At 40.8% G+C, this 63,860-nt stretch overlaps 1 protein-coding gene across 1 annotated transcript; it reads right to left on the bottom strand.

Moving 5' to 3' along the window:
- Positions 1-13,345: 13,345 nt before the first annotated feature.
- LOC139925091 (cationic amino acid transporter 2-like) lies at positions 13,346-59,051 on the bottom strand. Its single transcript, XM_078288907.1, has 13 exons — positions 59,038-59,051; positions 56,203-56,791; positions 22,693-23,083; positions 21,281-21,436; positions 20,833-20,998; positions 18,482-18,618; positions 17,384-17,606; positions 15,622-15,758; positions 15,129-15,231; positions 14,690-14,814; positions 14,212-14,378; positions 13,579-13,687; positions 13,346-13,467 (listed from the first exon to the last, which is right to left on the bottom strand). The coding sequence occupies exons 1-13, from the start codon at positions 59,049-59,051 to the stop codon at positions 13,346-13,348; spliced, it is 2,439 nt and encodes an 812-aa protein (XP_078145033.1).
- Between the last annotated feature and the right edge of the window lie 4,809 nt (positions 59,052-63,860).

The raw sequence follows: 63,860 nt of genomic DNA on the forward strand, positions 1-63,860 counted from the left end.
TGCTTTTGAGAACAATGGAAACCAATGTTGCAGTGAGAGCGAGAGGAAGAGGAGTGACAGTAAGAGGAGGAAGAGGAGGAAGAGGAAAAAGAAGAGCAAGGAGAACAGTTATCTCAGATGAGATCCGGGTCACTTTGGTTCACCATGTGGTCCACATGGGTTGAGCATGAGGGAGGCTGGGCAGAGAGTCCAGTCCAACCTGAGCTTCACTGCTGCTTCCATCATCCAGACATTCAGAAAGGACTACAGTATACTATAAAGAACAGTAGCATGGTGTAGAGAGTAGGCTGCATGCCTGTTATGCCTCTCTACACCATGCTACTGTTCTTTATAGTATACTATAGTCCTACACATCACTAGGCCTGTGCTACTCAGTGATGGTTGGCCTATGTTACAGTAATGTTTCATTTCATGTTGAAAAATAGAAATATTCTTGTACCATAACCAATCACATCATGTTTTTAGATCTTCTGCAGAACTGAGAGACGACCAGTCTGTGTGAACATGGCTTGTGATGTAGATGAGGTGCTGTCCGACCCAAATAGGAGGCAGGATGCAGCCTCTTTTTAAAAAATTTTTTTACTGTTTTTCGCCGACTGCATTGTGTTTTGTATGTAGAACACTTCACACATCCAACACATATTCAAGTGTTGAAATAGATTATTTGTGATTGAAATAAAGTATTTTAGGCGTAACAGTATTTGTGTATATATACATTACTGTAACAGCCTTTTACAACAGGCTGCTGTGCATAAGTCTAACTCTGAAAATGCAAAAGGCATAAGCCCAATGATGAGATATTCATAATAATGTTTTCTGTTGAGCACATCAGTGTGTAGTCGGTTGTTAGAAAGATGTATTCATTTGATGGTTGTGTGTGTCATTTTGTTGCAAAATACCATTTTGAAAAGAGATAAAATGGTTTTGAATGCAGTGTTTCATTTTGCCAGTGATTTGTGGAGTTTTTCATTTTGTGTTAGTGGTTTTGTGTTTTGTGTTTAGAGTTTTGAGAAAATGAGCCCTAGTTTCAGAAAATGTGTGTTAGCAATTGTGAAAAACTGTATCTGAATGAACATGAACAGATATGAATTGCTGTTGTACAGAAACCGATTTTAATGTTTCTATGCTTGATTGTTGTTTGTTTATTGTTGTTGGTTATATTCTTGCAAATGCTTTGGCAACACAGTGTGTCTTGCCCTGCCAATAAAGCTTATTTGAATTTGAATTTGAATGAGGGAGAGAGAGAGAGAGAGAGAGAGAGAGAGAGAGAGAGAGAAGATGGGGAAGAAAAATAAATGTACAGTTTTTTACGATTGCTAGCAACCTTTTATCAGTTCTGTAGTCACATTTTCATAACTCTTAACACAGTTAGCACAACATCGGTCTGTTGCGGGCCATACCGTTAACACATTTCTTGTTCCTTTGACACAAAATGCATTCAGTGAACACATTTTAAAAACTCTTGAATTTCTTTTACACACAAGCTCAACCAAGACCAAAACTATGGATTTTTACTGCCAAATTTACAAATGCTTGCACACTGTATGTCAGAACAGATAACCTCATGTTCTAAACCTAACTTATAGGCTAAAGTTGAAGTGAACAGCAGTTCACATTGTATATATATATATTGTATATTATATATTGAAACACAAATATATGTCCTATATTTTTTTATTGCTAGTGAGAAACAGCTGATTGAAGTTATGCAAATAGACCCATCACAGCTGAACACTGCCAGGGGTGGATAAGGCACGCCAAAAGATACTTCCCAAGGTGCATAGCCAGAGAAAATATAAGGAGTGATGTGGACGAGAACATGTGGCCAAATGCAGAAGACCGGGTAGATTAGAAAAGGACTGTGTATTTTTCTTTTTTTTTCTTCTGTGCCTTTTTCTGTTTGTATATTTTATTTTTACACAACTGTAACCAGCAGCTATATTACAGATTTTTGTTGATCTCTTGCAGTAATTTCCTATTGCAAATACTGTAAAGCCTTTACTACAGCAATTCTGTCACTTATTCCTTTTTCATATACTGTACATTCTATAAAGTAAAGATGAGTCATTCACTTTTGATATAGAATGTTTGCAAAAAAGAAGGAAAAAAATGCATACATTCACTACACTCAACAAAAGAAAAATGTAGAGTGACTTCAAAAGTAACTGCAGTGCGAAAAACAATTGACTATCAATATACTGTCTATTGTATAAGGGTAGAACTGACACATGTAAAGTAATGTATTTTCTGTAATATCATCTGCTGTTAGTATTTTGTATGTCATTGTGCTGTGATTGACTAAATGTTCCTGTTGGAAGAAAACATGTGCTAGTGTTTTGAAAGAATTATTTGATTTTGAGACATGTTTGCAGTGTTTTGGTAGAGTTAGTGTATTTTGACAAAGTATTCATGCATTTTGAAAATTAGTGTTGGTGTTTAGTTTACAATATGTGATTTTGAGCATAAAATTAACTGTTTTGCCAACTGTGTGTTGTAGGTGAGTTGGTGTGTGAAGAGTTTAGAAAAGGTATTATAAGTATTGAAAAATGCTTGCTAGCGATCGTAAAAAACTGTAAGTGGGGAGAGGGAGAAGAGAGGAAGAAGTAAGGGAAGGGAGGGAGAGGAAGACAGAAATAAGAAGAAATTGAGAGAGAGGGAGAGAGGAAGGGTGGAAGAGAGAGATAAGGGAGAGGGAGAGGGACAGGAACAAGGACCAAGGTAAGGTAAAGAAAGGGAGAAAGAGGGAGAAAAAGAGAAAGCGAGGGAAAGAGAGAGAGGGAAGGCCAGACAGAAAGAAGGGTGGAGGGAGAGAGAGAGGAGAGAGGATGGAGAAGATAAAAGATGGAGAAGAGAATGGAAGCAGGAGAGAGAAGGGAAATTAAAAAGGAAGGAGAGAGGGAAGGATGTGGGGAAGAGGATGGAACATGTGGAGGAGAGAGAAAGAGAGAAAGGAGAGAGGGATGAGGGAGGGGAAGAGAGTGAATTTGCGGGTCACTGGACATCCCACACAGCAAGGCTTCATTGATTCAATGTTAGATCAACCAAAAATTAATTAAACTTTGTTGATTTTGTGTGTTTTAGCCCTTTTTCACTGTTCTATCAATGTTGGATCAATTATCAAAAAAGGCACTGAATCAATGTCAGGTTTCAGTGTTTGGTCAACTTTAAAAAATGATTGAAAAGTAATTGAAAGTATGTTGATTTTTGTGTCTGTTTTCAGTCCATTCTCAATGTTGTATCATTGTCAGATTTTAACATTGATTTTAAGTTGTTTCAATGTTAGTTTGCTGGATGATGTATCACATTTACTTTCTTTTCTCTACTCTTACTCTTACTATTCTCCACTATTGTGAAAAAGTCTCTGTCTGATTTAATTCATATCAGTTGATTTTGATTGATTTTAGTTAAAAGATTGATTTTGGTGATTTTTGCCTGTCTGACATCATTTAAATGACTATATTAAACAACTTTATTGGCATGACTGTTCATCAGAACCAATATTGCCAAATCAGTTTGCAAAATGTAAGTTTATACATTCAAACCATATGAAGATCGATGATGAATTATTTGGTTTGAAAACATTTAATATACAGTATAATAGTACATTATCATCATATCTATAAGAATATAACAATGTTACTATCTTTGCGCAGTAACAGTAATACAGTTCAAATTCTAAACTTATGTGGTTTGTAGCAATACAATGTGTGTGTGTGTGTGTGTGTGTGTGTGTGTGTGTGGCTTCCTGACATTTTTATCAGGTGTCAGTATGGATATTAATCTGCCCTTTCTGCAGTCCTGGAGGCCATGGCGGCTGCCCAATATCTCCTACTGTATCTCCTATCTATATATATATATATGTGTGTGTGCATTGTTTGTGTGTGTGTGTGTGTGTGTGTGTCAGCGGGCTGTCTGGTGGCTGATACTGGATGAAGGCTGTATACTCCCATGACAGGACTCTCGCATGTAATGGATTACCTGGCCGGGATCTTCATCCAACCAACCTGGCCCTGCTTGGACTGGGGTTATGCACACACACACACACACACACACACACACACACCATTGGATGTCCAGCAAAGGGTTTTTCATTATATAAACTCAACTGACCTCTGCATCGATGTTGTCTTCATTCATTTCCTCTTTATCGGTCTATTGTATATCTCCCCTCTCTCTCTCTCTCTCTCTCTCTCTCTCTCTCTCTCTCTCTCTTTCTCTCTGTCATCATCTTTCCTTTCCTCCAAACCTAACAAACACTCCCTTCTCCCCTCTTCTCCTCTCCACTCCATACTTTTTTGTTGTTGCATGATTTTATTGTGTGTTTTATATCGGTTTGTATTGTCACACCGGTAAAGGTGTCCTGTCCCAGTAGAGCTGGCTGGACTGGTTTCCAGAAGAGCACAGATGGGCTGAGAGAGACTTCCTCATCCCGACCCAAATCTAACACCCTCCACAAGGTCACTGGGACCGCTGGTGTGTGTATGTGTGTGTGTGTGTGTGTCTAGATCAACACAGATGTCTGGAAGAACTACACTTTACACACAACCTTAACCAACAGACACACACACACAATCAGTTCCCTCTGTTTCCTTAGTCCAATCCACATCCCATGTGTCCCCTCGGGGTTCAGAGGTCGCGCCCCCCCGCTGACAGGACAGCGACGGTGACCTTTAGTGGCGACGGACGCCGACGTCCCTCGGAAATGTCAAACTGAATGTCGGGGCGGGACCCGGGGCCGGGGGGTCAGCGCTGCAGCCTCGCGCCGCTGTTAACGCAGGGAGACGGTTGTGTTTTTTTCAGTGATAAAGTATTCTAACAGACTTGATTGCGGAGGGTTATAGGCGGAAGAGGCTCCGTTCTCGTGCGTCGTCACTGCTTACATCAGCAAAGTGGAGAATAGCTTATTTTCATGATAATTCACTAGAAATTATCCCAATTAGAGAATGTCATTCGGCCAGTAGATTCAGACTAGAAAGGCCAGTGGATGAGTTCTAAGAAAAGACCAAAAAGCCAACAATCAAAGGGAATAAATATAACAATTTTTTCCTTGTTGAATAACACTGGTTTGTGCATAAAGTGTGTGAAGGAAAGGTCATGGGTATGTCAACTTTAAAATTCAAAACAGCCAATTTATCTTTCAATTGGTCAATTGGTCTTTCCAGCTGTAAGCACAGGTTTTACTCTCACCTAAATAAAATGCAGTAAAATGCAGACAGTACTACAATTCAATACAACAATAAAAATCTTCCCATATTACGTCCCTGGGACAAAATCTTATAAAATAGGGGTCCGTCGCTTAATGTGTGTCTGTTTGGGGGTCTGAGACATGAAAAGGTTTAAAGGTTTAAAGTTCACAAAAAAAACATTTCAGCAGTCCTGGATCCAGATTTTCTCATTTGTGGAACAATTTGTGTCCCGTAGTGTCAGTATGAAGTTTCCAGATGTTAAAGAGTTCTGAAACTAATGATGTTAGTCGGTGTCATACTGTATGAAGCATTGACTCCAGCGTGACTTCTAGGGTTGATGTGTTTATTGAAGCCTTCTGGGCAATCATGAGTCATTTATCTGACTCACTATTTGCCTAGATAAGCCTTTATAGGCCCACATTCCTGCTCCATGTGTGTTGGCTTACATGTATGAAGCTTGTGAAACTGTGACATAGTTGCTCTTCTTTATCCCAAAGAAATACTTTCACTTTTTACTTCTTAAGAAAGCATGACACCCATAGTGCAACCTGGCTGTACTCTTTCTTTCAAAGGGTTAAGATGATCTGACCACCCTCATGAAAAACACCTATAGTAATTCTATAATACATACCCCTATAGGAATATTATAGGAATATTAGAGTGATGCCATAGGAGATTAAAAAAAATACCACAAAATGTGATAAACTCACTAAGTACCACAGACACACTATAAGTTCCTATAGGAAAGCCTATTATAGGAATATTACAGTGATACTATAGAATATAAAACACACCATAAAGTATGATAAGGTCACTATAAACTAGCTAGTGCATACCACACACACTATAAGTCACTATAGGAATATTATAGGAATATTATAGTGATACCATAGGAGATTAAGTATGATATTATAATGATTTTTTGGGGGGGTGTAACCAGATCCAGGAGTCGTCTTGGTTATCATGTTTATCCAAATTCAATCCATCGGTTATGAAAACACCAAACAACAGAAATAGAAAAAACCCACTATAAAACATCCTTGTATTTTTCCTTATTCTCTAACCCATCCTCCTTCCCTCTGTTTTCTTCTCTTCCAAGAATTGAGAGAGAACAGCTGCTGAAGGTCATCTCCAAGGTCTCCTCCCTTCACTCCTCTTTTTTTTTTCTTTGTTAAATTCCCTTTCTCTCCCCCGGTAAAACTTTCCTCCTGAATGAAGGGGAAAGAAAGAGAGAAGGAAAGAGAGAGAAAGGCAGCGAAAGTCCTGAGTAAGCGTCGCCTGCTGAGGGAAGTTTTCCCCCGCCATCAATCCTCCGTCGGTGTCTGGCTCCCTCGCCTCGTTAGCTAATTGAATAAATGAAAGATTGCTCTCTGCTCCTTGGGCATTGTGCGTCCCCTCGGCTTTTAGTTTTTTCTCAAGCTCGTGCTTCTTGCGTTTTTTTCCTCTCCTCCCCTGCCTGTTTTCATGTCGAATTCACATAAAAATAACATTATAGTAATGACACTAGAGGTAATGTGTGTCCAAGCTGATGTATGTGTGTGTGTGTGTGTGTGTGAGAGAGAGAGAGAGAGAGAGAGAGAGAGAGTCAGGTCCTGAAGAGATGGGGCGTTCAAATGACACCTCCAGATGTGCTGATGAAGAGGAGAGGAGAGTAAAGGAGAGGAAAGGAAACTAGAGAAGAAAGGGTAGGAAAGAAAAGAGGAGAGAAGTGAGGAGAAAAGAGGGGAGAAGAAGAGAAAAACAAAAGAGAAAGGAAGAGAGAAAAAATGAGAGGAGAAAGAGGAGAGGAAAGGAGAAGAGAGGAGAAGAATGGGCGGGAGAGGAGAGAAAATGGAGGAGAAAAGAATAGGGGAAAAAGAGCAGGAAAGAAGAGACGAGGGGAGAAAATAGTGAAGAAAAGAGGACAAGTGGGGAGAAAAGAGGAGAAGGGGGGGTGAGAGGAGAAGGAAGGAAAGGAGAGAAAATGAAAGGAGAGGAGGAGAGAGGGAAAAAGAAAAACATCAGTTAATTCAAGCCCTGAGGGATCATTATTGAAAGAATCATGATGGCTTCACTAAATGTTGCTGAGAATCTATGTTGTTTTTAAGTGCGTGTGTGTGTGTGTGTGTGTTTGCGTGTGTGTGTGTGTGTCGCTTTAATAATGGAGAGAAGGGCTGCTGTCACCCTGGCTCGTGTTGCTGTCGTTAAACGTTGACACGCAGATGGTGGGAGCCTGTTAAAAGCGCTCTCACCTCGGCCCTCGGCTCCATACTGTTTATGACGGGCCGCCATAATGCACCATAATGCACTGCGGGCTATTAATTATGATCAACAGCCTCCCCTATGGCAGCCCGGCTCTCCGATGGCTCCTGTCACTCTCTCACCATACTGCATCTGAGGCCTTCGGATGAAGAAGCGTTCAAGGTTTCCGTGTTTCTCAAAATGAAAGGTAATGTATGAACTTTATTGACCTCTCTAGGGATTGCAGCAACATCGGCAGTTGTCTCTTCCTACGCAAGTCTCTGGCACAGCCTTATGGTAATTGACATATACAACAATGTCAAAAATTCACAATATATAGAGGAGTAAGCTAGCTAATCAGAGCAGAGATCCAACAGAAACGTCTAGTGAAGAGCTAATATATCGCCATGCTAAATACTGGAATGATAATACTGCTTTGTCATGTCAAATGCTTTTTTGACTTGAGAACGAGGCTTTTTAGCCTCATAGCACCGTATAACATCACTGTGTTATGGTCATTTTGGGCTATGGGGGGTACTTATTGCCCCTTTAAGACCACATTTCCCATAAACCCTGTTGCTGAGCAGAGCAAGAAGAAGAAAAAGACAGCCCTTGATAAGCTCATGTCATGTTGAATCTTTGCCGTTAGAACAGTGGAACTGGTCTGGAATTAAGTTGTGTGGTACTTAAAAATAAAACGGATCCTGTTTTGTACTGTAAAGCAATATCCCTTCGTGCCGTAAAGCAATCCAGCATTTCCCATAAAATCCAACCCCACACACTATGTAAAATGCAGTGTCGATCATCTTGGTGATGGTCTCATTGTTTTACAGTAATTATACTAATGTCTCAAAATGAATGTGGTAATGATTTATTGATGTTTAAATGCTACACATAGGACATTGAAGTCCTTTATGAAATGGCGTCTAGCAGACGATGCACTTTCAGCCGTAGAGTCAATCCATACTGCAGAGGGAACAGCATGTGCCGCCCTGAAGTAGTTCTACATGATGTCATTCCATTTCATTTCCTTGCACTTCACTCTTACATGACTGTTGTATAACAATATTCACAGGAATATGTTGAAGCCACTAAGACTCTGACATTTGCACTCCCTATTTTTGGTTGCTTGTAATTTTCGGTGATCTAGGAAATGACGCTTAATCTACTTTTTGCTGATGTTACAGAATTTCTGGGTAATGAAGTCCTTCAAACTTTCAGTTATCTCTCACTGCCACTTGGAGGCCGACAAAGTGCAAAATTGCCTTGTGGATTTTTAATACAGAATAAAAAGAAACAGTATAAACCATTACTGTGAGATATGTAAAATTGTTTTAATTTCGCAGCAGAAATGATTTTTCTCTGTCTGAGAAATCCAAGTAATCACCGATTTTTAATGTAGCTGATTATCTGATTATGCTGTTATCTGCTGTGTATGTTACTGTATGTCAATTATAATGGATTACTGTAATCCCATTACTCCCCAGCCATGTATGAAGTAAGGATGGAAGGTGAAAGCCAATGGAGAGGAGGGTGGTGATAGATTAGCGAGGGGAGGATACAATGTACCGGCGAATAAGAGCCCTGTCTTCTTTTGAAAAGTTGTAGATTAGGAGGGTTTGGGGCAGAGAAGGCTGTCGGCAATTTTCTCCAGTGATGAAATTCCGTATTTCATTTTCTTACCTACCCATCTCTTTCTTCCTCTCCTCTCTCCTCTCCTTTTGCTTATTTGAGGCAATTTGGGGTCCATTTAGGCGAGTTTAGGTTGAGTCCATTTAGGCGCAGGTAGCAGCGACTCACATGGCAGTTGTGGTGTGGTTGGTTTTAAATACAGACTACAGTACATACAGCTATAGCCCACTGAGGCTTAGCGATACATAGAGACACACTGATTACATGAATTGGGCATTTTCTGTCAGATTTGTTGTCAAAAGCACACAGACTATAGGAGCGATGGTTTTCCTCCCATACACAGCAGGCACACACACACACACACACACATATCCTCTTACTGACAGCCTGACAATCATTATTTCCCCTAGATATGTGTGTGTGTGCATGTATGAATAAGTCCATGTGTCTGTTTGTTTTTGCATCTTCGCACATGTGTGTGCACTCGCTCATCTGAGTGCGCAGATTGTAGTTTTAGTTTTACCAACATTGCTAACATAACTAAAACTCCAATCTGCTGAGTGTACACACTTGTGAAAGAGTATTCAAATACAGCAAACTTTGATGAACCTTTTGTGGGCAAATGTTGTGGACATGATGGGTGTGAGACAACCTGTCAACATGCAGGATGCAGTTAATGATTGATTATGTGTACTCAAGTATTATGGGATGCTGTAGGGTTAATATGAGAGTATGTGTGCCAAGTTTTCTTAGTAGTGTACATAAGAATAATTACAAAAAAATCGCTACCTATGGGAATTATCAGCATGGTTGGAGTGCATCCAGTCACAGTGGTTGGCAGAAACTTCCTTACACTGTGGTATAATCTCTGGTAATACAGGGAATGCTGTCCCCCTATCAACTTCCCTCAGATCACACTGCTGCCTCTCATCTCCACTGGCACTATGGAAGAGTATGAATGTCTGCACTTCCACTTGCATGATATTGCAATGCCCTCTGCAGGAGAAAGGGCGGTACCTCCTGCCTTCTCTCCCTGAATCGTCGGCTTCAATTTCAGTTGAATCTACTGCACACTTGGCCTGATCACATTCTGTTCACTACCTACACAATCAAGTACTATCCATTGTGTGCAGCATACTGCATTCTGCAGCATGTGGTATGTGAAAAGTAGCTTAATGTGCTGCATGTTAATGTCAGTATTCAAACCATGCTGAAGCCACATTGATGCATATTTAGTATATTGTTTTCCTAATTGGTTAATTTTATCAGAATCCATAGCATAGCATTTTAGGTAGTTATTTACATTTAATATTGCTAGCATTTTTCTGCCCAGTCCAATCTGGTAAACAGCACTACATCCAGGGTTAAAGAAAAATTGTCAACTAATTATTAAGTGAAAAATCCAACTAATCAACTGTTACTATACAATGGTAGACGAGAATTTGGACAAGAAGTTTGCAGAATGCTGTCACTGCTGCCATGAATTGCAAGCCTGCAGCAGCTTTCAATACAAATTCAGGGGTTTTGGTTCAATTTCTAAATATTGTCAGCAATATTAACTTAATCTGTGATTTCCCTTATGAGCTATATCTCACTCAATTCACTCCTTCAGTAGCGCTGCTGCCACGATTTCAGGCCGACCACAGCCTCTGAAGAAGACATCTTAAACTAAGGAGAGGCTTATTAAGACAGATGAAACATCATTCATCACTCGCTTCAAGGCTCTTTACCTTGAGGGCAAAAGAAAAATATATTTTTGAGTTGCTGCTCTCGAGTGGTAAATGCAAGACCTTTATACGCGTCTTGAGATGGAAATGATTTGCTAAACACACGCCGCCGCCGCTTTCAAATGATGTACTTGAAGGTGCAGAGCGCCTTAATGGTTTTTCAGGAAATGCCACTTTTGTGTTGGAGTGCTGCAGTATCTGAGTGTGTGTGTGTGTGTGTGTGTGTCTTGTTAAAGGATAACCTTCTCTCCTCGCCTCCCCTCTCCCGTGCATTAGGGGAAGTGTGCATAGCCTATAGGCGGTGTCTGTGCGTCGGGGGGTGGGGGGTGGGGGGGACGGGGAGTGTGTGTGACCGCGCTCTGATAGCGTGTCAGAGTGAATTAGCCTCCGCGTGGCGTCCGCCTGGCACACACCACCGCCTGCCCTCTGCCCACCGCCCCGCATATGTGCCCAAGATTAGAATTAATAACCAGCGCTGCCAATCATGCTTTAATCACAATAACTCTGCATTTAGGGGGCGCTGGGAGGTCACAGGCATCTGGGCCTCAGGATGGCCAATCTGGAGCAGCTAATAAGGCGACTTTGCAGAAGTGTGTGTGTGTGTGTGTGTGTGTGTGTGTGTGTGTGTGTGTGTCCCTGATGGACTAATTTCCAGCCTTGGTGGTAGCAGCTGCTCAGGTGAGCCGTAGAGACTGACGGGAAGAGTACAGGATAAAAAAAAAAAAAAGTGTAGGAGGACAACACACCGCCTGCTGGGAAAGACACACAAGTTAGGATTGTGTGTGTGTGTGTGTGTGTGTGTGTATATTGTAGCCTCACTGAAGTTAAATCTCAAGGCACACCTGTCCTTATGTTGGCCGTTTGCTGTGGTTTTAGAGTTTATTTAATCAGGTAGACTCATCTCCTTTTCAAGCAACCTGAGAAGAAAAAAAACATACATGAAGATGACAAAGAAAATACACAATACAATTCAATCACGTTCCAGCAGACAAACAGTCAGCAACATACATACATAATACGTTTTTTCCAGTCTGTTCCATTTATAAGGTGCATAGTATTAGCAACTGGCCTTGCGAAGCTCAGAATTCACGTACCAGGCACTTTGGACGTTGGCGGCCCCAAATGCCTGTGAGAGGTAACTGTTTGAATTTTGAGGACTTCATTACCCAGAAATCATTTAAGGTGACATCAGGAAACTAAACTTCTTCTTGTTAAGTCTATGGAGGAGGTGGAGGTGGTGAAGTGGTTCAGCCAGCGTCGGTGAGTCCAGCTTTCTCTGCACAGACCGCTCACTCTCTGCTGTTTAGGAGACAAAGATTTATCACCAGTGCCACCTAAATAATAATGCCCTTTTCTGTTGCAGCACAGCTTCATGATTTAGGCTGATAAGATGGGTGTATTCTTACCTAAAAATATTCCCTGGTGCTGCTTTAAAACTACTAAGGAACTAAAAGTTCTCCATCTCTACAAACTTCTTCCTAGCCATGCAGCACACAAAAGACATTCCTCTCTCTTCCCTCCTTTCCCCTCCTCCGGTAGCAGTGAGGTGCGGCCATATTGCAGTGGCCGCGTTCCACTGCTCCTTATTACGCAGACACATCCTCTAATTGCAATCAAAATAACAAAACAACATATGTCAGGCCCTCAGAGACCGGCAGCCGCGTGTCCTGCAGGCTCCACAAATGAAGAGTGATGCTTGACAAATGAACACTAGATTGGGTACATAAATTAGCCTCTTCGTATAGTCACCCTCTAACAACTCCAGGCCCGGCAATCACAGCTCCCATCAGAGGAAGAGGGGAGGGAGGGGGTGGAAGCATAAAAGGAGAGATAGAGGGAGGCAATATGAAGAAGATGATGATGCAATGTGTGGATGAGGAAAGAAGAAATGTTTGTGCGCGTGGCCCAGAAGTGAGACAGAATAAAGGAGGGAGTGGAGTGATGGAAAGCAAGAGGGGGAGAATTAGAAGTCGGGGAGTTAACAGCATGAGGTGAAGAAATATGTATCTAGTCAAATATTTTATTATCAGTGTATTTGCCAACTTAATGAGATCATATCTTGCCTTATTTGTAATCACTACCATGCTAATTAAGTAAAATGACATGACAACTCCATTTCAGTGAAATTTATTCTTACAAATTTATTAGCATTTTTTATTCTTACAAATTAGAATTACTCTAAACTCTGCAATAATTATTAAAATGTTCAGACATTGTCTAAAACTGATATCTTAAATATCAACAATATCCACGACTGCATAGTCTTGAATGAATGTTCAAGCCTAAATGGATAAAATGTATAAGTTACAGTGTAGCATAAACAGCATTTATAGTTTCATGAAGAGGAAACACATCCTCCTTGCACCCTTTAACAAAGCAAATTTTGACCATAAAACATGCATCAAGAGAGGCATCAGGTGCATTTCAGACATTTTGACTCAGACTGAATCCTGAGCACTAAGAATATTTCAAGGTGATTCCTTGATCAGCTTGTGTCAGTTTAAACTTTTTTTTTTGTGATCAACTTGATCCAGATCAGTGGAAAACTATTTCACACATGTACATTCACGATACACCCCATCATCCAGCAGAATCCACAGCATTCCTGTTCAAGTTGTCAATATTCACTTGGTTGCGAGCCTCCCGGAGCCTTCGTTTTTGCACGCTGTGACGAACCCCGTAGCCAAAGTAGATGGCCAGGCCTGCGTGAAGAAAAGCAAGGCTATTTACTGTTCATTTAAAATGCCAAAAATGAAATAAAAATTCAATACGAAGCTTGTTATTTAGGGCAGTTGAAGCCAGCGTGTCCCTACCCACTGCCATCCAAACAGCATAGCTGATCCATGTTTCTACTTCCAGCTGAATCATGAGGTAGGTGTTGATGAAGATGCTTAAAACAGGGAGTACAGGTACACAGGGAACCTGAGGAAAAATTACAAACGAATCACCATCACACTGACAACGCAACAGTTGGAAATTTGGCATTTTAACACTAGAAATTTGGATTTTGCAGTCTGACAAGGTCAACAAGCGGTCAATTGCAGGTACAACTTCAATTTCCTTGCAGTATTTTGGATATTTAACATTGGTTTGCACAGTGAGTGGGTGCAAGAAAAGTCTTAAAAGGAGGGACATTTTGAATGCTGACAGATGGCATTTCTAAAATTCAAAACAGCAGTCCGCTAACATTAGCTTGGCTTTTCTAGAGTTAACCTCTCTTCTCGTCGGCAACTGCATCTGCCTTTAGTAGGTAGAATCAATAAGGGAACATCACTTCTGCACTATCAAGTTGCTCTGCCCTGCAACAACCTCTTGGTAAGGCCCACTAACTGCCCCAACAAACAGGATATCCCTATTGGAACTGAAGGCACAAATGCTCGGGACGCGTGAAATCGCGGGTTTTGAGCCGAGTGCCCGTCGCCATCGCCGCCACCTCTCTAGTTTACCATGAAAGCAGCTTTAGTTGTGCTCTGTGGCTGTCTCCAGATGATAACAAGAGAGAGGACCAGTGTCAGCAGGAGGACAGAGACGAGCAGGAGACTCCACCACTCTCGCCGCCGGAGGGAATCCACAGCCTCGGACAGCACCACGCTTAAAACGATCACCAAAAACACTGGGGAGAAATCGGCGCCTTAAAAGCAAAACCTAGACATTTTGATTTTTTTCCCCCATGTGCTATTTTGCACTTGCATATTATGGTGAAAATTGTTTCTGCATGTGTGTTTCAGCAACCCTGGAAAGAGGTATTTGCATTGTTAGCGAACCTCATTGAAATCAAAAATCAACGTGTCCATGTGGCAACAAGTGCCAGTGCAGAAACGCTTTCATCATACTGTGACAAGTGCCTGTTGACGGAAAATAAGCCACAGCAACTCATAAGTACAAAAAATAAATAAATAACTGTTACAATGAAGCAATACTCACAAATAATGATGGTGACTATGTTAACATTTTTCGAGGTTCGGTGGGTGGGTCGAAAGGGAGGCCTCAAGACCCCCATCACTGTAAATGGTTCTGATCTGTGGACAAAACTGGAATCGTCTTGGTACCTGGGAGAAAAAAAAAGTCAGCACTAACATATTTTGCTTACACAATGGCTGCCAACACATATTTCACAGGATTGTCCCTGACCTTTGAGTTCAGTTTGAAGATTTATGTCCTTTGCACCAGGGCTTTAATGGAATGATTCAAATGAAATAGCTCCCTTATTTCCATGACTGAGTGGCAGTTGGATGGATGGAGTTGTCAGTTTAAAAAACAGTTCAAATGTTAAAAAGACACTAACCTAAACTAAAGTTTTCTAAAATTGTGCCTTGCCACTGATAAGCTTGCGTCTACATCTGGTATTACCAACTGTACATACCTTAATATGAGAATACACACTGCAACAAGAGTGTAGGCAAAGATGGTCCCAATTGAACTCATGTCAACCAACGTCTTTAGGTCAAATAACAGGACCATGAAAGCTGCAAAAGACACCCAAACAGACATTAATGACGAAACATGTATTTCTATGGGAATACTGACTTTGATGACCATATATCATATTAAGGGCCTTGCTAAAGCATGCTCAGAACTCATGATCATCAAGAATTGTAGGTCAGAATATTTTATCTTCAAAAATATCTAAGCTTGTGAGAAAAATAATGTGTCAAAATGTACAGCTTAAAGTAAACAGTGCTTCCATTTTGGACTGGCACCACCAACAAAAGTCATTAATTTATCTTCTAACAGAGGCTAAGACAAGCCAGATGGTCCTCTAAGCCCAAGCCTGTTGCCATGGAGGACGAGGAAGAAGAAGAGGTGGAAACCCAAACCGGAGAACATACATAGGCGGACCAAGGCAATTGTCTTACCGGCCACTGCCCCCGAGGTCAGCGTGGCTAAGAAGGGACTTTGCCTGGAACTCATGTTGCGGAGTGGCTTGAAGAGCAGGCCGTCCCTCGCCATGGCAAAGAGCACTCGCGGCATAGGAAACATGACCCCCATGAGGCTGTGGAGGGAAAACCAACCCATTATCTCTTTATGTAGTCCTCTGGAACTCAGGGAGAGCTTGGCACCAACACACAAGGTTAGACATTCAATTCCATCTGAGGATAACCTAAAACTAAATGAATAGGCACTGACAATGATGAAAGCGCTCCTAAATATTTCACTACTTGATGCTTTTCTGTAAGTGTGATGGGCATTTAGAGTAAGCATAAACTTAAAGGAATAGTTCAGCCAAAAATTAAAATTCGGTCATTATCTACTCATTCTCATGCCAGTACAAACTCGGGTGAGTGTTTTTTCTTCATACAACTTACCTGGAGTTCTCCAGGCTCGCTGCTGGAGGAACGTTCTGCTTCAAAAAGGGCAATAAATGTCCATAAAATTACTCCATAAAGCTTGTGTAGTATAATCAAAGTCTTCTGACGCCTGACGATCGAGTAAAAAAAAATGAAATCTGATCCATTATTTAATGAAAATCCGAGTCGATCGGCATGCCGTTTACTTCCGCATTACCAAACCTCAGAGATGGAGGTCGCACACTGTCGCACACACAAACCTTGCACAGTCACGGTGGCGTCGCAAGGTTTGGTAATGCGGAAGTAAACGGCATGCCGATTGACTCGGATTTTCATTAAATAAGGATCAAATTTCGTTTTTTTATGACTCATAGAGCGATCGTCAGGCGTCAGAAGACTTTGATTATACTACATGAGCTTTATGGAGTAATTTTATGGACATTGCCCTTTTTGAAGCAGAACGTCCGGCTCCCCATTCACTCCCCATTCACTGGAAGAAGCTCCTCCAGCAGCGAGCCTGGAGAACTCCAGGTAAGTTAACACTCAGGTAAAACACTCACCCGAGTTTGTACTGGCATGAGAATGAGTAGATAATGACCGAATTTTGATTTTTGGGTGAACTATTCCTTTAAGTCAACCATTTTGAGTGCCTTTCATTTTAAGCGCTCAGCCGATGAAGCATGAAGATAATGGTCAAGGGGCACTCGGTTTCCAGTAACTCACACCGACACTTTAGGATGTAATCTCAGTTATTATTGAAAATAGTGGCTAGCTAATGTTAGACTAATTAGATCAATGATGAACAGGGACACTGTTTAGAAGTTCAACCGGGAACTGGATCTTTATGGCCCTTTTACAGCAGGTTAGAACAGGATTATACAGACTATAAAAGATGCAAACTGGCTGATAACAGTCAGGCTCAGTCTCGTACAAACTCACTTCTTCTCTCTCACGCTCTTACCCAAGCGTCCCCAGATAGCTACACTTTAGGCCTCAAGACCCCCCCATCTGATAAGGTTTTTCCCCCAGGGACACCCATCTGAGAAGATCTTTGCTGTCCGTCAACACTGTACGTGGGAAGATAACTTGAAGGAGTGAATCCCCTGATCAGAATAGTAATTCTTACACGTTCTCTCCTTGCAGTAACGTCTTGTGAATGAAGGACAGTCAATCCCTGGAACCGTGATGAGGACCTCTATGGGTCCCTGGACCCCAGTTTGAAAACCACTACCCACCACTCCTCCCACAGCATGAGAGGCCTACCACTATTGGCTGAACTAGGGCAACTCCACCCTCTACTGGCCCAATTAGTGTGACCACAGACCAGTACCTTGTTGATAGCGCACAGAGGGATCCCACAGACACAGCATACTTTGCTGGCTCCCAGCCAACATATTCGAACGCCACAGGTAGAGGGCTGTGGGCGTCGAGCAGATAGTAGGGCATCATAAGGGTCAGAGCAGCCGACACTCCAAAGTAAGCCAGGAAGCAGATGAGCAGGGAAGCCACAATCCCAAGAGGAATAGCTCTCTGGGGGTTCCGTACCTCCTCCCCTGGAAGAGCAGGGGGGTTAGCTTAATGCTAGCAGGTCCAATGCCCAGTACTGACTGTAATGTTGTAGGCTCTCATCAAATGTTTGCCAACATAACTTCAATGCTTGATACATTGTTTTATGTCCTTGTAATACACACATACCATAACACAGTCCCGCTACATTTCGTGAAAAGAGCACAAACTCTGAAATGCAGATTAGGTGTTGTGGACACAAATAGTTTGAAGATTACATTTTTCCACCATGAAAGGATCATGTGTCAATAGTACAAATTGGGCACGCCATTTTCACCTGTTCATCACACGAAAAGGTTAGCGAACTGTTAAGTTAAAGCAGGTAAAACAACTTGGGTTAAGGTTCCAGAACTTCCAGACTTTCACTGAAAAGGAAAACTTTACTCACAGTAGGAAAACTTCACGAGTTGAGCATTGAACACAAGCTGTCATATTGAAGGCAAATGTACGACCAGTACGCCCTCTACAACTTTACTTTTTACCATGCTATATGTGGCATTCACTACGCATCAGGCACTTCGGGGTCCTTTTAGACCACTAACTTCATAACTTTTTTTTTGGATGGGCTTGTACTCCGTAAATACCATGTATTTCAATGTCAAACTACTGCCTGTAGCCTGTTGTTAGTCGTGTCTCCTCCACATAATCTGTTCGTAGTGGGGAAACGTATTTTTCTTTTTTTTCCCCCCTGGTACGGAGCACATAATTTGCATTTTAAGCCATTGTGCTCCTTTCAAGAAATTTTGTGAGATGCTGCACACACAGCATATGCATACTGTATTTAAAAGGAGGTGACTATTCATCTTAAGACATCATCCTGCTCTTAAGCATTTCTTCTTGTACTTTACCGACTCAAGAGTACCTGTTGTGGCAATGCAGTCGAATCCAACAAAAGCGTAGAAACAGGTTGCAGCTCCAGCCAATGTTCCCTCAATGCCAAAGGGGAAGAAGCCGCCAACACCGTAGTCAACGGTTTCATTTAGTGCCAATGTCAGGTTTCTAAAAGACGTGAAAAATGTCATTTTTAGTGTGCTTGCTTCAGCAAGCAAACTATTGTTATCCGTCATACTTATTATTCAACATCTTCAACTTCTTTTTATTCTTCCGGACACTTTTTTAAACTTTAATGCGGCTTGAACCGTTTGAGCTATCGACGCGGTTCCAACTCTCAAACGTTCAGCATGTTCGGGAATAGCATGCTTCTATTTTTGTAAGCATTCTGATGTTTAGTTTTTTCGCAATTTACGTTTAAACGCGATTTTTTTCCCCATAGAAATGAATGGCGGAATGTTCAGCTCGCTAGAGTGCGTGATGTCATCCCCACTCTAGCCGCTCTTCAGACTTCAGATGCTGTGATTTTTTACTAAATATTCAAATTTCTTAAACTGTTGTTATTCCCACAATTTTCACACTATATACACGTTACACATCAAATTGTTCAGCTACTCCTTCTGCCACTCACAATGTAAATATCTAAGTGATAGCATTTGTAGTTTTTGAGCTGTGATGGTTTGTTCAACACTAGTGCTTTACAGTAATTTTGCCTACTTTAAACAGCTTTTTCTTTCTGCATATGCAGTATTTAAACTGTAGTAGTTTCCACAATTTTCACACTACATACATATATTATACATCAAACTGTTCACATACTTCTTCTCTCTCCCACAATGTAAATATCTAAGTGATGGGATTTGTAGTTTTTGAGCTATGATGGTTTGTTCAACACTAGTGCTGTTTTTGGCTCCTATGAGCAGATTTTTTCTGCTTACACATATTTGAACTATCACAATGTCCAGTGACCGGTTGCATAAAACCACTTAGGCTAAGGTTGCCCTTAAATTTTCATCTAAGGATGCCTTAGAAAAAAATGAGTTGCATAAAAAATGAAGCCCTCAGCTTAGGGAAATATTTTGCATAAGGGACAAACTTAAGTTTGAAACTTAAGGTAGTTTATGCAACCGGGCACAGAACTTTAAGACTACATGCATATATTACACATTAAAATGTTCAGCCAGTCCTATTCTTTTTCACAATGTAAATATCTAAGTGCTGGGATTTGTTTTTGAGTTAGGTACGTTTGTTCAACATTAGTGCTCCAATTCAAATTTTTCACTTCATTTTACTACAGTTCAACTTCTTCAACTTTCTTTCAACTGTAATAATTCCCACAAATTTGAACAGTTCATTCACATATTACACATCAAACTGTTCAGCTGTTCCAGCTGTAACTTATGTGTAAATATCTAAGTGATAGCATTTGTAGTTATTGAGTTAGGGTCGTTTGTTCAACACTAGTGCTTTACAGTAATTTTGCCTTCTTTCAACAGCTTTTTCTTTTTGCACATACAGTATTTCAACTATAATAGTTTCCACATCTTTACACTAAGTACACATATAACACATCAAACTGTTCAGCTATTTCCCCTGTCACTCACAATGTAAATACCTAAGTGGTGGGATCTGTAGTTTTTGAGCTATGATGGTTTGTTCAACACTAGTGCTGTACTGTTTTTGGCTCTTATGAACAGAATTTTCCTGTTTACACATATTTGAACTGTCACAATTTCCACAATTTTAAGACTACATGCATATATTACACATTAAAATGTTCAGCCAGTCCTGCTCTTTCTCAAAATGTAAATATCTAAATGGTGGGATTTGTAGTTTTTGAATTATGAACGTTTGAGCTCCACTGCTACTGCTTCTACTAGTACTGCTACTATTTCTAATACTACTACTAGTACTACTACTGCAGCTACGACAGCAGTCTCTCTACTCCACTCTAGCTGTTTCATAGACTTGCACTGGCTTTCACTCTCTTACTCTTTCTACTGATACTACTACAACTATAACTTCAGCTACTACTTCAAACACCAGATCGAAATACTCAAAATGTACAGACATTTAAACTCTTTGTAATGAAATTCAACTGTCTTCAGCCTTCTCTTGCTGAAGCAAGCACACAAATTTTCTTCAGAAAATTTAACCTTTTCTAGTTTAGATTGCTATCCCCCAATCCATTTGCATTTATTCATTCATCTTTAATTTAAACAGGGAGGGACACAGTGAGTGTAATTTTTTGTGTGCCCCATTTACAAGACAGCAGCAAAAGTCCCTTTAAAAAGTGGACTATATCAGTAGCTGAATAAATTGCATGATCAGAATTTGAGTCAGAAAGTAGCATAACTGTAAAAGAAGGAATGAAGTTCTTACTCCATGTGCAGTGTTGCATTCAGGATAGTGTCCTTACTGATGCGCCAGTTGTTGGTGTCCCCTTTTATGAAGCCAGAGATGATGATGAAAAGCAACACCACTACATTCACTGCGGTGATAACGGTATTCAGCAGAGCCGACTCTTTCACACCATATGCAAGGATCCCTAAAATTAAAGTGTTAAAAAAAAAAAAGTGTAAAAAGTGTTAGTGCAAGGTCACTCTGCAGCTCTTCAAAAGATGCAACATGAAGGACTGTGGCATGAATAAATCACTGCGAAATGAGTTGTGCTGAGATATTCTAATGCTAAGCAAAAGGGAAAAATAACAGAAAATAATGAAATATGCCAATAGAAAGCAGCTCTCTGGCAGATTAATTACAGAATTAACGAGGAATGCCGTGGCACTCAACTATCAGGTATTATTTTGCTCAAAATGACAGATATTACCAGCCAGCAACATTATCAGTCCTGCAGCAAAGAAGTCTGGGTATGGAGCCAGGCCAGGTGAGTCCATCGCTGTATATTCTCCCAGAGTGTCAGCAATAACATTGTGTATCAGGTCATCAAAGGTCCCAGTCCAGGCTTTTGCTACACTTGATGTTCCTGATAGAACAGAGGCAACACAAAGCAATACATGTTTGGGCATGTTGACTGTATATCTAGACATTCTGACAGTTAAATCTTACATTTTTCTTGCCCAGACAGAAAAAAGCCATTTAACTGTATTGGTTCGAATGAGTAATGCTTGCAACGCTAACGTAAGAAGCGCCAACACAAACATTTTCCAAGTTCCTGGGGAAGAAAAATAATGGGCTTAAATTCAACATGTCAAGGTTCTGCATGCCTGTACAGAGACAAAACAGAACCTGCCCTTCAGCTACGAAAACAACATATTTTGCCATGAAACGGACCAGGTGCATAAAGAGCCTTGAGAATCAAACGATAACAATCCAGGCAGCTGCCATCTTCAAGCAACTCTTTGGCCCGGTGCTTTTCCCAGTCATGACCAGAGGGGAAGGAATTACAAGTGTAGTCCTGGCACAGGACTCGCTGGGTCATATCCCCAAATGCAGTGATCCGTGATAAACAATAAATAAATGTTGAACTGATGAACATTGTTGCCATCTACATTGGCACAGATGCATAGTTGGTCTCAGGTTGACTGCTGGGATCGAGGTAAAGATTGGCAGGGTGAGTGCGGCAGATTTAATTTGCACTAATCATCCCTGTTCTGCAATGCCATGCTTCATACACTATTCCTTTAAATACCTAGTTTTTCAGAGGCAAAACTTTTTTGTATGTAGTTTTACTCAAGAAAACAGCAGCAGCACTTTCTGGACAAACATTTTCTTTAAAAACAAAAAAAAACAAAAAACGTGCATCCCAGCTCTCACCCCCACCCCTTACTGCCTGATAAAGCAAGGGAAAATACTATTAGATCAAGTAAATTTGGAAGAAAATCAATGCACATGCATACATATTTACACACAAGAAAATACAGAACCACCCCAAAAAATCATGTTCTCTGAATATTAAAGCACACTAGTGGCGTGTGATTTTGTCTCTAGCGCTATATGCTTTACAGGTGTACTTGACAAAAAAGTGAATAAAACTGGTAACATGACATCAGGATTAGTTGACTATGCATCTGAAAAACATATTTACACACACAAAACAAAATCGTGGATATTGAAGTGTAAAAGTAGTGCAAGTTTGTCTCTTGTGTTAGCTAGTACAGAATTTGAGAGTTTACAGCTCATCAATTGCCTAAAAACACAACAGAGGCGTCTTATAATGTGCAACCTCTCTTTTTTCCCCACCTAGAAAACAGATGCACCTTTGTATTCAGTTTTGCTTACCAATGACGTAGGACAGCAGCAGGTTCCAGCCGGTGACGAACGCCCACACCTCCCCTACCGTCACGTAGCTGTACAGGTAAGCGGAGCCCGTCTTGGGAACACGCGCTCCGAATTCCGCGTAGCACAAGCCCGCGAAGACGGACGCTACCGCCGCCACCAGGAAGGAGATGATGATGCTGGGGCCGGCCACCTCCCTGGCCACCTCTCCTGACAGCACATACACACCGGCTCCCAGGGTGCTACCCACGCCCAGGGCCACCAGGTCCAAGGTGGTCAGGCAGCGGCAGAAGTTGGACACCTCCCCCTCCGGCTCCAGCGGCTTCTTACGGGTCAGGCTCCGAATGAAGCGCAACACTTTGGCACAAGAGATTCTGAAATCAGCAGCATCGGTCTATTAAGCAAGACCATCGGATCAGAGTTCAAACAACTGGCAAACACTGAGGACTGGCACTTTTTTTTTATTCTAGGCTTTTATAATCACTTTTATTCCCTTTCCTCAGTGTTTACAGTTCCATGCAGCAATGTCTAATCAAACTGGAGTGTTGATATGGTGGAAACATTACATCATGATTAACCTACTGGTGGCCAATTCCAGACACACACTCTTTGATGCCGTTTCCAGTCTTTTAGCACAAACTTTTGAAGAGTTTCCTGACAAAAATGACATGGAATTATACCTATTTGAGAAGCTAAAAGCTAAATTTCATATCAAAGATTGTGTGTGTCCAGAATTGGCCACCGCTACTTTAGTTGACTCTGCTGAATCTGGAAATATCAATGGTCATATGTACCACCATATGTGGTGGTAATTAAACACCTTTGGAGCAATCTCTAGTGTGCGGACTCTATCTTGTAATAATTGACTGTCCTTCTGTCCAGCACCTAGGTTTAGTTTGGACGTGCGTTCTTCCTTGTATCTTTAGTCAACATCAATGGTAATGAAATGTCTTCAAAGATGCAGTAAAACTTAATGCTCTACATATGTCTAATTGCTTTTAGATAGTCTACAAATTTTTAATATCTGGATTTTATCAAAGTAAAGAAGTGAGACATTGGGCAATGAGCTAAGAACGCACATGGAACATGTGAATGTTTGGCATGTAATGTAAGGCATTCTAAGCCGATGACGGACCACACCTAACTTTGGAGGGTAAAACAACACGTTGGAAATCACAACTGTAATTGTCTAAACACTCTAACCTTGTATACCAGAAAAAAAAGCATCACATCTGAACAGGGGCTTGCCAGATCCAAAAGGCCCCAGTACATTGATGCCCAAAACTCTGAGCAAAGTTAGCATGTAAAACACAGGTGATGTAAGTATTACCTGCTAGCCATTTCCCAGCCTGGGTCCACTGCTGCTGCTGGTGTATGTTGGACCTGGAGAGAACAGCAGTGAATGGAAAGGCCTCCCTTGTCCCTCCTTCTAGCAGAGCTTCACCATCCTGTCCTCACTGGTGGAGCTGCACACCTGAAATCAATTCAGACCAGGCAATCAATGGACCGAGTGGAGAAAGATGGAGGCCTCTTGGCTTGGCAGTATTTGGTCCCTCTATATGATATCCAGTGGCACCATCTCTCTGCTCCTGCTCCTTTGGACTGTATGGGAAAGTTAGTAGGGAGAAACAACAGCTAAAGTTATTACTGGCATGTCATTTTTAATCAGAAGGGGCATCATATTTGGCATTAATTTGATGTTGATTTGTCGTTGCTTACTTGTACTCCTTTAGGCAGCCATGTAGACCGTACTGCCTAACTGGCGGGGATGAAGGCCTGTTACAACAAACTGTCTTGTTGGTTAAGTTGTTGATGTCTAGAAGTCGCTGCAAGATTGTTTTGACAGCACAACCCCAAAAGACTGTATCATCTTTATCTATCTAAATACTTTTGGTAGCCTGAAATCGGAGGACAACATGAAAGATAAAAGGGCCTCAAATTGAAGCTGAAAGTCCATATTTTAACCTCATATTCTTTGTATCATTCCACATCCAAAGTAACAAGAGTATAGAGCCAAAACATCAAAGAATGTATTGCTCTCCAAATTCTTAGGGAGATAAAAAGCTCAGTCAGCCTTTGCTGGCTTTACTTGAACCTTTTACCTCACTTTTGACAATTTGAGTTTATTGAGTGCTAATTAGGAATTCTATAAACCTGTGAAAATTAACAAAGAGCATTTTCATCCCCTTTTCTTGTCTCCTCATAGAATCCCCCTGTTCTCTCTGCCTGTCCTTATGGTCTATTAGACATTAAGTCTTCAGATGAGGCACCATATAAGTCTATTTTGATTTTCTATGTTGATTTACTTGCATTTGGATTGCCATTCCATGACACCTCCAATAGGGGTTCAGTAATGGGAGTGGATTAAATCTGGAAATTGGGCTTTTCCAAACTGATAACTGAGATTCAGGACGTTCAGGATGGATTTAGATACACGAGAGGCATTATATTTGTTATTTATTGGATTATAACTGGTGAGGATTTGGGGGAAAATACATCCTATACATCTTTAATATAGATTAAATTGGTATTTCATGTTTACATTTAATTAAAAATCAATCATCTATCACTTTATGAACAAAATCTTTCAAAGTCTCTTATGCATATAAGTGAATAAAAGTAACCAACAAACTGTCTTTGACACTTTTTCATCCCTCATGTCTTTTTGGCCTATCAACCTGTTGTAACATTATTTGTCCAACAGATGGCAGGATAGAGGTCTATTTCAATATTCTGCAGATCTAATTTTCATCTTGTGCTATCTGGATCAGAATCCTTGTTGATTGGGCCTGGTGGTGGAAATGGCCCCACCCAAAACTACACATACACTAATACAGACTTAAGATCATGAGATTTAAGATCAATTATCTCACAAAAGTAAACCCGATCTTGAAGTATATTACAACACAGTGCTGTAACAGTATACACTAATAGTATACACAGTTAATACATCAGATACAGTAGATACTTTATTAAATTGGGGTGTCGGTATAGTAAGTATAATAAGATACAAGCAAAGTAAAGACAAAACAGATGCTATGATAACATAGAGAAGCAGTACCAAAATTATAAATAACCAATACAAAAACTTGTGAAGAAGTAATTCCACAAATGGAACACTGGAAAACTAATGAATCCAGACACTGACACATGAGAGTTCACAGTGTGTGTCCACAGTGTGAGATCCTTGTTCTGCTCTCCAGCCACAACTTGCCGAAGCTCCAACCTTAAAAACCTTGGTTTTATATACTAAAGCTTTGTCCAGTGTTCTCCAATATTAGCCAAATATTTTTCATTCCTTTGGGTCTTTTTTGCTTTCATGCACCTTGGAGGAGCTGCAAGAATTTTTTGCCCTTTGTAAAATTCAATGTCACAATTTAAAAAAACAATAGTAAAAAATAGCTTTGCCATGTCCCAAAGTAAATTATGGTTTTGAGAGGGGAAACAAGATAAAAGTGAAATTCACTCACTCCAATGTGATGGTTCATTGCTTCCATAAAGAAACATGGCCTCTAGTCGGGGAACATTATACCATGAGAACCAATCAGGCTCTATTAATTTCCAGCAACAACATAATGATGTAATGGACACATACAGATCATGGCTGCACAAAAACATACACACAGTAATTGTATCCAACTAGAAGATAGTTGTCTTTCTCCCTTGGTACTTATGATCATGTGTACAAAATGCTGCCTTGTAATACCCACTGAATATCACAAGATGGCAGCAAGGCCATTATGTAAATAAAAAAAGTGTGTCTGCAAACTCTCTTCTCAATCGATGACATAATCCTCCTGCCGATGAAAAGGAGGGAATTCTGTTTGAAATCCATGAAGATGGAGAGAAGATACGGAGGATAGACTGCTTCCTTTTCTCTGCATGACATAATGAGGAAAGTGGCGGCACCTTTCACGTTTTCAATCAAAAATTTTTAATTTGATGAATAGTAATCATTGTCATCATGAAATATTGTAGTCGTTTTGTATTATTTCATTCAGTGTAATTCCATGATTCACTTTTTCACGTTTATATCTTATCAGATGATCCTCTGTATGTTCTGTAATCTCTCTCTCTCTCTCTCTCTCTCTCACTATGTCTCTCTCTCTCTCTCTCTCTCTCTCACTATGTCTCTCTCTCTCTCCCCATGCCTCCCTCTCTCTAGGCGTTTCTGACTTATAGTATTTGTGAGGAATGCCCTTTTAATGGATGCTCTGCAAAAATAAATTATTCAGGCCGCTAAATTAATATGCACACCGTCACTATGGAAAGACCTACAAATAAATACACTCTCTCTCTCTCTCTCTCTCTCCCTCCCTCCCTCTCTCTCTCTCTCTCTCTCTCTCTCTCTCTCTCTCTCTCTCTCTCTCTCTCTCTCTCTCTGTGTAGTAGCAGTAGTAGTAATGGTGATAGCATAAATGGCATGCAGCCAGCGGTGTGTGTGTGTGTGTGTGTGTGTCCGCTCTGGGTCGCTGTAAAGTATCTCTTACTTGTTCTCTACACTATCTCTCTGCTCTAATGGAGTGGTAATTGTTAGCGCTGTATTGAAGCAATTCCTTAGCCTCATCTTGGCAGAGGGGGAAAATCAATGCTGTTTGTCATTGCTCGCAGCTCGCTGAGCATGCCACACCTATGTGTTTATGTGTGTGTGTGTGTGTGTGTGTGTATGCGTGCGTAAGCTTGACACATCAGAAGTTGAGGCAGGTCACCATGGCAACCCCCTACCCAGAAACAATCTCGCATTTGCCGGCGGCTGCGCGGGTGTGGCCCTCAGTGGGGATTCTGATAGGGGGATGAAAGAGTATCCAGTGTCAAACATCAGTCACTTGACCAGTAGACTGGAAATCCTCTGTTACACCACAGGAAGACTCTGTCACTGAATACTTGGACTTTTTGGGGATTCTGTGGCATGAAAATGGTCAAATTACTAAAATACTGCTATCAGTATTGGCCTTCAAAAACAAATTGAGCCCTACTGAATGTGAAAATAAAATTCTCAGTGTTGAAGTATACTGAGTAATGCCAGAATGTCATACTGTTTCCAGGTATCATAACAGGAAATATTACTCTCCGATATGAGTTCTGGTAAAAATGCACCAAGTCAACTAAAAAGTGTGTGCTAGAGAGATGCCAGTTCGCAAAACAGAAAATTTTTTTAATATCATATGTTGACATATGTAATGTCATATTGTCATGTGGAATGTTGATATCATCCACACAGTGCATGAAAAAGTTAACTTTAGGGTTAGTATGAGGCCAGTAATTACTGTTAGAAATTGTTATATACTGGATAGTAGGTATCAACAGTCTTGGTTACTTGCTGTTACAAATGTGTATATACTGAGTAAAAACTGCAAATAATGTGAGATGATTTCACTTGTTTCCAATGCAAATCAACTTATTTCAAGAATTTTCTTGAATCAGGTGTCATTTTCTTGACACTAATGGAGTGATTTGCCTTATTTGAAGCAGTGGATGCAAGAATCATCTTGCAGCCAAGTGCTGGCAAAAGTTTTCATTTGTTTTAAGAAAATTAAGATTTAATATGAGCCTAATGACATAAATACTGTACTTTAAGTCACTTTAAGTAGTATCAAACATAACTAAAAGTAATGAGGTCTATTAAGGAAAAAAGCATAAATAAATGTTTTTCTGAAACTATAATAGATTTTTTATTTGCCTTATGATGATCACCGACTGATCATAGTTTATACCCTCCTTTTTATTTACTTGCCAATAGGACCGTGTGTTATATACTTATCTGATTTCAGACACAAGGGCTAAGTGATTAGATTTGCCTTAATCACTGACAAGTCAAAAGCAGCGTCACTGCGGGTGCCCCCAATACTCCGGGGAGCGCCACCGGGCTTATAGATAGGACGCCCTCTCGTTTCTAATTAAGACGGCTCTTTCACTTCCCCTACGACCGCTGCATCACGCTGTCAGAGGCCGCTCTCCGCCTCATCCTGCAGCCTGAGTAATGGCGGAAAAGGTTGGCGGGCGTTAAAATGCCGCGGCATTCGTTTACCGTAATGTGGCAGCCAGCGCAGCCCATTAAAAACTCATTTCTGGAATGTGGCATTTGTGTGCGTGTGTGTGTGTGTGTGTGGGAGGGGAGGTGGGGTGGAGGGTGCGCACTGAGACGCCGAGATATCAGTTTTGCTTTTATTAACGCGGTCAACACGGGCCAATTACCTCCTCTGTCTTCATTGTGTGTGTGTGTGTGTGCGTGTGTGTGTGTGTGTGTGTGGGGGGGGGGGGGGGGGGGGGAGATAAAGCGACAGATTGAGAGAAATAAAGAGGGAGAGGGAGCACATTATTGTTCTTGCGTTTTCTTTCTGAGCCCTGCTACTCATTAATTTTGATTTTTTTTTTATTGCATTAAGACAAAACTCATGACTGAAATATAATGAATATGGTGCTGCAATCCTTATTAGCCCTGTATTCTATTCATGGATTAATATTGAACAGGCACACTCAAATTCACACAATACAATCAAAACTATAGCAATATAGTCTATCATTGATGCTCTATCCCTTTCTATAATACATAGCTAATGTGAATATGGTGCGTAAATCCATCTTGTATTCATAGTGCCTCTTCATCACATGTATACTGGGTGGCTTTGTTTGCTAATTATGCAGCAAAATTAATGGTGTGTGTTGGAGTGTGTGCGTCTGGGTGTGTTTGACATTGAGAAATCATGAGAAATGCCCACAAAGCCGTACTGTAGTTTGCTGTTAGTGTAATAATAAACAGGATAGCCTGCCAATAGCCCATCACCTGTCAATCAAACAGTGTGGGCGGAGCTTGGACTTTCTGTTGATGCAGTTTGAGATTCTCTTTTCTTTGTCTGTTCAGCCATGGTGGCTATCACTGCTCATGCTAACTACCCAGTTCTTCTTCTGTTTATTCCAAACAAACTGGAAACGTAAAACACATCACTTCCTGTACATCAGAGGATTTTTCCCAGGAAAGAGCTACCAGACACCGGCTGTTTAGAAGAGACAATGGAAAAGGTTTTATGAACTAGCGATAGGTTGACTTTGCATTTTGATGAGTGACTTTTTTGCATTAAATGGAATATAGGAATTCCCTTTGTGGTTTTACCAGCCGATGCTCTTCTAATGGGGTGTATGGTATTCTGTACTGCATGTTGTGATGTTCTTTTATTGTGTCATTTTGTTGTTGTTTGTATCCCTGTAGTTATGTTTGTTTTTGTTTGAAATAACTATGTAATTATGGTAATTATGGTCCTTGTTTGATCCCAGTTTTGGTTGTCATGGAGGTTTTGGTGCTTTCACTGGTACTAGAGCTAGTGGTATTTGGAAAATGTATTATGATACAATGCTAATTCTAAAAATGTATATTATAATTCTCTGTGCTATTTTGGGGGATTATATATGAATTGTACAATATATGAATTTAACATTTTCTCCATCACTGGTGGTAATTTTCTTGCTGTGGGATTGACAACACAGGACATGGATATGGTTCCTAGTGTCTCACAATAACACCATATTAATACATTTTGTCCATCCTAGTGTGTGTGTGTGTGTGTGTGTGTGTGGCTGACCTCCTGTGCCTTGTGCCTGATGACATCATGTCACCGTGGCGACTGAGTCAGTCACCCTGCCTGCTGCCAAGTATTTCTTTGGCTAGTCCTTTGCACCACACACACACACACACACACACACACACACACACACACACCCACGCACCCACACACACACACACACACACACACAAAACCAGTAAACACAAATGCTCATGCCAACACACGCTACAAGTTACATGGAATAAAATCAAAACTTACTTAGTTACACTCTTTCCCTGACTACCTGTCACACTAACAAACTCATGCACACATACACACACAAACACACACACACATGCACACATGCATGCGATGTGTATGTAAGGCATATGGTGTCACAGCATTCCACCAAATGTTCTGATTGCTTTGGGCCTGGATCCAGGGGCAGCAATACACTCTGAAAACCCTCTCCTCCTGACCAACACACACACACACACACACACACACACACACACACACACACACACAAACTTAATCATGCACACTTTAGTGTTCCAGTAGGGTCGGGTCTGGTGTAACTTCTTCCACACACACACATGCACACACACTTCATCGTGATGAAACCAGATGGACCAGTGAACATACGGCCAGGTCAGTGAAAACCCCCAGACAGAATGTAAACCCAGCTAAACCAGAATTATCAGAGGCCTGTTTAGTGACAATTTACAACTGAAATCTGGTGAGTTTACTGCAGTCATTTTTTATACTGTAGCACCGGTGTTGTGGGTAATTTGGGCTTCAGTTCTGTCCCAGTTTTGTCTCTAGTGCAGTTTGCAGCACTGAAAATATACATATAAGGATATTTTGTTATTAGGGACCTGCTATAAGACTTCCTTGAAAGAAAGGTAAAATTAGAGCAATATTGATAAGAATATTCAAAAATTCTTACTATTACATAAAGATGAAGAATCAATAAAGGTCAATACTTGCAAACTAGATTTTTCTGCAACTGGAATATCATACTTTCACATAAATCTCTTGAATTTCCACTCAACTTTGATAGGTATTAGTACTTTGTGTAGATTTTTTTTACCAAAAATCCCGCAAAAATAAATATATTTTGAATTCATTTTGTAGCATAAGAAAATGTACAAAAAGTCAAGGTGGATGAAAGCTCATTGTAGCCACTGTGCAAGGTTTTGTATTCACATTTTGGTGGCACTAGTGGTATTACTGTTGAATGAATATAACCCACTGTATTCAGACAGTTGACCTTCATAATGCATAATTGGTTTGTTAATACATCCACAAGCCTGATAATAGCCGGGAACATTTCTTTGAAACCCAGTAAATTAAAACCTGCATACAATACCATGAAATATCTGAAACGATGCTTCGTGATACTTTCATGGCTAACCCCACGCATATTTTTGAGTTAGAAATGATTGCCAAGGGGCTTTTATTTTGAAATATCTACCAAAATAGCCCAACATTACCAAAAGTCTATATACATTCCTTGGTGGCTTAGAGGACCAATGCACAACCTCATGATCCAAACATCATGGGTTTGAAGAATATAGAATGTGGATATTTCCTTTTGCAAAGAAACTGCCAATATGAAGAGTTGTGTTACAGGTTATTTATGTAGCCTATATTTTCAATATTTTACATAATTTGTATTGGAACAGTCATCTGATCTATGATTAGAACATTTGCCACAGTAAGTCTATGAAACACTTTCCGAGATAAAAGAAAGGTAATCAAGCCAAGGCAATGACTAAACATCATGCTAATCTAGTTTTGATAGCAAGGCTGAGCAACACTAGTCAAGTCAATGTATTTATAGAGTGCATTTCATACACAAAGCAACACAATGTGCTTAGAAATATGTCAACATAAGTACAGAGATGTACATACAAAACACAAAGACACATAAACACAAGGAAGCAGTGATAATACAAGACCTAAGTATAGGCTATAGTGAAAAGAAATTTCACTTCTTTTAATTTCTTTCAAAACTAGCAAGGAATGGTCCACAGGTGTGAGGAATAACAATCCACTCCTTGCTCATAATTTCTGCTGATGAGCATTCCTTTGTAAGCCCATTTGTGCCCCAGTTACCTGTGTTGCTGAACTGTGTGGAGCCAACCAAGTCAGGTTGGGAATTGAAATTGTTTTGGATGAGGTCCAAAGTAAGAAGGAAGTTTTATTTTCCAAATTCAACAAGGACATACAGTGTCATAGATGTGAAGCACCCAACGTAGTTCAGCAGTGTTGCAGAGAGGAGGCAAGTGACTGATCCTGGTTCAGTGTGTCTGTAATACAACATGGAAAATCTCCATTTTCCAAACCACCTTCCCTCAGCAACCCCTTCATTAGGCATGTTCTACAAGACACTGAGGATACATATAGGGCCATTCTACATGATATTCTATTGGCAAACATAGATTTATGCTGTTTTGAGCATTTACGGCTCATCCTGAGTAATAGAGTCAAAATAGTATGCGTTGAGTATTAGCTATAGGATGATACCTATTGTATGTAGAACCAATCATCCCTTTTGCATATTACAACTGACACTCCCTCACCCATTAAGACCCCAAGCATAGCCAGATTATAGCCCCAATGCACTCACTCCTAACCCAAACCCCTCACACCGCACCCACAAGATGCATCATGACATGCAAATCAGGAACCCTTCCCAGGCCCCTGGGTATTTGCCTGGTCAGTGATCAACAAATGGCCCCAGATGTTTCAAATTTCCAAAAACAGGTGTACTGATTAAGTAGTCCTTACAAAAACCTAGATTGGTGTCATAGACTTAGAACAATGGCTGCTTTACACAGAATCATTGATTTAAATCAGTAGAGGTGACGCAGGCAAAGTCGAATAGTCTGCATAAATGCCTTTATCCGGGTAATGTTCAGCTCTCTTGCTTGTTTGAGCAATCAAGCAATCATAGCCAAGTACCGGCTCCCACGTGCCAACATCTGGGAGTTGTTGTGTTTGGAGGAACCTCATCTTGTGTTGGGAGATGGCTTGGGTCTGAGTCTTCTGTTTCCAAAGCTGTTACAGCAGCAACACCTTTGCTGTCCAACAACATTACCTTCCCCTGCACAGCAGAGGAGATACAGGAGACCTATCGAGGGTTCCATGCTGTAGCCACCATCCCAAGGGTCATTGGTGTGATAGATGGCGCCCTGATTGCTGTAGCCAGTCCCTCAATGGATGAGCGTCTTTTCTTCTGCAGGAAAGGTTACCCTGCCATCAATGTCCAACTTGTCTGCAATCATCATGGGATCAGCACTGACATTGTGGCGAGATGGCTGGGAAGCACACTCCTTTTGTCTGGGCCAAATCAGCCATTTGCCAGGTGGCTGAAGATGGAGGATTTGGATGGAGGAACAGCCAACTACAATTGCAGAGGAGAGGTTGAACCCCAGTTGAACCCCACCAAATGCTGTGCCGTTGTGGCCGTAACAGCATTGCTCCACAAAATGGCAGTTCAAGCCAATGTTGACCTTTCCAGAGGTGGAAGAAGGGGACATTGATGATGATGATGATGGCAATGTCAATTATGTTGACCTATATCAAGACAGGCTGCATCCTTGGGGAACAGAAGTTCGACAGAACCTCGTCAACAACATGTTTCGTCACTAATATCTGGTTAGTGTTAGAGTGCTGTCTTTTGAGTTGTTTCAAGGGGACATTCCATCTACATGAGCTCTCTTTTTGTATTCCTTGGATGTAAATAGATTATCCAAGATACTGTTACTATGATCTTTAGTTCAATACATTTTTGGTTGGTCTTTGATTCAAATTGAATTCCTAATATTCCTGTTCATTGTAAGGCAGCTAAGTAAGTAGTAGAGTAATGTGTCAATACCCAACACTGCTTGGGAGTGTGTTATTAACCAGATTTCAAGTAGAATATTACCCATAAGGCTATGGCCTCCTCTCATCCTGGTCCCACTTCTGTAACTAGGCTATAACTTGGGAATGGCAGAGTGAATGAGGTTAAAAATATCTGACAAAATCTGGGTCAAAACAGTCATTTTAGGGATAGATCCAAAATTGCTTGTATTCCACCAGCGCACACCTACAGAAGTCCAAATCGATTACTTTCCTCACCGTGACGTGTATGCTTGTCCAGTTTGGCTCAAAGTGATGCGCCTTGTGATGTTTTAATGCGATGAAAATAAATAAAACAAAGGAGTTGGGAGTGTATAGAAGACAAGGGTAACAAATCTGATCTCTCTCTCCCGGTTTCTTTGTTTTTGTTTCTTCGTCTCTATCTTTTTTTTTCTCGTCTCTCTCTCTGTCTCTTTCACTGTTTCTGTTTGCTTCTGTTTGTGTGTGTGTGTGTGTGTGTGTGTGTGTGTGTGTGTGCGTGTGTGTGTGCGTTTCTTTCCCAACACGAATGAAAGTGAATGAAATGTTGACAGTGCAAACTATGTGGGATGAGGGCTGGAAGGTGTTTCTGACAAAACCAAATATCTCCAGCTTTTTAAGCTCGGAGTGACTTCCTAAAATGCGGATCAAGCTGGTTCTTTTCCAACTCATTACTTTTTGATGTCATACTCGAGCCCAACATTTCTCCAGGTGCTTAAAATACAATTTGGATGAGATTATCCTCCTCCTTCAATAGGAGTTTCATAATCTATGCACTTAGGAGGAAAGTTAATAATAATTATTGAGGGTTCAAGCCATAGCCTGGTTCCTGAAGTTTTGCAATCATGGAACTAGCACTGGGATCAGAAATACTTTTGGGTTTTGTTGGATGATGTCACTCTATGAGTTGTTTACTTCCACAACTTGTGCCAAGCCTCATAATTGTTAAACCTTCAGGGAAAAAAAAGGGTGATTCTTGATACTGACTATATCTTTATAAATTTGACTAATGCCCTTTGAGAAAATTTCCCTGTGGTAGTCAACAGAATAAAAATGTTTTAGATATCCATTAACCCTACTACTAACCCTACTTCCTAGAGAAAATGACGTCACATAATCCCTGATTTTAATAAATGCTCTGATTGGTCTACATAATGCGAGGTACAGGGATGAGGAAGGGCCCTTGTTTGTCTCAAGAATGTGACGCTCGCTGATGATGATGTTGTTATTGTTTTTGTTTTGTTTTTTGTTTTGTTTTGGGGGTTTTTTCTTTTTTTGTTTTCTCTCTGTGAGTGTTGGGACATGTCGGATGGGCACCTACAAGTTGATTATGTATAAAGAGGATGAACATAGAGTGTGTATGTATAAAGACGATGAACATAGAAGTAACTATTTAAGTTGTGTATGATGGACACTGGGGTGGATAGTTGGACTATAAACAGTAAGTTCATTGATTAAGCTTAGCAAAGGGGTAGGACCAAATAAGTATTTTACTTCTTCCTACTCCATTTCGGACATGTAATATTTATTTATTTATGTTGTTTATTGAGAATTTGTTGTATATGTTTACTGTTAATTTTATTGGTTATTCTTGTTTTGTTTTCTTACGTATGTGTATATATATATATATATATATATGTATATATATATGTATATAGTCTTTTTTTAACATGTTCAAAATAAATCTAAATCTAATCTAATCTAATCTAATGCATAGTTAATGAGGTGCCCTGAGATTGTCTGACAATAGTCAGCTGGCTGCTTGCAGAACTAGCTAACATTACCATGCTGTGATTATGTATTGTTGATGGAAGTTCCAGCACTGGATATCTGACCCCTAAAACAAAAATATTGGTATGCAGTGGAGAGCACAATTAGAGGGAAGGATTAGGTTTACTGTTTACTACAAGCTTTTTTTTTTACAACTGGGATCAAAAAACACTTGGATTTTCTAGTAATATGATGTTGAAAAAAGGGGCTGTACCGTTGTTTTTTTATGGACTAACTTGGTCATATCTTTCTGTTTCTGTTGTCAGACGACTGCGCAAGTAACTGTGATCGAGGACCCCAAAATGCTAACTGGCTAACCACTGAGTGTCCTTGGGCTTAGTATCATGTACACGCCACCATAGAAGTTTCAATAAAGTCTTCCATTTTCACAAAATGCAGCTTTTTGTGAAAACTGGTCGTTGTTGACAGAAACAACATCATGGGTGAGAAATATCTTGAGTCTCTTACAAACTTTCAAACACACACACACACACACACACACACACACACACACACAGGCACACACACACAACAGTGAAGAAAGGCAGGACTGACCAGGTAGCAGCTGCTGATACAGATGCCAAATCCCGAGGATGAGAACACAACTCAAACCCAACAGAGGATTTTACATCAGCTTCTGTTTATTTGAAATGGCTGTTATTGCAAGCTCACAAATTTATACTATGTAATGGATGTGATTTCAATACAATACTGAGGACAAAACATACCACAATAAAATTACTGATCAGAAAATACTCAAACAAGACTAAGAGTCTAACAGCCTAAAAATAGGTTATATCTCTAATAACTTTGTTCTACACATGTCTTTATTGTGAGAAGCAGGCAGTGGGTGGAGTATCTGTGGGTCAGTTGTGGTGGGTCATTTTGGGTCTTTTTTTTTTTTTTTATCCCAGCAGTCCGCCACTGTCCTCGGCCTGCACCACAAAGCCTTGAGTCATATTTGTGCGTCTGATCGGCACACAGAAGAAAGCTCTACCCTGCAGCTCTGTGGTGGTTCCCTCGATTGCTGTCTCTTGCTGACTGTGTTCTGGAACTTCGCAAATACAGCAGCGAGGCACAGCATGTTATCTACAGAGGGCCATTCGGCAGCAATACACTTAAGACACACACACATGGGCACTGTGCATGCCACGGTGAAAATGTGTTGCTGCGGGATTTGGGATTTTCAGATAAGCAGCCGTTTGATTGTAGTTATTGTGGTGGACAGAGATGACTGGGATACTTTCATCCATTCTCTTTATGATTCTGTGCATGGATCAGATTTGGTAACCCAGTTTGATTCGCCCAGATCTGATAAGAATTTAATTGGAGTATCTGAGATAGATATAGTCAAAAGTATGAGGTCTATTATGGGAAAATGGCTCTGTATTTTCTGTAGTAGTGCTATAGTTTAGTTTTGAAGACGTGAAAAAAAAAAACATGACAAATTTGTGTGTGAGATAAGAAACAAAACAAATGGATGCATAAAATCATAAGGGAAATAAAATAAATTAAAATAGTCCTAAAGAAATGTTAAGTCACAGGGGAAATAACAGTGTGGCAGTGAGTGCAAGGGTTATGAAATGTGTATTTCTAAGGAAAAGATGAATATGAACCAAAAGTTAATACTGATTAATACAGCTAGTAATTCTTGCCATATATTTGCTTACATATCAAAATATTTTTGAGAAATGGCAATTCCTGTTATGCCAATCCACCTCATTTCAACTACACCCAAATATGGGGACCAAGAACAATCCAGCAGAAGACATCAGCAGCCTGTTACACCAGCTGAACACTAACTGTTATGTTGAAACTAGTTAGTCTGACACTAAGGTTGTGTCTTTGTTTAGTTACACCATCAAGTGTGCTTTATATGAATGCTTCTGCACAATGTCTAAGGATGCTTGATACTGTCTATCATAGTGCCTTGTGATTCATTACCAGCTGTAAATTCCTTATGCACCATTGCACCTTGTATGCCAGAGCCGAATGGCCTTCTTTGTATGTACGCAGGCAAACCCACTCTCTGACTATCATCTATAAGTCACTCCTTGGGCTGCTCCCTACTTACATGTGCACATATCTGTCTAGAAAAGTATGTGTTCACGGCCTACGCTCACAGAATTATCTGCACATGTCTGTACCCCGAGTTCAGACGGAGTTGGGCAAAAAAGCTTTTAAGTATTCTGCACCCTTTACTTGGAATTCTCTTCAGACTGACTTAAAACTGTCTGAATTTATTTCCTTCAAATCAAATCAGTTTTAAAAGAGTTGGAAGGAAACTCGATTAGTCAATGTCTCTGCCATTAATCTACCTGACCTGTTTTATTGGATTATGTATGTGTGTGTATTAACTGTTATTCTTGTTATGCTCTTATGCTGTCTTTGTAAGTAACTGGGTTGTCCATGTCCGGCAGGTGAAACATGGCTGAACAGCCACGTAAGAGACAGCAGAAGTTTGGGTTAGGGTTAGGGTTAGCTTGGGATGATATTGCAGTGAAGTCAACGCAGTAGGAAAACACAAAAGAACAATGGAAGAATTGAAGAAAAGATGGCATGATTTAAGAAGACGTACTAAAGCCAATTTGGCATTTAATAAGAAATCATCACAGTTGACAGGAGGGAGCACCTCTGAAACTGTATCTTTAACACCGTTGGAGGAGACCATTCAACTATCAGTTCCAGAATCACAGATCAGTGGCATTGAAGGTAAGCTATCAAATATGATCCTGTTCAGATGATTACATTGAACCTAGAGCTCGTATCGGCAACTCCACCAAATGAGGGCATCTATACTGAGCCAGAGACTCCTCCGACCGCCCCAGAACATGACAGGCTTCATTGGCTGGCTCCTTCTGGTGGAGATGCAAAAGCAAAATGCCACTTTGGAGCAATTAGTCGGGATTAAATCAGGTCTGGCAACATCATTGACTTTCCTGGCAAAACCTACGTCATCCTTTTGCATCTACCTCAACTCTGACCCTACGTCCCAGACCAGTATTAAAAAGGCTAATTAAAAAATAGGCCAGCCTTATAAGCCTATTTTTTCTTGCACGGAAAATAAGACATTTTTAATGCAGCATGTTGTTGCACCGTTGCACTTGAGTCTTGCAGGTTAATTGCATTTATTGTCAGTAAGTCAAACAGATAAATTATTTAGGCTAACAAGACAAACATAAGGGCATTTACTTATAAAACAAAACTGCTACTGTGAGCCCATATATGCTCAAAATAAATTCCTTGGTTATGAAAAATAAACAATAACTTCCATCTCCGGCCTGCAGAGGTTCATGCTCCATTTCTCCATCTTCTGCTCTGCCCTCTTCAACCTCTCGACATGGCATTTTGTTGCGCACTGCAATGTTGTGGAGAATACAGCAGGCAACTACAATCTGACAGACCTTTTGCAGGGTGTAGAGTAGAGCTCCACCTGGTCTGTCCAAGCAGCGAAACCGGGACTTTAGAATTCCGAAGGTCCGCTCCACGATGTTTCGGGTACGCACATGTGCATTGTACCTCACCTCTGCTGTGCTTGGTTTCAGTACAGGTGTCAAAATCCAAGGGTGTAAGGGGCATGCTTGGTCTCCTGTTGTAACATAGGGAGTTATAATGGCATAATAATAATCATGATGATGATGATGGCCTAAGAGATTAATGTACTCCTGAAATGACGAGGCTTACCTAACAGCCAGCCATCTCCATGTTGTCTGTTCCTCAGCAACTCCTACAATCTGCTCTTCCTGAAGATGAACGCATCATGTGCTGAACCGGGGTATTTTGCAACTACATTTGTGATAATGTGCTTGGTATTGCAGACGACCTAGACATTTATGGAGTGGAAGTGCTTCCTATTCTCGGATGGGGGACTTATCTGCACGAGTCCCATCTATCGTCCTAAGAACATTAGGGAAACTGGCCAATCGGAAGAAATCAACTTTGGTTTTATTGATTTCTTCCCTAGATCATGGGCAGTAGATGGATGTTCAGCACCATGGACAATGCAGGTGAGAGTGCAGACTGTGAGATTCCTGCTGATATTGCCACCATTCGTTGGAAGGAGCCAGAAGCGAGGAGATCAGTAGCGGGCAGGAGGGGCGAACGCCCCAGGGCCCACGCTCACCAGGGGCCCAATAAGGGGGCACCCTAATTAGGTCTACTGTTCTTGTTAGGGCTGAACGATGCACCATATTTTTATCGTTATTGCGATATGAATTTCCGCGATAAACACATTGCAAAGGGCTGCGATAACTGAAGCCTTTTATGCAGGCTATAGTCGCCTACAAGTCTACAGTGACACGAGTTGCGTGTGCCTGCGCAGGTAACACAGGACATGCAGAGAGGCAGAGAGCGATAGAACTTGCACCGGCCAGCAATCTGTGTAGTTTATATCTGCGGTTATGTGTAATGGCATAACGTTTGTGTAGTCAGCTACCTGTAGCTTCACTTTGTCAGTACATAGCCGGCTGCCGACAGAGAGTGGGGCAACAGAAGGGAAAGAAACTATCATAGCCACTTACATTTGTCAGCATGGCATTCCTTCTGTCCAGTGTGTGTGCAGGTTGTAATCGCGTCGTTTAGTCCGCATTTGCCGTTTGGTTACGACGTCCTGTGTCCACTTCATGTGTCGTAATCGCCACATTTAATACAACTCCACATTTAATACAACTCCACACTCCGATTACGTTACTTCATTTGTGTTTAGTCTTGTTCGTTAGCGGTAGCATTTTCCATTAGCTGCAGCTCGTAGCATCAGAATAGTACATGTTGGATAGGCTATGTTCACAACGACAGCGATCCCCCAAACATCTGTTAACTTGTATTCTCACAATAACATAACATAACTACTTCATGGTACAATGCTGTGATTAGGAATAATATAGGAACTAATGCTTGAGCTACAGTTATCTGCAGCAGTGTTTTGTTTACATATGAAAACGTTATTTAAAACATGGCAAAACGGATGTTTTATGATTTCATAGAGTATTTGAATCGGTATGAGCTAAGGTTACTTCTTTGGCATTGACTGCTTGCACCTTCAAAAGATTCAGGGCTAGTACACAGTTTATAATTCACTGTGAGGAACAGTGACCTCATTATACAGGTGTAAAGCATTATGAGACATGTTCTAGTTAACCAACGCTAGACTAGGCTATTGTTTGCTGGCTTTACTGCAAAAAGTTGTAGGCTATGTCTACTACATGCTATCATTATTTTTGGCTATGTTAACCTAATTTAGCCTATTTATGTAGGCAATTTATTAAGGATGAGTGGGTGGGGGCCTAAAAAGACAGCTCCGCCCCCCTTGCATCAGTGTCCCTGACCCGCCCCTGGAGAAGATGCAAGCTTGCCAGAAGTTTGGGTAGAGCAGGGATTGGTGGAGTGCCTAGCTCCAGCTAGGTAAGGGCTGGCCAGAGAGACTGCCAGTTTAAAAAAAATAGGAGCACGACTGGGAAACCACACTCTTGCACTTGCCTTGCACTTCTAATGTGCTTTGAAAATTTTGATCACATGTAAATGTTGCATTTTCTTGTCTCTCTGGCCAGCCTGTGCCTTGCCAGTGACGGTGGCTTGAGAAGAGTCATGCATGTGCAGATGGGCCATGAGCTGACGGAGACGAAATTGCGCATTTTGGTGATTATGTTTTGCATACATCAGTGTTTTGTATGTCCACGAAGGATGGCATTGTGTCTGAATTGGAATTTGATGAGCCACTTTCTGCCGCACGGCATCTGATCAAGTTTTGCTGAGAGCAAACCGTGGTGGGACTCGAGATGTAGAACGAAGTCAAGACTCAACAGCGCCATCTGGAAAAACATTATTCATTTTATTGTTCGCTAGCTAAAAGTTCTTCATCAGTTCAGTGATCCAGTTTCATGTTGCCAAGGACTTTACACCTAGTAGGGGTATGTGTAAATTTTAAGTTGTAACTTACGTCTACATTGGAACTCAGTTGGTGCAGCTGTTAAGAATTTAGTAATGTGTGAACTTGGACTTACTGAGAATTCATGTTCAAACTATCCTGCTGATCCCTTCACTGCTCATTGTTTTTATTAACTTTCAAACACAAACTGACAATTTTTTTTCCAGAGCTGCCATTTTAATATAGAGTTAATATAGACTTTTAGACCTGATAAACCTCATCATTATTCATTATATTATCATTCATCATTATATTCCTGGTTTCTACTGAAGTACTGTAGATCTCCATGCATGCAGTAAGTATGAGTGTGTGTGCATGCGTGTGTGTATACCTGCGTGCGTGTGTGTGTGTGTGTGTGTGTGTGTGTGTGTGTGTGTGTGAGGGTCACTTAACATTCTGATGCTAAGTCAAGCGTAGGGTGTGTGACTTGAGAAGGATGTAATCATGACAAACGATGCCATTCAAATGCTGCAGCTGCTTATGGGTCAGTCATGCGGAGAGGAAGAGAGATGCGTGATATTTAGCAGAGAAGCCACTTTTCATATTCTTCAATAGATACATTTGCTTTGGAACATTCAGAACTGCACCAAAAGACACAATCAACTTAGCATAATTTAGCCCTTTTTTCACATAACTGTAGAGTAGATAGCTTGGGACAATTTTACTTTCGGAATTTCATTTCTAATGCAAATCAATGTATTACAAGAAAATATGATTTTGAAACTGAATATACTATAAGTCTGCCTGACTGAAGATGGACATGTTTGCAGTGTAGGTGTCTGCTTTTCAGTTTTTATGTCTAGTTATCAACTTTTCAATCCATCCATCCATAAAGCCATCCATCCACCCACCCAGGAACGCTCTAGCCAGCTATGTTACTTTTCAATTTCCACTCTCTCTTTCTTATCTACCAATGCATCTACCCATTTCTTTCTCCCTCCTTCCCATCCGCCCTCTTTCCCTCCCCTCCCAGAATTGCAGAATCGGATCGAGCCCCTGGCGTTTGTCACATTTCATCCCCATTCTCTCACTTATTCCCATGTTTCCCGTCACACTCCGGTCCATGCTGTCAGGTGAGGCTGAAACGCTATAAAAATAATCTCTGAAATGAACGAGACATGTCTTCAGGCCCAGGTAATGGAGAGCTGACATTTTCCGCCCTGTTGATACGAGCTCTCAATTTAACAGTCCCGACCCAGGGGGGGAAACTGCGCTCTTCTCATCCAATCACCACTGACCTTTTCAGCTCCCAGGAAGCCATTGATTGGTACATGAGAGGCACAGATTTAACCACCTATTTAATGGAGTGCCTTGCATGTCTCAAGCTTAGGGCTGGTAAATGAAGATGCAGATGAGAGCGTTTGTGTGTGTCATCTTTGGCTCAACTACACAAGCAGATCACTTAAAGATATGAAAAGACATGACATGATGTGATGTGATCAGTGATATAGTGGTAAGTAAAAAAGCAGGTAAACTATGACCTCCAGTCAGTGATTATCATAAGTAAACAACCTATATGGACCAAAATCAATTATATTCTTACAACACTCTATCCAAGTATATCTCACATCAATAAGGTAGGTAGGTAGGTAGGTAGGTAGGTAAAGTATATTATGCAAATATAATATTGGGTACACTGAGTTTACCCTCCACTATATCCCTTGATAGAGATATGATATATGATTTCACAGACATACATAATAATACTACAACCAAGTGTTAAAATTGTGTCAACCTGCCACTTCAAAACTTGGTCGTGGTTGAATGTAGCCAAGAATGTATTCTGTAAAATGAACAGTAATTTTCATTAGGCTAGTCGTTTCCATGTATGTGACAGACATACAAAACTTTCAATGGGGACAGCTTTTTTTTTCAGAAAGTCCTAAGAACTTTTGATAGGAATTTATATAGTATGTCGCATTAAGTGCTGTAATGACATGGATGAACTTACATCTTAGCCAGAATCTACCATGTTAGCTTGTGGCTAGCAGTGCCCACTGGCACTGTAAACAACTGGCAATGTAAACAACTTTTCACCACATTGTCAGGAAGTCTCTAGTCATGAAAAATACCAAACTAAAACTTGAAGTGTATAGCCTACCCCAATTAACTGTACTAGTGCAGTGCCCGTTCATGCCGCTGCTGCACAGAGCGCTGTTCGCCCCGCCCCGCTGCTGCACAGAGCGCTGTTCGCTTGTTTATTCAAAGTTTATTAATATTGAACGTGTCGCGCGTCCAAATTGCACCAAATCCGACACTGCACTTCCTTGGGTCCCCAGCAATACACCCGCCAAGTGTGAAGTCGATCGGACAAACGGTTCTCGAGATATGCAACGGACACACAGACAGACAGACAGAGATTCCCGACGGACACACAGACAGAGATTCCTTGCTTTATAGTATGATATGCTTTAGGTAGAGAGCTACAGAGTATGATAGCTACATTAGGTGTTGGTATCCTTGAACTTAGACATTAGCCTGAATCTAGCAAGTTAGCTTTAGTGGTGCCCATTGGTTTCTAGGAATGTTAAGTGATAAGTGCCTGTGAAAAATACCATGCTAAAAGTCAAAAGGCACTCCCTAAAACTGTATAAACTTTGGGTAGAGAGCTAGTATGTTGCATTATGTGTTTGCATAGTTAAACTGAAATCTTAGCCTGATTCTAACAAGTTAGTCCGGCTAGCAGTAGCCATTGGTTTCCATAATGCATGCTAACAGTGCTAACAAGACATTTTGGGTAACTGAAGTGCCAAAAAATAAACTTCCATTCCCCAGATTGTGACAAGTGCATAGTGAAGAAACTGCCACACTAAAATTCAAAACCTCCTAATTAACTGTCTAAACTTTGGGCAGAGAGCTATGATGTAGATACAGAGGATGTTGCATTAGGTGTTGGCGTGGGTGAACTTTTAATCTCAACCTGAATCATCGGAGAGTCTCTCTCAAAGGTCACGACTGACAAAAATGTTTTAGAGTAATGTGGGCTGCAGAATAGAAGAGGATAAGGTAATTCTCTCTTGCTTTATATCTCACTCCACCTCTCTCCGACATAGAGGGGACAGACCAGCTGTAAAAAGAGGACAGGAGGAAAAGAGAGGAGAGGACAAGAGGTGATGGTCTGTTACCTCCAGCCACAGCCGGAGGGTCGAAACATGACATTCTCCCCTCCACCAAATCCCCATGTTCCTGTTCCCAACACAGTGAAACAGCATGTCTCTTTATCTCCAACCCACCCACCCCCTTCTCCTTCCAGTCTGTGCCCCAGAATGGTGTTCCCGCCTGGGGGAGAGGAGGTGGCAGAGGTCCCTGGTGATCCCTGGAGAACTGTACCTGCTTAGATTAGAATGCTGTCTGCTTAAAGGGCAAGGTCAGTGGACAGCTGCACTCAGCGTTAGCAATGAGGGGGCGTTTCAGACTACCTATGTTTTGGTCGCGCCATGGTTTCTGTCCGATATTTGTTAGATAAATTGAATCTTTTGGTGTGAAACGAGGTAAAACGAGAAAAAATATCTCATAAGTTCTTCAGAGATACTTTCTTTCATTGACAAGATAGGCTTACGTTCTATACTTTCTCCACTGGTTCTTACTGTTCTGAGGATTAAAGGGGACATATTTTAGATGTGTGTACATTGTTGACACTAGATCATATTGATGCATTATCGAAACATTATCTTAAATGCTTCAACCTTCTCATTCTCCCCACCCCAAAATTAATTTGTAGGTCTCCAAGTTAGACTCCACAGTCCTGACAGAACCCAATAAAATGAGTTATTGAACCCTTTTAAACAAGCACTTTAACCAACAATAGAATAGAACAGAATAGAATAGAAAATTGTCTATTTGAAAAAAAATTGAAAACGTTAGAAGGCTGCCATTGTCCTTAATAGGGCTAAGTGAATATAAAGTAGTACTGCAGCCACCATAACAGCACATCTCTGAACCAGTCTATTGACTTGTGCAAACACACTGCACAATTATGTTGGCAGCACTCTCTCTGATAGGTACACTCCATTTTTATGTCCATTTTCTGCTTGTTGCCACAGAAGTGATAAAAAGCTCTTCTTCCAGAGTACTGCAAAGAAGAAAAGCAGAGATGGGTTCAAAGCCAATGTGGTTACCTTGACATATTGTTTACATATGAACAATTCCAATGAACACTGATACAGCAGAAATGGATGTTATTTAAGGTCATTTTAACATTTTCAAGAGCTTGTGAGTAGTGTTCATAGGCTGCTGGTGATATTTTGCTGACAGCGTCATAAAATATTCTATAAATAAACTCTTCACCTTTATGGCTACAGTAACCCTTTTGTCTTTTCTAATATTAATGGAATACCTTCATATTTTCAATGCGTCTATTTCCTTCACTCTGAGTTCACTCTGAGTTCAGAAATAGCCTACAGTCCACTGTCCGTTGTGATCCTCCCTTTGATGAGCAAAGTGTGATTAAGTGTTTCAAACGTTGTAGACCAAGGAAAAGTCCTGGCCCAGACGACATAGGTAGTCGCCTACTCATCGTATGTGCAGAGCAACTAGGTCCCATTTTTAATTATATTTTTCAGCTGTCACTTACTCAGCAGAGAGTGCCATCCCTATGGAAGCGATCCATTGTAGTGCCTGTTGCCAAAATTAGTCAGCCCAAGACCCTCAATGACTTTAGACCGGTTGCTTTAACGTCCTTAGTTATGAAGTCATTTGAGAGACTAGTTAAGAAAGAGCTTTTAGCTAAAACAGAGAGCCTTTTAGATCCTTTTCAATTTGCCTACAGGGCCAAGAGGGGTGTGCAAGATGCTACCATCACCTTGCTTGATCTCCTGGGTAAACACATGGAGGGAGGTAAGAATCATGCTAGGCTGCTGTTTGTCGATTTCTCATCAGCTTTTAACACCATACAGCCACACATTTTAGTTGAGAAACTTGTTAGTAAATTTAGCCTAGACTCCGGTATAGTGGGATGGATCCTAGATTTCCTTACAAATAGGACTCAGAGAGTGAGAGTAAATGGAAACCTGTCCGGTGAACTGATTTCTTCCACCGGCTCTCCTCAGGGCTGCATTCTCTCTCCTCTCTTGTATATTTTGTATACAGATGATTGTCGCAGCCATTATGAGAATAGATACATTGTAAAGTTTGCTGACGACTCTGTAATTCTTAGCCTTCTTGGTGATGATGAAGCTTGTCATGGGCCTGTAGTTGACGATTTTGTTCTTTGGTGTGAAAATGCTTTTTTACAACTAAATGTAGCAAAAACAAAAGACGTGTATAGATTTGAGGCAGCTCCCCCCAGCTCCCAGAGCAGTGTCATCAAGGGTCAGGCAGTCGACATGGTAACCAGTTACAAATATCTGGGCACCATAATTGATAACCGGCTGAAATTCGATCTAAATACTGATATGTTGTGTAAAAAAGGTCAGCAACGCCTTTACTGTTTAAGGAAACTCGCCAAATTTCAGATTGATAAGACCCTAATGACCCTGTTCTACAGAGCTTTTATTGAGTCTGTCATCTCTTTTTCTAGTATCTGTTGGTATGGCAACCTTGGCATTAAAGAGAAAAATACCCTTGCTAAGATTGTGAAAGTGGCCAGTAAGATAGTAGGAGTACAGTTCAGTAACCCAAATGACTTATTCAATAAGCAGGTGCTTAAGAAAGCTAAAGCTATTATTTCAGATAGTGCTCATCCCTTACATTCTGAGTTTAAGTTGTTACCATCTGGCCTACGGTTTAGGTCCCCTGCTGCCACAAAAAATAGGTATAGGAACTCCTTTATCCCTGTTGCCATTCGAGCCTTAAATGCTGCTGGTAGGAGGAGGTAACCGCTAATTGTATTATTATATTATTATTATTACTTTTTATTGCTGTATGGTATGTTACATTGCTAGTAGCGATGTTGCTTGGTTAGGATGTCATTGCTCTGGTGGTGAAGTTGATGATGACAATGCACTGATAACCATACTTTTGTATGGTATGTTGATAAGCTGTAGGCAAGGTATTGTCGTTGATGATGTCACTGACTACTCCTGTGTCGATGGTCATGATGATGTCGATGATGCTGTTGACGTTGACATGGTTCAGTCTTGTAAGGACTGTTGTTGGTGTATATGATTTTATTGTAAGCCGTATGGCATGAACGGACACTTGCGCCAATTCTCTTGGATTTGGAATGAACTTGGTGCAGTGGTGTGAGTCACCTCGGTTCCTTTATCTTAATGTTTCTATGTGATACTATATGTTTTATGTTGTCATATGTGTTTTATACTTGCTGCAGCACAAATCGCCCATCTGGGACAATAAAATTGACTTGACTTGAAATTGACTTGACTTGACTTGACTTGGTGTTTGTCACACTGGGGGAGGAAAGGCTTGCTGCTAAGCGTTGGCCCACTGGTGTCAATGAGAAATGCAAACAGTGCTAACCATTTTCAGGGTGGTTATATAAGAAACTGTAAAACATTTTTCTGTTTTTCTTTAGAGTAAATGGTGAAAACAGGCTAAAATAACAGAACCCTAACCCTTTAATCACAACATGAATTCTTTTTATATGGCTTTGTGCAAAAAAAGACATCTCTTTCCACCACAAATTATTTGTACAGTCACCTCCTTTAGGCTGGACTTGAAAGAATATTCCCTTTACAGTTCCTGCATTCAAAAGCTAAACAAATAGTGCTTGTGTTGAAGGGAGCGCCATTACCAGTAATTAAAATGACGACGCTGCCTGGTGAAATGGCAGGTACCGGATGCTAGGTGATGCTTTCATGAAAGAAATGTGAGAGTTTGTAATTAGCGGAGTGGAGAGGGAAGTAACAAGACGTCAGCACGCATAAAGGTTGGGTAAAAATAGCCAAAGAACCAGCTGCTTCTTTTGTAAACTACACATTTGAATTGACAAGCTTGGGGATCCAGCAGGAGGTGAATCCCTACCTTATCTATTTTTACAAGCCTAAAATACAATGGCGCGTCGTTATTGCCGTGTCACAACCACCTCACTTAGCTCCACTGCAACTCCAGAAGGGACATGCAGAAGATCAGTGTTTCTCAACGTGGGGTCCGGGGACCACCAGGGGTCCTTGAGGGCGTTCCGGGGGGTCCCCAGCAAATTGATGAATTGTTAAACTTCAGCATTATTTCATTTACAAGTTAACACAGTTAGAGAATGTAGGAGAATGACGGTTTTGATCATAGTTTCACTGTTATCTCTCTACCTACAACACAGATAGTCATGGAATTCTGGACAAAATCATATCTAACAATAAAAATATTGAGAAAAAGGTTGAGAATCACTGCAGAAGACGAATGCCACATGGCAACGTGTGCATGCATTTTCTTGTTTTCTGTATCTCTCTGTATTAGCTATCTCTCTCTCTCTCTCACACACATACCCCATCAGCACCATTATGAAGACAGATAATCGCCATCCATCACACGCCGCCGTTCCTCTTACGGCTCCACAGACAGCGTCGGGGCGGGGAGGGCGGGCTCCTGCCTCTCATTAACCCACCTCTCCGGTTAGGGTGGTAATCCCAACCATATCAATCAAGGGTAATTGGTCTACGGCTGCAGAAAATGCTGCGTTAACATGCTAACAACACCCTGGGGGGTGGGGGGGGGGGTCTTCTTGAGGGTCAAATTCATCTAGTGGGAGGGGAGGGGAAGGTCTATGGTGCTGTGTATTATTACAGTATAGTGCAGGTAAAGTCAACATAGAAATTATTGCTTGCTGCTGATAAAAGTCTGTTTTTGCCTTTTATTCCTTGTTTGGTGATATGCTATGGAGCAGTGATTCTCAACCTTTTTCATATCAAGGACCCTAATTTAGTCCACATTAGAGCCACGGACCCCCATTTGATAAGATTTTGTCCCTCAAACCCAAATCTGAGAATATTTTTATTGTTAGATATGATTTTGTACAGAATCCCATGACTGTCTGTAGTGAGATAACAGTGAAACTATGATCAAAACAGTCATTCTTCTACATTCTCTAATTGTGTTAACTAATGAAATAATGCTGAAGTTTAACAATTCATCAGTTTGCTGGGGACCCCCTGGAAGCCCCTCACGGACCCCTGGTGGTCCCCGGACCCCACGTTGAGAACCACTGCTATAGAGTGTAGGTATACTGTTTGAGTATAACTTGATGGCACTGTGAAATATAATACAGGCACATGGAATTAGAAACATTAAGTCCTGCAATCTGGTATTAGTCCATTATTGTGTGTGTGTGTTTCTGTTATATGTGATTGCTTGTGAGGTTAAATGAATTAACAGTGATCTAATCTCCAAGATAGTGGCTAGAGTCAATTCAGTGTGAATTCATTAAGAGTTGTTAAAGGATAATACAATTTTTTTTGTACGTTTGTGCCAATCATCTAGGTTGCCCCTCTCCTTTATATTATTCCTGGCGGTGTCTTGGAGATATCAGGGTTTGTTTTCCTACCTTCAGAAGAAGCCATGAAGCCTGTGTGTGTGGTGTCATGTACCAAAAACTCTCCCAATCCATTTTGACACATTCATTTTCCAGCATCTCTCTGAGCCTTACCAAGAACAGGCTGTTTCTGTCGCTGTGTCTTTAAGGCTCATTTATATTAACGACCCTCTGTTCTGATTGGCTAACCGTTTGAAGAGTGAAACGTGAGACGCCGCAGCCCGGCAGCTACAGGTAGGAAAAACTCTCCGGTAATAAACAATGACAACCGCTCAACCGCTTTGAAAAAAACACTTTGTTAGTCTATTATTTCTTACAAAAATGATAATGAGCGAACCTTTGCGACGCCACAAAGTTATGGAAGTCCAAACGGCTCGTTTAGAGGCTCGCTTTTCTAATATTTTAGAATATATACTATATACTGTATATACTAAATATACTAGATTTTGTTGGCTATACTGTGCATTATGATACTTCCACGATGTTTAGATAGAACATCCAACTCCTTTATAATCAAAGAGGCAAGGGGAATCCAGTTTTACACCATATGGGACCTTTAATATGGTTTTCTCAAAGTGTCTGTTTTAGTGTTATTTCAATGTGCCCGAGTTTAGTGTTTTCATAGCAGTGTGTGCATTATGTTACGCTCTGCTCACTGCCGATCACCTGACACCCTCAGGGAAAAATGGAAGTCTCTTACAACCTTTATTGTCACATCCATACCTTTTTATTTGGGCCATCTTTGTTAGCCAGGACAGCAGTTCATTTCAAGCTAGGTTTGACACTGTACCGTTTGTATTTTAAAAGCAACAAAAAAGGAATAAATGACAAAACCTGTCTAATTACATTTGGCATGCATTGCAAAATGATTGGGGGAAATGTAAACTGGACATAGACAGGGGTAAATGGGCTACAACTCTAAATGGTATTCTCCGGTATTCTCCTTTTAATGTGGAGCAAAAAACATTTGAGAGTGTGAAGACGGTTTGGGTAGGGATGTAAAGTAGAGGGTTAAAGATTGAATCACCAGAGAAGCCAAATGGTCCATAGTAGCAGACCTGCAGCAGCAGCATAGTTAAAAGGGGAGAAAGTAAGTTCCTAAATTTCCTATTTCAAGCATATTTACAAATGAATTTTGCACACTTTAGAAATATTTCTCTGCAGACTAATACTCTGACTGCCTGTTTTTGCCTCCTCTTTCAACATTTTCTTACTCATAAGAGTTTCAGGGGTGAATTCACAAAAGGATTGCGCGGCTTTTGCTGACGCTAAACCTGTGCAAATAAGACAAAAAGAAACCGTGTAATTCACAAAGCACTCGCAAAGGGTGAAATGCACCGCTAACTGCGCTGCCACACAAATAGCGTCTCGGTGCTCCTGTGCTATTTGCACGTATTTAAATTAGGTAATATGCATACATTTGGCGCAAAATTGGCCCCTTTCTATGCAAATGAGCCTCATTGCAAAAACAGTCCAATTCACAAAGATCGGCGCTAATTGCCACACACAGTTAGAGTGAAATTATTAGCGTCTTCAGAGAGTTGGTGGTAATTGAAGCGCATTTATAAGGGGTGTCACGCCCAGACTTTCCAGTGATCATGGCAGCAGTGACTGTAGCAGGCGAAGGCATCGTAATGCCAGGCGTGCTTGTGAGCGGATATTTCGAAGGAGAATATCACTTGTTGATTTAACTGAGAATTGAATTGAATTGACCTTGCAAATGTCTCTGCAACAATTCCACCTTTGTGTGACCTAAAAAATAAAATTGTCTGTAAATACAGTCTGTAAATAATATTTTGACATTATTATTATTATTACTATAGAACTTTAACACAGATTGCTTCACAAACAAAAGCAAATAAATCAGTACACCCAAACAATCAATACAACTCAATCTCTCACTCTGAAAATATTTTCACTTATCTCACTAGTCAGCAGTGGGCTTTATTTTGGCCTAAAGATCCAGCACCATGGACAGCTCCGCTCAAACTCATTTATTACCTCCGCCAAGGAGGTTATGTTTTCGGTGCCGTTTGTTTGTGTGTTTGTTTGTCTGTCAGCAGGATTACGGAAAAACTACTGGCCTGATTTTCATGAAACTTCATGGAAGGGTGTAGCATGGGCCAAGGAAGAACCCATTAAATTTTGGAGCGGATCCGTATATTGGTTGCGCTTGCACATTTGCATATCATAGAAGACTGGATTGGCCTTGGCGGAGGTCTGCGCTCTCCGAGTGTCCTTCTAGTTTATTTTGGGATGCAGTGAGATGCAATGACAAACAAAGGATGCAGTGACAGGATGCAATTGTGTCATGAAAAATAAATGAATAAAGCTCCCCTACATTCTCCTTTGTTCTCCGCTTCGGTCTAAAAATTTCATTTTTCTCTTTCTCTCTGCCATTGTCCTGCCTACTGTGTTCTTGGAGCAAAGGCAACATTTATACTTTGCAATCAGACGCAAACCAGGGGCAAATTGCACTCAGTTGCAACAGGTTATGGGCGTGTTTGCGCTGGCATATCATTAGCGCAATATCTTTTGTGAATCGGTCCTTGAGACGGAGCAAATAGCGGTTGCAAATGATACGCAATTCATGGTGCTATTGGCGGCCGCAATCCATTCTTTGTGAATTCGCCCCTGAGTGTTTTCAAAAACTGTCCAGTAAATCTAATAGACAAAGACAGAAAAAATACCAGGTTTTCTGCTTTTTCCTTCTCTTCAAACATATGTTGTAGAAAAAAACAATGTAGGTACTGGAAGGTCCTCACAAACATAGTGGCACAAATGTGTGTGCTTGCACGTGTGTGTATGTGACCACCCACTGGACAATAGCTGGGGTGATACATGTTCTTTAGTGTAACTCAATTACATTTGCCGCTAAAGACACACAACATCAGTGGTAATCCATGAACAACAAGCAAGCGTGATCAATTCTCTATCAGCAACAATGTAGTGTTAGCACCGGTAAAGCCTAAAACCACACAGCAGCAGACAAACACTGCTGCTGTCACATGAAAACCTAGTATCTCTCAAATGTAAGCTTTTCAGAATTAAGATCAGCTGTCCTGGTTTCACATTAAAAACCGTGACAAAATTCTGTTTTGATTCTGTTTTGAATTGGTTACATGGGCCTCAAGGAAATTAAACTTTCTTATGAGCTATAGAACCATGCTAGCTTTTACTTAAAGCGGCAAAACTGGAGTTACAAGGTTTCTGTGCCACAACAGCACAATACTATTTGATGGTCAATAGGATTATACTGGAGGTCATGCTACGCTTCTCAATGTTAGATGGCAAATGCACACACATGTAGTTATCATGTTCTCTCTTTCCCTCTCACACACACACAAACACACTTGTCTTCCTATACATATATATATATGAACCATCCATTGACTCTACAGCCACCTTAACCCTTACCTTAACATAAACCTAATCCTAATTCTAATCTTAACCCTAAACCCAAATCCCAACCCTAAACTAACCCCTATAAGAAGTGAAGACCAGCCAAAATCTCCTCACTCCTAAAGGTCTAGAACTCAAACTGGTTCTCACAAAGACAGACGTACAAGAGCACACACACATACACACACATAGTTTAATGTGCATCCTTAAATGAGTATGCACGAACATACGCTCAGACACACTTGCACACTAAGGGTGGAGTGATGGACGGGCTGATCTAACTATCGCATGTACTGCAACACTGCACTGCATTGTTGCATCTGAAACAGAGAGACGTAGAGAAAGAGAGAGAGAAATAGACACATGAAGAGACACAGGGAGACAGAAGGTGATTGTCAAATCCAGTCGACACATTTCCTTGTGGAGAACGATCATCCAAAACTTTCAAAATTCGCAAGAATGTTTGAGATGGGCTTTGTGCTTGAGGTTGCACAATGAAGGAAAAATCCTTTAACACTAACTAAAGTGTTAAAACACTTTAACACTGTTAAAAAACAGATCATTTTCTTGAGGGCCATGTAACCAATTCAAAACAGAATTTTGTCACCGTTTTTAATGTATTCATGGGTCCATTTTGTCATTTGGTGCTGTATTTTTTTTTCTTCTTCTTCTGTGGATAACTGGCCAAAGAATTTTTTTCAGCTAGCTAAAACATCAACAGTAAACGTCAGGTTTTGGTGTCAGTCCCTCAGAATCAAAGAGCAAGAACTTCTTTCTAGAGACATTCAACAATCATACAGGGAGGAAGCCATTGTAGAAGAGGCAGAGAGATCAATTTCTACATTGAAAGTAGCCTCAATAGACCAGAATGCAATGCAGCCACAAGACATGTTGCACTTTGAGAAAGGGGCGACTCTCTGGAATTTTCTCTCTAAGGGGCAGGGGCAAAAAAATGAAAAAGGGGGCACCTCTTCTGCCCGCACCAACCTGAAGCCACCTGGGTTTGGAGGGCATAAGTGCATGCTGATATAGCAACTGGGCTGGGGTGAATATTAATTTAGGCTGAATTAGGACACACACTCTCTCTCTCTCTCTCTCTCTCTCTCTCTCTCTCTCCTCTCTCTCTCTCTCTCTCTCTCTCTTCTCTCTCTCTCTCTCTCTCTCTCTCTCTCTCTCTCTCTCTCTCTCTCTCTCTCTCTCTCTCTCTCTCTCTCTCTCTCACACTCACACACACCTTACACAAGAGTATGTCTTTCAGTGGCATGGACACTTTCTGAGAAGGCACTTTTTCATTTTTTCTTAGTGTTGTTAGGGTTAGGGTTAACATGTCACATAAACACCAGTGATTAGGTTAAAATAACTGGGATGATTAATCAAATCAAAACTTGGATACCAATCTACTCTACGATTAATGTTTTATTTTTACCCTGGTTAAATAAAGGTAAATAATAAATAAGGTAAAATACTTCTTACAGGTTAATGCATCAATCATTTTAATTTCTTCAAAACTAGTACTTTTACTTGTATTACTTAGGTACCAGGGTCGGCCCCAGGGTTTTGCTGTGGCCCCATAACACTAAAAAATGTGTATGTATAGAGCTCAAACCTGGGTAATAAGTTGAATTCAGTTTCTTCAGTGTCATTCAGCAACAATATTATACTTTCTATGCCTGTTCATCATTGCGTTCCATATTGAATTTCTTGATAACGTCTGGAGGCCTTGCTTTCCTGTATGATTTCACTGGAACAGTAGATCTATGTACTCAGCTGGAACACTAGTAGTCATATCAATGCTGTGTAGCAAAATCACAGTATACACTGTCAATAAAATGAGATGAACAAACATAACTTAGCCAACTAAATATAGAGAGAATAGAAAATCACTAAAAGTAATCAAGTATGTGATTCTTCTCAAGGTGATCTTATTGAGCTGTGAGTGTCTTTTACACAGCTCTGGCTCTCTCAGTGGATGAGATAAATGTAGAGTAGTGTAGCAGCTCCACTTCCATGTTTGAGTTTGACAACAGCATTTAAATTGCAGAACCAGACAAACAATTCATACGTCAAAAACATTAAAACAACTATAGATCCAATAGCCTATGTTTTCTCTACAACACTGTCTCTGTCCAGCTGTCTTGAATCCTCTGCATACAATGTTGACTGCAGTGCCACTTTCACTTCTCTACAGGAATAAAACAATACAGGAAGAGCATTATTTTATTTGATATTTTATTTTATAGAAGTTAGGGTATGTGTGGGGAGGGTGGGTTTAAAATGGGTGTTAGGGTGTGTGGGGGGGTGGTGGGTTGTAAACGGGGGTTGGTGTGTGTGTGTGTGTGTGTGTGTGTGAGTGAGAGAGAGAGAGCATAGGTGTTAATGTCTCAATTTCTTGAGGTAATTCAGGAAAAGTCAAATGTTGGAGTTGTAGGGGACTCCATCATCTCCTGTTTCTTCTCCCTTTTCTTCTTCCTCCCTTTTGGGGTCAGAAGCGTTATCAATCTCTTCATTGTGGAAGGCTTCCTGGACATTTTTCCTCTAGCCTCTTTCTCATCTTTCTCCATGCAGACCTTGAGCTTCATGGCCTGCTGGCAGGTGGAGAGGCCCATCTGTTTGTGGCGATGTCTGAGTTCCTCCATTTTTTGGAAGAGGAGCTCCTTCTCCTTCTGCTCTGCCTTAAGCTTAGCAGCCAGGTCATTTGTGGAGAAGGCCATCTTTCCCTGGATCAGCTCCATTTCTTGGTGAAGGCCTTTATTCTCGACCTCAAGCTGGACGTCCTGCTCCTCCTCCTCCTGACGAAGGGTCTCCTTCTCAGCCTCACAGGCCTTAAACTTGATGGCCTGCTCCTCCAGTTCTTGGCGGAGGTCACTCTTCTTGGCCTCGCAGGCCTTAAACTTGATGGTCTGCTCCTCCGGTTCTTGGCGGAGGTCGCTCTTCTCTGCCTCGCAGGCCTCAAACTTGATGGCCTGCTCCTCCGGTTCTTGATGGAGGTCGCTCTTCTCTGCCTCGCAGGCCTCAAACTTGATGGCCTGCTCCTCCGGTTTTTGACGGAGGTCGCTCTTCTCGGCCTCGCAGGCCTCAAACTTGATGGCCTGCTCCTCCGGTTCTTGATGGAGGTCGCTCTTCTCAGCCTCGCAGGCCGAAGAAGCGCACCTGTTTCTATTTTGTAATGAAAAAATTATGTTAGCAAACGAGAGAATCTGAGTTACTGGGCTAAGAAAGTTAGCAGCAGCATCAAGCTAGCTAGCAATAGTCAATTCGGTCCAAATTTCAATTAGCTACATTGATTCATTGACAGCCTACATGCTAAGAAATAATAGCAGGATATGTGATATATCGGCAGGTTTAAGTAATGGCTGCAACTCGTCACATAATTTTCTCGATAAGCGACACGTATCACAGTACAGTCTCCCTGGCTCGTTATCCTCCTGCTCTGTGAGTCTGTTGATAGCGCAGCTCTGTCTGCAGCACTAAACCTTGCTCAGTGCGCTTACACACACAGACGGGGTGAGGGACGTAAACGTCCACATGTGAGAAGAACAGAGAGAAGGGGCAATGCACTGTGCAGACGATCTCATTTGTGTTTTGCATTTGCTCAAATAGTTTTACTTGTGTCGCTACAATTTATTAACTATTCAGAAAATGCTTAAAATAAAATAATAAAATTATACTGGAAGGGGCATTTTATTCAGTTAAGGGAAAAGGGGAAGGTGCCCAAGCACCCAGAGCTCCCCCCTCTGCACGTGCCTGTGTTTGATCCAGTTCTGCACTATTAACTATAGCGCTGATTTGGTAGTGATGTGTCATTCTTGCAATGAATCTTCACCATCTGACACATCAAACGCACCATGGAGAACACAAGAACGCATATTGAGAAAGACCTACAGAGATCATCTTCACATCTGTCCATGTGATTGGTGTGTGTAAATCTTCAACACACACACACACACACACACACAGAGGATGAGGTAGCGATTGGACTAAGAGTTCACACTCCTTTGCCCTTGGTCACGCCGCTCTCATAGATTAAAGGAAGCGATTAAGGAGGCATCTTAGAGACGGAAAGGGAGAGAAGAATGGGGAAAAAAGAAGAGACAAAGACAGATGAACGAGTGTGAGAGTTAAAATGATTCAAAGAGGGAGTGGAGGAGGATAGGAGGGGATCATGACAAGTAAAGAGGGAAATGGAAGAGAGAAGATCTAAAGAACGGCGGCGAACACTTTGTAGCCCGCTTGACGCCGTGTTGAATTTCTTGTGTCAGATGAATCGCTTTAAACGTTACTGAACCCTCGCCAGCCTGTGTCAAGACAATTCATCTCAATTTACTTGGATGACAGTGGTGAGGCTGGACCTGCGGCAGTCTCTCTCTCTCTCTCTCTCTCTCTCTCTCTCTCTCTCTCTCTCTCGGCTCTCTCTCTCTCTCTCTCTCTCTCTCTCTCTCTCTCTCTCTCTCTCTCTCTCTCTCTCTCTCTCTCTCTCTCTCTCTCTCTCTCTCTCTCTCCTTATCTTGACCATTTTTTCCCACACCTCTCTATTATTTTCCTATGCTCTCTCAGTGTCTCGTGTTTTTCTACCTCTTTTTTTCCTGCTTTAGTGAATGGCATTTGAATGGAGGCTTTCATCCAAATGCCTCACACCACCATAAGTGCATGGGTACATTTCTAGAATGGGTGGCGCCCAATTATGCCGCATTCACATCATATCGGATTTACTATAAATACGAGCTGCTGACTTTGTCAACCTCCTAGTGGTAATTACAAGTAGGACGTGGGAATTTTTGGTAGGCTCTGATGTCTCCCACTTGGTGCCACAAACTGACACCGCTGACACTGATAGATTCACTGCCATGTTTGGCATAAACATGGCAGTGAATCTATCAGTGTCAGCAGTCCAAGGGTAATAGAAATCAGAATTATTATTTATATTCACATTAGTAAAATCAACTCTACTTACGAAAAGAGGTGAACAGATACATTTGTTTGTTTTAGGGATCCCCATTGGCTGGCACCAACAGTAGTCCATGCATAACAAATTGATACATATGATGCATGAGCGTGATAGGAGAGATTTTCCCGCACAATAAGCCCACCATCAATCAACACAAGCACACAGCGTCCTGTAGGACTACAGGTTTACTGTGTATTTTTCTGGTTGCCATGGCCTTGTTTATGTTTGGATCATATTATAATAGAATGCCACCAACCATGCTGAATCTTTTAATGATTCTGTTCTCAATGTGGTTCTCTGGTTCATACACTGTATTTCACAAAATTAACAAAAGCCTTTGTCAATACAATGAATGATTACATTTAATATACAAATTTCTCTTTTGTTTTATGGTGATTTCAGTCTAATTTTTAAAGCTTATCCCTTGACTAAATAATTGAGATAGACCATTATGTACCTGTGTGAGCCCATATAGCTCCTTTTAATGCTTTACAGGAATGTGTGATGTGTGTGATGCTTAACTCTACCTTCTAAATGACTGCTGCAAAGAGACTCATTAAGTATCAATGAGAATTGTTCTGAAATATGGGAGATTAACAGGAAAAACTGCATTACTGGAGAAGAAGAAAGGGTTATAACAAAGGAAAAATCTAGGAAAAAGAGGAGGTATGACAAATCATATGACAACAAAGACAAAATCTAAGTATACAAAAAAACAACACCGGCCTAAGAAAAATTGAAGGCTAAGATGGAAAAGAGGAAACAAATAGCTGTGACAGACCAACGTAAAACTGAAAGGCACAGGCTGATACCTGCCACTGCTCAGTCAGTAGATGAATAGTTTGGGTGCAGCGCTAAATGAATGTGTGCATTGTGGAGTCGCTGGTGAGACTTCCATTTAGTAGAAGAACGATGTTTAAACGGCAATCTGTAAAACTGACACATGGAAAAGAATGGAGAATGGTATATAGGGCCATTAGGCTTACACTCTCTTAAAAAAAACCAAAGGAAGACGTGATAAAACTAAAAGGAAGTCTGGTGAAAATGGTCCTTTGTCTCCGTCTCTTTTTATTTACTTCTATCTCCCTCCATCATCTGTCTATGTTTCAATCTCTTTCCCTCTCTTTTTTGTCTTTCTTTCTCTTTATCGGTCTCTCTCGGAGCTCCGATTTGCTTTACGACCCAGCGCAGTCACACGAGACGTGACTCACTCCGCCAGCTTGTAACAGCTGCAATTACAAAACCAAAAAACTTAATAACCGCAATATCTCACGAGCCGACCGAGCCGGCTCAGTGAAAACACGGCTCGGTGATTCCATTAGTGCCATAAAAAGTCTCCCAAAGAGAAGTGGAGATAATAAGGGTTTTATGTGTACGTCTTTAAACATCAAATAAAAGAACGGACAGGCTGAGATTCATCTGTAAACGGCTGTTTTTAGAGTCGCTGATAGGATTAGACCGATATATTTGTTTGCCGATATATCAGGCCCATATTGGCCTTTTATCTGCCAGTCAGTGTCATCCACCTCTGATATGATGGATATTATCTGGCCTACATGCTGTTTCAGAGGCTTTTCCATCCTGCTAAGAACAAAATTGAACGCTGAACGCTTCCAATTTAAAAAAAAAAAAAATTTGGCATGAAAATGGTTAAATTTAAAGTCATTGAATATTGGCACAAAATCTGCTATCAGCAGCTTCAATTCAAAAACATTGTTGTCGGCCTTCAAAAATCCCCAAAATCCTAGTCAATCATATATATAAGAAATAGATGGAATATCTATTATTGATTCCTAAAATGCAGCTTGAAACACATTTTAGTCAATACTTCCATAGCCAAGTTTTGCTTGTTCTACGCAAAATTGATGGTATTTTATGTATGCAAGTCAGAAGTCGTGTAGCCTGTAGTCAGCTCCACCAATCTGAAATAATGTATTAACACAGGAACCAATCTCGGCTCAGTTGGCTTGTTCCAGGATGGCAACATGCCAGAGAAAAAAACAGTAAATTGTGGTCTTCTGTCATTTAATTGACATAATGAAATGCTAAATCCCAAATAGGATGAAATCTATGTATTATAGTCAAATTTTAAAAATTCTGATGAGGCAATTGGCTTTATTGACTACTCAGGTCTTTTATTTCTGAATAACAAATCGTTGTTTCACATTTAGTCAGATCACTCAGGTGCGAACCATTTTCTTGATTTCTAATAGTACATTGATTTTCTAAAAGTACATTACTCCTTGGTTACTGCAGACAAACACTGGGCTAACAATGTCACAATATTATAGTACTTTTAATTTATTCTGAGAACACAAAACTTTTGATTGTTGGTTAGAGGCTGAACTGCAATTTTACCAGATTGGGGGCTTATTTTGCAATATTGACCAACTCACCATACATTATCCCTTCCACATGTACTCATGTATTAGATTTGCATTAGTATATGTGGGGATTCGCGTTCTTCCTGGCCTCCTGTATAGAGTAGCTTGGAGGGCCTATATGCTCAGCGTTCAGCATTTAATTGTTTGCCCTCGTTCAAGGGTCCTCCACAGTAATCCTTGTTACTTGAAGTGTCTTCAAGGTGTCATCCACTTAATTTCCAATGGGCTGAAGGTTTGACAAATGGCAGAACGTGTGGGATTGGATCAATACCAGACACTCTTCACTAGTTACTGGGCCAGTTGGATGAATTGAACCCTGTAACCAATGTCATTTCCCATTAGCACACATTGGCTGAGTAGCATCAAACCACTTACAAGTCTATCTCACAGTGATTCCCTCATTCTCTGTGTATACACAAACGCACACATAAACACGCACTGGTGGGCAGGCTTGCACACACGCACACACACACACACACTCTCACACACATGCACACACACACACATCAAGATTAACCTTCAGATGTGCTGCATAAGCTGTTTGCCGTGGTTACCTCACCAGTAACCTTTTCACAAGTATCCCTGCCTCTCATTTTCCCCCCACAATCCCTTGCAGCTTTTAGCTGTCAGCTTGGGGCCATTAGGAGCTGTCCGCCATCAAAATACTTCAATTATTTACCCCGGTAATGCCATTCTGCTCACTGACCAGACCTGACAATATGGGAATTCATGTATATCTCCCTCACACTGACAAATTGCCCATAAAACAGTGGAATGGGTTTTCCAATACAGGTTGATGATCTATATTGCTTTTAACAGGTGAATAGCTCACATATACTAAGAAAAAAATACTATTTTCAGGAATTTAAGAAAAAATTGACAGCCATACATTATCTAAACAACACATTTTTATCCATTATATAGTCTCATTGAAATCAAGATCTCTTTATCTAGAGAGACCCGAGAGCAAAAACATTTCTAGAAATGATGAAAATACACACTTTAATTCAATCAAACAGGGACATACATTATAGAAAACAATCACAAACATTGTTGAAAATGTGAGATGTCATTGCTGGAAAGTCACTGAGGGAGATAAGAAATTCTAATTTGCTTTGCAGTCTGTTCTATTTATCCATATACGCAAAACCCGGAAATACAACTGCTGACAGTCACGTCACTCACAACACTCCCTACACAATTGATAAAGCTAGTCTAAGTCAAGACACGTCAAAACCCTTATATTGGTGTGCCCTCCTTTCGTCCTCAGTGTGTGTTGTTTTGCCGCTGCACGAGGAAACGATTGTGGGGGAAATGTTCTTAATAAATGACAAGTAGACTAATGTAGAATCAATGGACGCTTAAGGTTTGAGATAATAAAAACACAAACAAACGTGATTTCTGGTCATTGTAAGGCAACTACGCAGGTTAATTTAATTTGTAATCCTGTGAAATGTTTCCAAATGTTGTTTTACCATTTGAAAAGCCAGAGATAGGGAAACAATCCACATAAATTGGAAGGATTTTTTTTCTTCCTTGGTGTGAAATCAAGGCGAAGACATCACCAGTGGAAACACATTTTCAGGGGAAACAACTTTTGGCACAATTTCTAACAGTAAAACAATGGGCCTTGTCACATTCATAATGGATGTGTGTATTTAATACTGAGCCCAGACGTCATGAAACATTCTTGTCCTCAAAGGTGACATGGTTCTCATGTGCCAAGAAAACATGAAGAGCAGAATTTATGATATGAGTTAGATTTTCTTTCCACTGTGATACGTGATGCAGAATTCATAACCCAGACTTCATGCATGGAGTATATTGCAAACACACCTGTGTGGTATTTCCAAATGTCACAAAAGCCATTAGTATTTGTAGCATTAATCTAGACACCGAGGCTGGATTTACATATGTACAAAAATTGTGATTAGAACTCTTCATGTGATCTTGTCATAGTTGTCTAAATACATCAGGTGTTTCCAGAGACCAGATCTATGCCACAAAGAGTTAAAAGTCAGATTTGTCTTGAATGATGCAACCAACCCATTTTGGAAAAGTGACCATGTTCAAAATCAATAAAGATGTGTGATACAAAAAAAAGAAAAAGTCAGATTTGTTGCTGTGTGAATGTGAGATTATACCATGCACTTCAATATGAGATGCTGCACTACCAAACATAAAAAGTTAAGTGTTTACCACAAAGCCATGAAATAGACTGGATGTTTTGTTATGCCTGTTTGGAATTAAGCAGTTTTAACATTAAAAAAAAAAAAGTGGGGGAAGTGTTTGGTTGGTTTGATTGCAAATCATTGAGCTAAAGTATACTGAACAAAAATATAAACGCAACACTTTTGTTTTTGCTCCCATTTTTCATGAGTTGAAATAAAAGATGTAAGACTTTTTCTATGCACACAAAAGGCTTATTTCTCTCAAATTTTGTTCACAAATTTGTTTAAATTCGTGTTAGTGAGCACTTCTCCTTTGCCAAGATAATCCAGGTGTGGCATATCAAGATGCTGATTAAACAGCATGATTATTGCACAAGTGTGCCTTGGGCTGGTCACAATAAAAGGCCACTCTAAAATGTGCAGTTTTATCACACAACACAATGCCACAGATGTCGCAAGTTTTGAGGGAGCGTGCAATCGGCATGCTGACTGCAGGAATGTCCACCAGAGCTCATGTTGCAGCATGATGATGCACGGCCCCATGTTGCAAGGATCTGTACACAATTCCTGGAAGCTGAAAACATCCCAGTTCTTGCACGGCCTGCATACTCACCAGACATGTCACCCATTGAGCATGTTTGGGATGCTCTGGATCGGCGTGTACGACAGCGTGCTCCGATTCCTGCCAATATCAGCAACTTCGCACAGCCATTGAAGAGGAGTGG

The sequence above is a fragment of the Centroberyx gerrardi genome, chromosome 15 (assembly GCF_048128805.1).
Source record: "Centroberyx gerrardi isolate f3 chromosome 15, fCenGer3.hap1.cur.20231027, whole genome shotgun sequence".
In the NCBI taxonomy this organism is placed as follows: domain Eukaryota; kingdom Metazoa; phylum Chordata; class Actinopteri; order Beryciformes; family Berycidae; genus Centroberyx; species Centroberyx gerrardi.

Coding starts and splice junctions, on each gene's coding strand:
- LOC139925091 (XM_078288907.1), bottom strand. Junction 23,084..56,202: donor AGCAGGCCATGAAGCTCAAG/GTCTGCATGGAG, acceptor CTTGCTTAATAG/ACCGATGCTGCTGATTTCAG. Junction 18,619..20,832: donor AATGCAACACTGCACATGGA/GTAAGAACTTCA, acceptor CACGTCTTTTAG/AAACCTGACATTGGCACTAA.